This window comes from Papaver somniferum, chromosome 6 (genome assembly GCF_003573695.1).
Source record: "Papaver somniferum cultivar HN1 chromosome 6, ASM357369v1, whole genome shotgun sequence".
Lineage (NCBI taxonomy): Eukaryota > Viridiplantae > Streptophyta > Magnoliopsida > Ranunculales > Papaveraceae > Papaver > Papaver somniferum.
The window spans coordinates 61,342,899-61,414,987 of record NC_039363.1 but is presented as its reverse complement, the minus strand read 5'-3'; the positions used below and the strand labels follow the sequence as shown (position 1 = coordinate 61,414,987).

At 36.3% G+C, this 72,089-nt stretch overlaps 2 protein-coding genes and 5 long non-coding RNA genes across 8 annotated transcripts in view; 5 read left to right on the top strand and 2 right to left on the bottom strand.

The window, feature by feature from the left end:
* The window catches only part of LOC113285707, an 851-nt gene extending 248 nt beyond the window's left edge, over positions 1–603 (top strand). The window contains exons 2-4 of the long non-coding RNA XR_003328877.1: positions 75–134; positions 312–353; positions 473–603. This is a non-coding gene — a long non-coding RNA (uncharacterized LOC113285707). The remainder of the gene's footprint in view (positions 1–74; positions 135–311; positions 354–472) is intronic.
* A 215-nt stretch (positions 604–818) lies between these two features.
* On the top strand, positions 819–2,302 carry LOC113285708. The gene is made up of 3 exons (XR_003328878.1): positions 819–922; positions 1,462–1,552; positions 2,101–2,302. It is a non-coding gene; the product is annotated as an uncharacterized LOC113285708 (long non-coding RNA).
* An 889-nt stretch (positions 2,303–3,191) lies between these two features.
* Positions 3,192–4,129, top strand: LOC113285706. The gene is made up of 2 exons (XR_003328876.1): positions 3,192–3,479; positions 3,704–4,129. It is a non-coding gene; the product is annotated as an uncharacterized LOC113285706 (long non-coding RNA).
* Positions 4,130–8,773: 4,644 nt separating this feature from the next.
* On the top strand, positions 8,774–9,258 carry LOC113285705. Its single transcript, XR_003328875.1, has 2 exons — positions 8,774–8,867; positions 8,956–9,258. It is a non-coding gene; the product is annotated as an uncharacterized LOC113285705 (long non-coding RNA).
* Positions 9,259–37,465: 28,207 nt separating this feature from the next.
* Positions 37,466–39,505, top strand: LOC113285704. The gene is made up of 4 exons (XR_003328874.1): positions 37,466–37,697; positions 38,351–38,418; positions 38,728–38,817; positions 39,201–39,505. It is a non-coding gene; the product is annotated as an uncharacterized LOC113285704 (long non-coding RNA).
* Positions 39,506–40,508: 1,003 nt separating this feature from the next.
* LOC113287737 lies at positions 40,509–42,924 on the bottom strand. The gene is made up of 2 exons (XM_026536571.1): positions 42,498–42,924; positions 40,509–42,038 (listed from the first exon to the last, which is right to left on the bottom strand). Exons 1-2 carry the CDS (start codon positions 42,705–42,707, stop codon positions 40,749–40,751), a joined length of 1,500 nt encoding a protein of 499 aa, XP_026392356.1. The 5' UTR covers positions 42,708–42,924; the 3' UTR covers positions 40,509–40,748.
* A 1,242-nt stretch (positions 42,925–44,166) lies between these two features.
* Positions 44,167–46,882, bottom strand: LOC113287736 (transmembrane protein 184 homolog DDB_G0279555-like). Of its 2 annotated transcripts, none has more exons than XM_026536570.1 (5): positions 46,709–46,880; positions 45,377–45,677; positions 45,154–45,276; positions 44,739–45,029; positions 44,167–44,612 (listed from the first exon to the last, which is right to left on the bottom strand). In XM_026536570.1, exons 2-5 carry the CDS (start codon positions 45,656–45,658, stop codon positions 44,421–44,423), a joined length of 888 nt encoding a protein of 295 aa, XP_026392355.1. In that variant the 5' UTR covers positions 45,659–45,677; positions 46,709–46,880; the 3' UTR covers positions 44,167–44,420. The 2 variants fall into 2 exon arrangements, with proteins under 2 accessions (XP_026392355.1, XP_026392354.1); XM_026536569.1 differs by having other exon boundaries at positions 44,288–44,612; positions 45,377–45,690; positions 46,709–46,882.
* Between the last annotated feature and the right edge of the window lie 25,207 nt (positions 46,883–72,089).

Sequence of the window (72,089 nt, the reverse complement as noted above, 5' to 3'; positions counted from 1 at the left end):
TAATTCACTATACCAAGATTTTAATCATTAACCAGATTTTTTTCTTACTTTATTTCATTTTTCGAATGTTTCAGTTTATAAACAAAGGGATATAATTATATGTCAATAGTGATACGGCTGATTCAGTTTTACGGGTAATTTTTCTCTCAGTTTTTGTTTTATATGAAACATAAGTTGACTCTTCTATTATTTGGGAAGTTTAACTGGCACCAGTGTGCTACATAACAATTGATGATTGCTAAATTGGGTGCATTGTTTTTCTTAATATTCCGGTACATATATCTAATCATTCACTCATTTTATTTTCACAGTTTTCTTTTCTTTTCAGTAGAGCTATATTTGAGACTATACAGGTATAAAATCTCTCACAATTATGTTTCCCATTTTGAATTTATCTTACAAGTTTAAATGTTAATCTTTTCATAGTGTGCAGTTTTCTAGGGTTAAAAAACTTAGAACTTGGGTTTAATAGTTATACAGGTGGGGATTGTTGTCAGAATTTTCTGATGGCTATTCTCTATGTGTTCGATAATCATCCCGAATACTATGGAGTCGTTGACAAGCTTCAATCTCGAAAGCTTCCTTCGATTCTCCTCTTACAGGGCAAGTAAATATCCATACCCTTAATTTATGTTCTTCTCATTGCTCTTTTTACATCACACTTGATTCCAACGTCGACAAATTTTGTATTTGTAACAAAGCATAAGACAATAGAAATCACATAATAACTGCCAGCTTCTACTTTGGCATTCCTGTTTCCACTTTTAAATTGTTGAATATGTCAATAATAATGGTGTTATGTTAAATTATTGGTTTAATACAGGTAATGACCCTGACCATTTTGATACATCGTCTATGAATGATGTTGTGATCTCAGATCCTGAAGGTGGTTCTAATAAGTGTGGCCTCTTTACTATTACCGGTAATTGAAAATCTTCTCCTTCAGTATTTTTCTGAAATTTCTTTGGTATCCAGTATAATCTTTACTTTGGTAATAGTCGACAATCTGAATTCCGTGAGTTGCTTCATTGAGGCGGATTGCTTCGTAGAGAATGGTAAATCGTTTGAGGTCCTTTCTACTTTATAATTTATGTGAAACCCCAAAGAGGCCTTATGAAATCATCGAATATTATCAATTTTCAGATATCGTAGCCCAAGTTCTGTAAGAAATCTTCTTTAACGGAGTATTTTGCATTCATGAAAACTTGAACGCGAGAACTTACTATAGGCGGCCATATTATATGCATATCTATTACATAAGTGCGACATAAGAAGTTCTGTGACTATATTGAGTAGTGGTGCATAAGAAGTACACGCACTGGGAGAAAACCGGCTTGCACATCACTATAGTCTAAAAATACAGTTTGAGTCCTTTTAACTCTTGCCAAGTTGGATGGTATCTTTTTATATTGGCTTCGTATTTAGACTTAAACTAATTGAAATTCTGGGTGTGTTTTGCAGGTGTATCTCTCGCATGCATTTTCCTTAGAAATTCGTGAAACGCCTTACTGTTTAAGTGTTTGTTGAAGCCTACTGCAGTTATAAAAGACAGGTAGTCTCTCCAAGGTTTTACATTTGCAACGGATAACAAAATACACTTAGGTTGCACTTCAAAATGTATTGACACAATTAATTAAAGTGAACTAACTTCTTAGCACCCCTTTCACAGTGAGAATTTAAGCATATTGCACTAAATATAATATAAGGTTATTATATTCAGATTAGACGTGGATCAAGAAAAAAAAAGTTACAAACACTGATATCCACTGGATTTTAAATGAACTGTGTTAGTCATCGGTTGTCTTCATTGCTACGGTTACATAAGTGTCAGTTCCTAAATAGCGTTAGTCATGATCCATTAGGATGATACTGTGAAACTCACAACCAGTTTCGCGCCATCTAACTTCTTTTATTTCAGATAAATCATTTTAAATTAGATTTTACACCGACGAAATAACAAGATGACTTGGTTTTTGTATTATATTAATTCTACTGGGGCAACATTATCCAAATGAGGAAATAATCGCTATTAGCCACATTAGATGTTGAAGCCTTTGCAGTGAGTAGATTTGACAGTTCAGGGTTGTTGTTTTTCCGCAGTCAGGCCGTGGTGGAAGTGGGATGGGAAAATTTAGTTTAAAGTTCCTTCTGTTTGTCCTGTTGTGGAACATCTCAATCGGATTATATGTAATTACTTATCTTCTTGAATTTTTTGCTATAAAATTGTAAGCTTGACAATAGCTATGTACCTATCATACAATTTATTAGTTTAGCAGGTTAATGTTCAACCATGTTTTTTGCTTTTTCCCTTTTAACAGTACAAAAATTATATTACCATTTTATACAATTTTATTTTTGTTTATCCTCTGCAAATGGTACGTTATGAATCGAAGTGCACAAACAAACGAAAAATGGTCACTATCTTGTGTGAAGCACGGGTTACTATCTAGTGTTAATAATGCCCCTCCGTGTTTCTAAGCATCACAGAAACATACGTAAATGATTACAAAATTAAGGGTATAATTGACTTAAAATACCCCTCTGTGTTTTCTATTAACACTGAAACTGGCGAACCCAGGGACAAAATATACGACCATTATCATGTGTTTTCACTCTCATGTGTTTTCACTCTCAGAGCAGAAAACCAGTTCTCATTCGATATTTTGTCCCTCGATTCCTTTCTTCTCCATAGAAATCTTGTCAGAGTACCGACCCTAAACTCGTCATAATCCCATGGGTAGAACTCAATTCGAAAACCGGTTGATTAGATGAGGGAACCCATTAACTTATAAACTACCAGTTAAGTCCCATCTAACCAATGTGGGACTAAGATCCCAACATCCCACCACGCTTCCAGACCCAACGTCCTCGTTGGCCCACTCTATCGACACTGACCCGAAGATAGCCCTTTCTCTTATGGCGGCTTCACTCTCCTATCAGTATTCAATGCGGGTGACAACTACCCCCATACGTAGGTGCCCCAACACTTTAATCTAGCCTATAGGTCACCCCTTCCGTGGATCGGGTATGGGTCGTGGTGGTTAGCTCTGATACCAAATGTTAGGGTACCGACCCTAAACTCGTCATAAGCCCATGGGTAGAACTCAACTCGAAAATCGGTTGACTAAACGAGGGAACCCATTGACTTATAGACTATCAGTTAAGCCCCATCTAACAAATGTGGACTAGGATCCCAACAAATCTCTTCCTTCTTCGTCGTCATCTCTTCTTTCTCCCTCGATTTCGAACAATGATTACTCAAAATCAACTCAAAGGAAAAAGATACCTATATCTCCATGACTCTATTACTCAAATGAAATCTAAAATCCAAAATCAAATCATCATCACCTACCACCTTTTCCAGAGAATGATCTCCCAAAATCATCAAACACCTTCCTAATTCAATCATCATCACTTGCAAAGGTTTCCAGAATAAAAGTTTTGAGGTCAAATTCTTGGATTTCATCTTTGTACAACAGGTTTGCACACAATTGAACTTGGTTTGCTTCTTTATTGGATTTCATTCATTCGTTCATCTATACTAATTTAATCAAGGAAGTTTGATTTTTATGGTTCCAATGTTCCATTATAATGGCGGTAGTGAAGGTGCAGTTAGGGTTTCAATTGTTCTTTGATTTTCTGGATTTAGTTGAGCTAGAATATGGACTTTTAAGTTTGATTGTTTGGGTTTTATTATTCTCAGGGTTGGCTGGTTCAGTTGATGTAGAGTCATTATTAATAGGTAGAAGACTTCTGTAGCTGCTGCTGGTGGGCAGAGGAAGAAGAAGAATGGAAAAGGTTAACGCGGAGGAAGAATATGTGGTACTATTCTTTTCAATGGGTTTATTTCCTTCAACACTTGAATTTAGTAATGTAAATATAGGCAGGCTTAATCTAATGTTGTTACTAATGACTTAATGAAGGTGCCGGTTCATGAGTTCATACTAGCGGAACACTAACTGATCACCTTTCCTGTAAACTTCTTTGCGATACTTATATGAATTGTGTTCCATTATTGGTGATTTCTCATTATTTTTCTTTTCCCTATTTTCTATCAATGAGTATTGGTATGATATTGTGAATAGATTTATATTTTTTTTAAATGACAATCAGCCTTGGGCAATTTTTGTTATCCTTGCACATAAACTTAATTTTTGTAGCTTTTTTACAATTTGGAAATCAATATAAGCTTGTAGATTCTAATTTACTGGATGATAATGTAGGTAGATAATCCGGTCGTGATATTAAGAATCCCTTATGTGCACCATTAACCGGTATCCAAGATCAAGCTTAAAGAAAATAACAATTAAGAGCGAGTTAATTTCTTTGTTTTTTAGGAATGGTTCCCCATACAATTCACCAGAGATCAAGTTTGAACCAAAAAAACAGGTATTGTCTTTCTCTATAGCTGTTTGGGTATCTTAGTAACAACCTCAGTTCTCTTAAATGAGATGACATATGTTCTCGCCACCGATATTAGAATTTTATTGTGGGTAGTAGCATCACAAGTGGGTTGTTGATACTTGATATATACTACCCAATACTAAAACGTGTATATTTTTGCTGTCGTACTTTATGAGTTGGGTGGTCATATGAGTGGCGCCGATGAGTTGGGTGGTCATATGAGTGGAGCCATCTAACTGTATGTATTACCTTATACTCCAAAAAAATTCCTTTCTGCAATGGACATGCACGACATGTACTAACTTAATATCTTGGTTAGTAATTAATGGAGTAGAATTACAGATGCAACTGGAAGATTTATGTAAGAAAAAAATGGTGGCATGCTACATACAGACCATAACTACAACAACCGTATTATAGAAAATACCATGACCCCATAAATTTAGGTTAACCTCTTTAAGAAGTCACTCGCAGTTGTTTATGCATAACCACACGGTACAAACTTCTAAAAAATGTTGTTGCACCATGCAGCACTTACTACTTTTGTTTGCTACAGATGGAGCCAGAAGTTATCTTTTCGGCGAATAAGCTAACAATGCAAGGCAATTTAACAATGGTCAGATGCCCAGAATCACAAGTGCAGACCCGCACAAGGTTGATCGCATCAGCAGGAGTATGCTTTGTAGTTGTTTTCTCATCAGATTTTTAGAGAAGCCTTCCCACTCAAAATCGAATTGAATAACAATGGATGTGAACCTTGGAGTTGCACTGCAACTTTTTTAATGACTTCTACTATTGATTTTAAAGACTAGATAAAAGTGGGTGTATGGATTTGTGGTTTTCTTTTATTTTAACAGTGGTTATGTATGAACCGAGATATGATACAATGTAAAAACACCCTCCTCACATGGGGATGGGCTCCGCCCATCGGAAGTTAAAAAAGGGTCACTTATGGTGGAGTCTACTGAAAGTTTATGAGGAACGGTTTTGCCATGGGTTTTTTTTTGCGGTTCAAATAGACTTGTTGTTTTTGTTATTTTAATTACACAAAGTAATGTGAAATGAGTGATTAGACAAATGTAATTATTTTCCTATGTGGTAGCTAATTGAAGGAAATTGGTGGAAATCGTCATTTTACCATTTTCATGCAGTTTTGGTTCGCTCCACAAACAAAACTTATTTGAATACCTAAACCACAACTAAAACAAAACCGTCAATTAACTCACCATCACTGATAGGATTGTTATTTTTGTTTTTTGCCAATGCATGGCGCACAATTATAAATAAAAAAGATGTACAGATAAATCGAGTAACATAAAGCAAACAAATACCAATCTTTTTACAAATAAACTGAGGTTTAAACTATATTAGTTCGTTGTTATTGACCGTCCGTTGTGTATTTTGGTAGCTCGCCTTGATTTTAAGGGTCAATATGTTACTTAAAATCAATGAAACCAATTAAATCCAAAATAAGTAAAATTGTCTGCTATGTAAAACAAATTCACCACAAATTGGTAAACATTACACCATTAAATCACCAGCACTGCATCCGCCCCCGTGCCATTATGGCACGGGCAATCCACTAGTACAGTTAATGGAGTGAAAACTTCATCAACATATGTCCTGCAAGGTTCTTATAATTTAGGTTGTACAACAGTTTCAAAGGTGAATAGCGTCGTTAGATGGAGTGGAGGACAAGGACAAGGAGAACAAAACAGGTTTGAGAAATTGAAGTTATACTTGCCAGATCAAGAGCAGATCGTTCGAGCCATTACCATTGTCACCCATCCTGCGACCAAGGAACTGATCAGATTTTTTGCACTACCCCCAGGTATCAGTCTCTCTCTCTCTCTGGGTTATTAGCTTACATAGTTACATTGAACCAATTTATCTATCACATGACAGACAAATATTACTGTGAAAATACTTCTCTAAGTAAAATCCATTTTGGCATTTCTCTAATTCGTATTGGTTTTAATAAGAAGATTTGCTTTTATGTAGTAACCAGCAAGATTTCATCTTTATTCATTGTCATGTTCTTTTAGGACTAATTCAAGTTGTCAAATTATTGTTTTTTTGGAGATTTGTTGCCAAAGTATTCAAAACCCTTAGTCACAACGCTAGAGTTTATTCATTTGTAGCATGTTAAGTTATCTCAAAGGAGTAGACTGAAACCTTTTTGTATATATTATTAGAGGATGCATGTGAAGCTGAAACATTTTTATGTTAACAAGATGCTACGATGACCTTTGTGTGCGTTTAATTGATGTTATTTCTTGTTCATCTTGATGTTTTAGTTTTAATTCTCTTCGTGAATAAATTGTTGCAAATGCTATTCATGTTTCCTTAGTTCTTACCACATTGTATTTTTTACTATGGTATTTACACTGTCCCCTGTCAGTTTGAATGTTGAACTGTTTATAGGGTTGAGCTCAATTTCCTAACCATGTGCATTGTCATTGGTATTCCTTGAATGGTCCATCGGATAATATGATATGTTTCTGTGAAATGCCTTGTGCAAAAAAAAGAATTGTTGGTGCGTAATATCCATGAAATCTGTACTTGTTTGATATGCACCAATCCTTATCACCTGTGAGAAAGGACTCTACAATATATTTGATTTGTGAGAACTTAGCTTGTTTCATCTTTTTGATATTAAGACGGGTTGTTTTCTCATCAGCCATGTTTTAGATTGCCCTTGTGTTTACAAATGGTGGTGGGTGTAGACATTCCATTCTCATATCCAACTTTAGGACAGATACATCTACCTGAGGCCCCCTATATTCTTCAGTTTAAGAGCTATAGTAATGAAATATTTTGTTGGTTATCCTCGCACGTCAGAATTTCAGAAATGGACTTGGAATTGTGAGCCGAAAACCATGGAATGTAACCCCTAAACAATACGGAAAACTGACACAATATTAATTTCTTCTTCCACTGCATTACCAGGTGGAGCTCAAGCATATAACATTGTAGCCGCGGTACTAAAGAACCCACCAAGTACTTCTTCACATGCATGTCTTTATGAAAATGATAAATACAAACAAGTTATGGAAGAGCTGAGGGTCTTAAGAGACGAGAAGGATACAATGCAAGCAGAGCTTGAGCACATTAAGAATGAAATTGAGTATTCAAAGAGATTAAACAGTACCAGTCATGCTAGGCTCAAGTCATCATCCACAGTAGAGCAAAAGCCAGAGGATGTCATAAGTCTTTTCATGATGAAAGGTTTTACAGTTTTGGATTTTAGGTATGATCAAGTAGTTCCACCAATAAGAGGACACATGATCAGGACTGAACGATATGACGACGACAAAGGAGATATTTAAGTAGATAAATGATGATCAATTGAGTGCTGACCACACTGCAAATTGGGTGTGTAGTTGCGTATATATTTGTAGGAGCAGGAGTGTCAAAACATATAAATAAAAGGAAACTGCCTGACTACTTTTTAGACACTGTAACTATAAAATCCATCATTGTTTGCCCTCATCTGCCTGGTTAGAAACAATGATGTGTAGCAGTTTATGTGGGATCCTAAGTAGTAATATGTAATTATGCTTACCATTTCACTGGGTTTTTTATCTAGTATCAGGCTCTAAGCCTACTCAATATATACTGCAGGACTTGCTGCTCATTAGGGATCTTGTTCACTATCGATTCGTCCGTCTTGGTTTCAGATGATGTATTTTTTCCTGATTATTTGCTCAACCAAGGAGTGCAAATTGGAACTTAAATAAGATATTGAAGAAACAGGCCTAGGAACAGCTCAACACAGAAGTACATGTGAATTAGTGTCCCGGCGTAACAAAATCTGATTACAGAGAACATCGTTGTCCAAAAACCATAAGAAAATTGTTTGCTTAATAAGCAGAATAATTTCCTTATCCTCCATACACCTACCCGTTAGGTTACTATGTTTCCAGAACCGCGCATATCACTTTCAACCAAATCTGCCTACGCCTACCTGCCAGTAAGGTTACTAAGTTTTCAAGCTTCGAAAAACTTCTTCACAAAATTAGAAGCCACCTAGCGAACTTTAAAAGATAGCAAATAAGTGGGACCAGACTTCACAGGAAAATTAGCAACGTACAAAAATATGATCCTGGTTTCTTCCTCTTCTTATAAAGAAGGCACTCTTCTTCTTGCACATTCACACTCTTATATTTCCCCCAGTTTCTTCTAGGGCTGCACAACGGGTAGGGTGGGTAGGATATGGCCTATTTCGCCACCCTACCCGCTGACTGGCGGGTAAGAAATTTTTTACCCGCCACCCTACCCGCCACTAAACAGATAAGGTCCTACCCGACCTATTAACTGGCGGGTCGGGTAGGATAAGGTGGCGGGTGTTTTTTTTTTTTTTTTTAGTTTTCTATATTACATCCGTATTTCGCTCATCCACTGGTACCACCGCCCCTTCCATGTCCAGGCGAGGAGCATGGACAGTTTTCATCTTCGATCAGGTAATGATCACCTCATTTTAACATGTAAACGTACACAGAGATCAAACTCAACCTTAAACATGTAAGTATATGCTTGTTGGTGTTGTAGGTTGTGACATATGTGATACTAGCAGCAGGATCTGTATCAGCAGAGGTAGTTTACTTGGCTAACAAAGGTGATGTTGCTGTGACATGGAGTGAAGCCTGTGGGTCGTATGGTGGATTCTGTAAAAAGGCAACAGTGTCTATCGGAATTACCTTTTCAGTTGTCGGTTTTTACGTGATTCTTTCACTCATTTCTTCCTAAAGACTTTTCAGTAAGTACGACGCTCCCAGCATTTCCTCCACCGCTGCTTCGTCGTACCCCAGAAACAAGCAGGATCAAGAAATGGCAGCTGCTTTCCCAGCTTAACAGAGTTGTACCCGTACTAAACATAAAAGAATCGTTGTTATAAAGTTAAGGTATAAATTCTAATGTCGTACATCAGTTCACCAAGGTCGACAATGGTTAGTATAAGAACAACCACATGGAAGAGTAAATGAATCCTTCTAACGGCAAAGATGATCAATAATAGAATGATCAACGACTACTAACGGTGTTAGATAAATAGGCGGGTAGGGTAGGATAATTTCGAGCTTTATCCGTCACCCTACCCATCTAACGGCGGTTAAGAAAATCTTTACCCATTACCCTACCCGCCAAATAGTGGGTAGGATAGGATACAGTTAAAACACTGGCGGGTAAGATAGGATTGGCGGATATGGGTAGGATATGTGCACCCCTAGTTTCCTCCTCTTCTTACGAAAAGGACACTTTTCGTCTTTCACATTCACACTCCTATATTTCAACATGCTTGAGGTAAGCAAGGAAATGTGGGAAACTCGCGCAAAGTATAAGAACCAACCTTCGCTGGAATGGTTTTTTACTATAATAAATACTTATCAAAATCACAGTCTGCCGTTTCAGCTAATTGCAGTTCGTAGCATTTCTTAACTGAAAAAACCATCTAATATGTTTAATAGTATCATATGCATCGTTCAAGCTATGTATAGGCCCTATCTCGTTACACGATAAATATCATTGGAACCGTTTATCCAAGATCAAAACCCTCCTTGTTTGACGCTCCAGTCTGTCATTTTCCACCATTTCAGCAACTGATGCTTGTTTGTTGCACACCTTAAAGGTTGCTACAAATCTGCCCTTTATTTGGCCATTTCTTCTTACCAAACAGATGCAATCCTAGAAGTCGATCCCGAATTACATCCTAACTACATAGCCAAATCACTCACTACATCATTTGCTCCCACACTTATTATGGAACTTTTCTCCAAATTCAAGTTCATCCCCGTCAAAAACTCAAAAGTGTTAAGAATGATAAGCAATCTTCTTACTTCCTCAATTGTTGCATCCACAAAAATAAGTGTATCATCAGCGAATTACAAATGTGAAATGGTAGCACCATTTTCCACCACTTGAACCCCTGCAATTGTCCCCTCTCTGTGGCATCAACAATCAATTTGGATAGCACTTCGACCACCAACAAAAACAGAAAAGAAGATAAAAGAATCTCTTTGCCTAAGCCCTTTAGATGGATCAACTTTCCAGTGGAACTACCATTTACCAACACAGAATCATGAGAAGTACAAATTCACCAATTCATCCATGAAATGCATCTCCTACTAAAATCATATGTGCTTCTCCAAAATTCAAAGCAAGTTTTTTCAATTGACATTATCAAACGCCTTTTCCATGTCAATCTTACACAAAACACCTGGCTTCTTATCCTTCAATCGACTATCAATACATTCACTTATAATCAATGCACCATCTAGAATTTGTTTCCCCTTCATATAAGCCCTATATTAATCAGACACCAAGTTATGAATTACCTTTTTAAGCCTATTAGGAAAAACTGTGGACAAGATTCTATAAGCACTACCTGAAAGACTAAGAAATCTATAGTCTTTAAGAGTACAAGGATCCTCTTTTTTCGGAATAAGAGGAATGAAAAAGCAGGTCATTCTCAAATCCCATGAACCAAATCTATGAAATTCCCTTATCAGCTTCGTAAAGTCTTCTCTCATGATATGTCAACAATTCTTATAAAACTCCACAGAAAATCCATCTGGGCCTGGAGATTTGTTTCCACCGAAATGATTAACCATTGATAAGACTTCATCTTCGAAAAATTTATTCTTCATCTCCAAATTTTCTACCTCTTCAAGAACAGGAAATTGCAGATTACCATGGAAAAGGCCACTTCATTCTTCTCAACAAACAAGTTGGCATAAAAGATTCTCATTTCCATTTTTATAACATTCTACTATCTTTATATCTAGCTTTGCTATAGTATTTCTCTTTTTTGTTGCATTTGCTTTCTGTGAAAATAAGAAGTATTGGAATCCCCTCATATGAAGTCATTCTGCATTGCTTTAGTTTGCAATTTTCTTGCTCATAGTATTGATATTCCTCAACCTCATCAAACATTGGATCCTTAATCAGAACATGATATTGCTCCATTTGGTCAAGAGAATCAATCTTTTTAACCAACTCTAGTTTGTCCTTTTAACTGCCCCAAACTTCTTTCTACTCCAACTCTTTAGCAAAAAATTCAAATTTTGTAACCTCTTAAATAATACAAAACTCGGTTGTCCATGATATTCCATAATCCCCGACTATTCTTCCACCTTCGTAAGAAAATCCTTATGCAAAAACCAACTATTTTTAAATTTAAAATAAGTGAATACGCCGAGGGTACCAAAATACACCACCAACGTTTTCTTAGGCAATCTGTATGGACAAAATCAACACAACTCCTTGAGTAAAAACTCAATCAAGGAAAATGCCTAGAGTTACACACACACATATATATATAGATAGATATAGATATCTTGTTGTTAGAATGTTTATAGAATTGAATCCGTGAACCTAACTACAAAGAGAGTTCTTGGACGGTACCAAAGACCAACGTCCAAGGATCAATCAAGTCTTATCCAACTAACAAGGTTGGACCTAGATATTGTGATTGATCAACGCACAACCTGTGATATTTATATTATAAAGATAAACAATATAATGTGAAAAAAGAAATAACACAGACACCAAAAATTTTGTTAACGAGGAAACCGCAAATACAGAAAAACCTTGGGACCTAGTCCAGATTGAATACCAAACTGTATTAAGCCGCTACAGACACTATCCTACTACCAATTAACTTCAGTCTGGAATGTAGTTGAGCCTGAACTCAGTGTCCCACTGATTCAGGTACAGTCACGCTCCTTACGCCTCTTGAATCCCAGCAGGACTCCGCGCAATTGATTCCCTTAGACGGTCTCACACCAACTAAGAGTTGCTTCAACTTATTTGAAGACTTTGAACCAAATATGCCTCTCACAGATTAAGCCTATGATTGATTTCCTGATTTACGATCTAAACGGACGATCAGATCAAACGATAGATTCAAGTGATGGAAATCGATAGCAACATTGACAGAAGTCTGGCTATCCCCAAAATCCGGACTTATGCAACCCGAAGTGCAGCCTAGATTATTATTCACCACATAAGTATAAAGCTTACGGAATCAACAAAGTATGAGACGAAGAGACTTTGTTGATTACTATGTATCTTGATTCATGGAGGAAGACTCAACAAACAATCAAGATCAGGATACTCAAGTCATCAAAATAAAAAATAACTGGACTTGGCTTCACGAATCCCAATGAAGTCTTCATAGTCGCTAAACCCTAAAAGGTTTTTTGGAGAGGATGAATCTAGATACAACTAGGACATACCAAAAAGTAGTGTTAGGATTCAAAGATCCCAGTTGTCAAGAGTTCCCTTTATATAGACTTCAAATCCTAGGTTGCTTTAGGTTTAAGCTAAGATAGCTTTGGAACCAAGCAATCAACATTTGACCGTTAGATGAAAGCTTTGAATCTTATTCACATATACAAGATATACATTATGGTTAGGTAAACTGTAACCGAACCGTGTATAAAGACTATGTTCAACATGGTTAACGTAACTAGCCGATTTGAATTTAAAAGCTTAACACCCATATACATGTTCACTAAGACAGTAATATTGAGTCACAATCATGTGATCAAATGAGTCAGTGTTAATTATAGAATTGATCAAATGAAAATTACTTCAAGAAAATAATTTAATCGCAATTGAATCATAATCGACATAGTTTATAAATGTACAAAGTACAATTACTTGAATCGTCCGTGAATCGGCTGAGTCACAGTATGCGGACTGGTTTGCAAACTTATACGCAATAACTGAGTTCCGGAGTCTACAAAACTTCTAAGTTCATAAACCGGTTTGAAAACTTATGCAATTACCGAGTTCCGGACTCTACAGAACTTTTCAGTTCACGTACCGGTTTTCAAACTTTGAACCAACTCAAAATTCCGGAGTCTACATAACTTTTTAGTTCACGCACCGGTTTGCAAACTCAAGACCTTTTCCGGTTCCGGAGTTCACAGAACATTCAGCTTACCGGTTTGGGTAATAAACTAGTTCTAGAACATAGTTTGTATACGAATATGCATTCCTATCTGGATCACGAAACAAACAGATTTTCCCATGATGTACATCCGAATATGCATATCACACAAATATGAAAGTCGATATATAGCTACTCCGCTACGTATACGAATACATGTAATACGGCTTCAGACATATAACAGTTTTCTCAGTTTGTAAAACTGATGACACTGTCTTGTATTCCAAATATAGTAGTTCTATATTTCTCTAAATCGATTCGAAACATTCCCGAATAACATCAATGACACATATCACTGTTCCAGGCTATTTTCGAATGATAAACTTGAATCATGATTTTCTTCCGAACAATAAATTGTTCTTCACCGATTTGATCAAGTATGAACAAATGTTCATTAAGCTTAGTCATTATATTTCAAGAAATTCGTAAACTAAATAATCAGTTCCCGACTCGAAATTCTTGTCTATGCAATCTAGTCTAGTTAGTTATGCGACAATCGTCTCAAAGATAGAGAAGTGAATATAACTTGAGAAATATGTGGTTTGTTCTTCACTTACCTTTTGTTGATGAAGTTCTCCAAAAGCTTCAGTTGATCTTCGCCTTCAAACGGTAGAACGCAAATGATGACTGGTTCGTTTCTCAACCCCACTATCCTAGACCGAGACTTAACTAATTGTAGACTAGATATCAAGATATAGTTTTGAAAACTAAATTTGACAACAAGCTTGATATAGAAACACTCGTGAGTTCGACTGAGCAATGCTCTAACAATAAGGTTTATTAATATTTTAGGTTTAGTCATCAACATAAGTGATTTCTATATACTTTTATTTGTACAACTTGTTAGAGCATTGTTCGGTCGAACTTACAAGTGTTGTTATATCAAGCTTGTTGTCAAGTTTATTTAATCAAAACTACATCTTGATTTCTAGTACATAATTAGTCAAGTCTCGGATTAGGATAGAAGTGTGTAGTTGAGAATCAGACATCACTGCGTTCTACCGTTTGAAGGCGAAGATCAACCGAAGCTTTTGGAGAACTTCTTCAACAAAAGGTAAGTGAAGACTGAACCACCTATTTCTCAAGTTATATTCATCTTTCTATCTATGAGACTGTGTCGCATGACTAATTAAACTATTGCAAGCATATCAAGAATTTAGAGTCAAGTTTATCTTGGTAATATCGTTCTCGAAATATATATAACTAATCTTAATGAACATTTGTTCATATTTGATGAATTTCGATTAAGAACAATTTATTGTTCACAACCTAAAACGTGATTCAAGATTATTATTCGAAAATAGCTTGGAATAATGATATGTGTCATTGATGTTATTTGGGAATGTTTCGAATTGAGTTAGAGATAAATATAGAACTACTGTAAATCTAGATACATGACAGTATGCATACCAGTTTCACATACTGGGAAAACTGTTATAGGTGTGAAGCCGCGGTACATGTACCCAGTACACTTACCAGCGTAGCTATAGTTCGGAAGCATCTTTTTGTTGGTACGCATAGACGATATCCATATCATAAAAAGTTTGTTGATCGTGAACCCGGAATAGTATGCATACCGTAAAGAAACTATTGGTTTTGAAACCGGTGTGGTATTCATACCCTGTACGCAAACTGGAAAAGTTCTGTGAGTTCCTGAACTCGTTTATGTCTCAAGGGTGCACATACCCGGTACATGTACCATGACAAAAATAGTCATGAACAAGGTAGAGTACACGTACCTGGTACACGTGCGTGCCCTGTCGAATATTTTGAGATGCACAAAAATTATTTCTGTGAGATAATTGGCATTTGAATAAATCTTTAAAAACACTATATAGACATGATTGATCACATTACAACCTATGGTTGTGACTCAAGCTTAAAGTCTTAAGTGTTATATGAAAATGCTTAAGCTTATGGTTCAATCGGCTAGTTTTGGCTAACCGTCCATGAACAATGTCTTTATACACGGTTCGGTTATGGTTCATCCCAAACGGAGTGTATATCTTGGTATGTTAATCTCATTTCAAAGATTCATCTAATGGTGGATATTGTTTGCTTGGTTCCAAAGATATCTTAGCTTAAACCTAAAGCAACCTGTACTTTAAAAGTTTATATAAGGGAGAACCTCAAGCAACTGGGATTTTGAATCCCTAATACTATTCTTTGTGTGTCCTAGTTTCAAACTAGAGTCGTCCTCTACCTCAAACCCTTAATGGGTTTAGCGACTAAAAAGACTTCACTTAGGGATTCGTGAAGCCAGATCCAACTATCTTTATCTTGATATTTCGTGTATCCTGATATTGTTCTGATTGTTGAGCCTTACTCCATCAAACAAGATAGATAGACATCGCAAAGTTCTCTTCGTATCAGACTTTGTGATTCCACAGGTTTAATACTTTTGAGGTGAATAAGAATCTAGGATGCTCTTCGAGAGTCGTAATTTCCGTATTTTGAAGTTTGCTAGACTTTGTCTATTGAAATCGATTTTCAGTCTCACCTTGATCTACGATCAAAAAGGAAATCACATATTGATGAGTGCTAAAAAGTGCATATTTCTATATATTTTTCTTGGCATTTAACTCATCTTCTGTGCATTAATTCTACATTTTATCCCATATTCTGTATTTTCATTGTTTTCAAGAATAAATATTTTTCTTACTTAATTTTGCATTTTTAGGTAATAAATAAAGATTGGATGAGTTGCGGAGCAAAAAGAGCAGAAAAGTAGTGAAAAGCCAGGAGGAATTACGCAAGGAAGCCGCGAAGAGTGATGTGCGGAAGACCAAAAAGCTAGGAATGGGCTCAAGAAGGAAGAATTGTTCTTAAAGAAGATATGGGCTTGGCATACCCAAGGCCCAAAATCCTCACCCAAACCCATTTTCTATATCCAAGCCCGTCTCGGATTTCAGCCGTCAGATCGAAGCATTTCAGCATCCTACGGTCGCTCCTATGCCTGTGCATCAAATCCCGATGACTCCGCTCAACACTACAACACCTAACCTAATCTCGCACCGTAGACTTCGTTGTATTTTACATCCTACGGTCGATACAAGCTGCTTCTTTTAGCCGTCCGATCCACCTACCATCTCCATATCCAGCGGTTTCAGCTCGCGGTACACCATCTTGATACACCCGCTCAACACCTTAGCCATCGAACCCTATACCCATCGCCAAACATCCCCTTCCCCTTCTTCCATCGACCTCTCCTCCTCCATACCCTCTGCAGAGAAACACCCATACCGCCACCATCACCTCCACCTGCTACTTCCATACCTGCCACAGCCACCAAACGTCGCCATATCTACCACCATCACCTACCCTCCCTTTTTCCCCTCTCTCTAGCCCCTTATTTCACTGATTTCTCACCATTCCTTTCTCTGAAACCCTAGGTGAGAAATCAGTAAAATAAGTGAGTCTATAGACGAATTCGAAGCGTGCAGGAAGGCTAGAAGGAGATGTAGCAACGTGGGTCGAAGTCAGAAACAACTTTCATCATGATTGGTGAGATGAATTTAAAACCCTAGTTTTACTGTTTTTGGGGGAAATTTAGGGATTTGGTTTGTAAACCCTAATTGGGTGTCCTGGGTATAAATAGGGGATATGTATTATGTGTAGAAGGTGTTCTTGGGTTAGCCAAGTTAACCCCCAATTTGGGTCTGAGTAGGTTTAATTTTAATGTCCTGTTAATTTCAGTTTAATTCCAATTTTAATTTCAGTTCAATGTTTTAGTTCAACTTCAATTCCAGTTGTTAATTAGTTTCAATATGTTCTAACTTCATATGCTAAGGCTTAGATGAAGCTCTTGAATTGTATGCTAGGATAATCCATGATCATGTTAACTGTTCTTGTAGTGCTTAAATTTAATAGGACTGATAATATCTACTTGAGTGAATGCATCTGTGATCAGTTGTGCTGTAAGAAGACAACTGATTCTAGGGGTGAAAGAATGATGGTAGCTAAGAATTCAGTCCATTTGAAGGACTGTGTTTAACTGTCTTAGGGTGATAGATAGCTTCTTGAACAACAAGCCTGTGATCAGCTGTGCTGTAAGAAGACAGCTGATGCTAGGGGCAAGTGAGTAAAGATTAGCCAAGAAAATCATCCATTATGATCTTCCCTGAAATGAAACAAGAACAATGATTTGATTAGGCACTGCCTTAGCTTAGGATCAAGTAGTGGATTCAAAGGCCCTTGCATGCTACTGTTTACTGCCTCCATTCAGCTCCATTTTAGCTTAGAAAACTTCAATAGCCCCCTCCAGTCCCTGTGGACAAACCCTTTCTTCCCATCACTAGCTACAACTGACCCTGTGCACTTGCAGGTCAGTTTGTAGGTTTCTTTCAAAACCCACCAAGTTTTTGGCGCCGCTGCCGGGGACTCGTCTAGCGGCGCTGTTGTTGTTTCTTTTTTGAATTTTGGTTTTTTCTTTGTTCTACCTTAGTTTGCTTGTTTTCTGCTTGTTTCCTGTTTTCTGTCTTGTTTTTGCTTCACTACCTTGCACTGCTGCAAGTGCTTGTTTGCTGCTGTTGGTGTGCAAGTGCTTGTTTGCTGCTGCTTGTTTGCTGCTGTTGGTGTGCAAGTGCTTGTTTGCTGCTGCTTGTTTTCTGCTGTTGTTGCTGTGACCTTGCTGTGAGGCTGAGAACAAACCTCTGGTGCTGATGTGCTGCTGTGAAGTCCAAATAGAGCTGAGCTGCTCCTGATCCTGCTGCTGCTCCTGATCCTGCTGCTGTGCCTCAGCTGTTGCTGCTGTGCAAAGGCAAGCTGCTGCTACCCCCTGCTGGTCCTGCTGTTGCTATGATCCAAAGCCCAACTGGGCTGATTCCAAGCAGCTGAAAAAGAACAAAGCCCAACTGGGCTTTGCAACTGAAATACCCAACTGGGCCTCAGAAAAGCCAAAGCTTAGGATGATCTAAAGCCCAACTGGGCTTTTGCAACCAAACTGAGCAGCTGGGCTGTGCTTCAAAGGTAAGCCTAAACCCATTAAGAGAACCCAACCTGTGGGCTTCCATTTTTAATTTGTGGGCTTGTAATAATTTTTTCCATTTTTTTGTTGGGCTTGTAATTTAAGTTAACTTTTGGGTTTGTATTTGAGCATTAACTGTGGGATTGTCCCTATCAAAATTTTGGGTTTCAAAAACCCAACAAACAACCTAAACAAGGTTAACTGAACCTACCAACTCAGCTGGGCTTCATTAGTTTCTGGGCTTACTAAAGTCGTTAGTGGGCCGTGTACCCAAACTCTAGGCCTAAAGTTGGGCTCTGTTTCACAACAGTTCTCCAAACCCATTGCCTCACCAAAGCACAACCAAAACAGTGGGCTTATCCCCATAAAAAACCAAATTTTTCCCAAAAATCCAAACCCATTAAAAACCAAATTTTGGGCTTTGTAATATAGTTACTTAGATTTTGAGCCCAATCATGTCTAGATCTTTTTCTACAGTTGGGGAATACAACAAATCCCTTAGAGAACTTGCGTGTGGACATACTTCACGTTATGATCCTCCCATAGACCATGATGTCAATAGTCATAGGAATTATTATGGACATTTTCAAAGTCCCGAGCCTCAATACTTGAACCCTAATGACTATTCACACATGCATCATTCGCCACAACGTGAAAATGAACATTTTGCTAGTGCCTCACCCACACAATCATCACTGATCGATCAATTAGAAGCTCGAATCGCAGCTTTAGAAATGCAATCACATGAGGAATCTCTCACATCTAAGTTTCTTAGGCAACCTGAAATCTATGCATGTCCCGCATGTGATGGCTTAGACCACACTATTGCGAATTGCTATATTTTCCATGAATTTAGGCGGACTGGAGAAATTCCAAGGTTTGTAGAACCTACAGATTATTATGATGGTGGTTATTGGGACCATAATCAACCTTTTCAAGGTTGCGATCAACCATTTATAGACCCTAACGACCATGCACCCATGTATCAATCACCACAAGGGGAGGACGAACAATTTCACATGAGCCCTTGTATGCAATCTATAATGGAAAACATCAATCTCCTCAAACAAAACACTGCTAGTTTAGAAATGCATACATTGAATGATCATAGCAGCATTTTTATCCCTAATGAAAAATTATAAAAATAGTGTTTTTAACCCTACTCATGATAGTCATATTGAACATGAACCTAATCTAGAGGTAAATGAGTGGAATAGAAACACTATAGTTTTTAGGGAAGGACACTCTTGTTTTGTTGAGGATGATAATAATTATGATATTATATTAGAAGAACATGTCTATACTGATGATGTTGTGGAACCTTTGGGTTCAAATACATTAGGCTTCTCTGCCCAGACCTTAATGAATGATATCTCTTCTAGTATTCCATATGATGTTTCCATTGAATTGCCGATGCATGAGGACAAATCTGTTGATGATGTTGATGATTCTGATTGTGAACTTGCTAATTTGATTGATGATTGTGAGCATGATGTGACATGTGTAGATGATTTAGGAGATTTTGATTTGATTGATAATGACGTGCCTATTCTCCTACATGAGTCACAATCTGATGGCCTTCCACCCAACCTAGATTTGGTTTGTACCAATATTGTAAAACCAATTTTTCTGAGAATGCCTAATCTAGGTTTGGAACTGTGTGCTTCCCAAGTCCTCTTGGACCATCTTGCATTTAAATATAATATCTTGGAGGAACCACAGTTGGAAATTGCATGTTTGCCCGTCCATAGCAAAGTACACTTTGAGTTAGATCTTGTGCATGATGAACCCCCAAAACTGCGCGATTTTGTTTTCAAAATTATATCTTCTGTAAAATCCAGGTTTGGGGGTAGCTCATTTGGTTTCACAGCTTCACGTGCTTTTCTTTCATGTGTGAAGTTGTTGAAACCGCTACACTTTGTCTTTTGGGTTGATCCTCAACTCTTTAGACTTTTGGTGTATGGTGAATTTTTTGTATATAATCCAGTAGATAAATTTTAAAACTTTTTTTTCTTTTGTATATATTTTGCTAATCCAATATTATCTAAGTTGAAAATGTTGGATTCTAGCCGGTGAATAATGAAGTTTTATTTCTTTCGCCGAAATCGGGTATTCTCTCTCCTTTTCTCTACTCACACATGTCCTTTCATATGTTGTTTATAATTTTTCATATTTTGAAACATTGAGGACAATGTTTAGTTTAGGTTTGGGGGTAAAGTAGATACTTCTATAATATGCTATAATTGAAAACGAACTCCTTCTTTTTGAAAAAAATGAAAAAATTCAAAAAAATTAAAAAATGAAAAATCATAAAAATGGAGCTCATTTACCTTGAAATGTTGACTCTTGTGCAAATTGTATTTTTATTAGGAGTCTTAGTCTAGATATTTAGGCACCCTGATTCTAGCACAATTCACATAGTGATAAGAAATTTGCACGCGCACGATCTACCAATACATGTATGGCCTCGATCTTCAAGGTGTTGATAGGAAGTTACGATTGCCAATCACTTTAGAATACTGAACGAAACTTGACTAGCTTGTTCTTTGGTTGGTTGGGATAGAAGGTGGAGGTTACATTAAGAAAGACAACCATCGAATTTAACTGGGTGCATCAAAAAGGGCTACCTCTTGCAAAGTGTCATGTAATTTTTTGTTTCCTTTTGTATATGTATCAAAAGTGTTCAGTCTTAAAAAAAAAAAAAAAAAAAAAAAAAAAAAAAAAAAAAAGTGTATATTCAAAAAAAAAAAAAAAAAAAAAAAAGAAAAAAATATCAGAAAAAATACAAAAAAAATCAAGTATTTATCAATTCCATCATCTCTTGTTCCAAAAATAAAAAGAGAATAGTCAATGTAAATAAGAGTCATGTAAATAGTCATTTTGTTGTTTTTGTAATAAGCAAGGAGGGTGTATGCCATTGATGTACAACGCGAGAATTGTGAAATACCTCCAACTCATTCACAATTCTCGTAAAGTCCGGACAGCTAGCTAGATTTCGACCTCAGTTCTTAGCCTGAGAAACTATCTCTTGGTGATTAGTAGTCATAACTTCAGATCTTTCTTTACACATGTGTAGATACACTTTACACTCTTATCACATGTCTTTTTTTGTTATCAGTGCTAGGATTGTGCCTTTGATAGCTAGATTGACATCTCCATTTTGCTGTGAGCTTAAACTGTTTTGCACATGTCACATTTGATGGAATCTGAGCTTATTTTGACCTAGAACTTTGTAGGTACGTTCTAAGCAAACCTTCACGAGACTTCAACTCGTCCACTAGGGACACTTAGTGGTTTAAAAGGCTTAGTGCATACGCTAAATGCATTCGAGAGACCAGCGACAGTGGTATAGTTAGGATTTCCTTAGTTTTGTTTTACTTGAGGACAAGTAAAATTCAGGTTTGGGGGTATTTGATGAGTGCTAAAAAGTGCATATTTCTATATATTTTTCTTGGCATTTAACTCATCTTTTGTGCATTAATTCTACATTTTATCCCATATTCTGTATTTTCATTGTTTTCAAGAATAAATATTTTTCTTACTTAATTTTGCATTTTTAGGTAATAAATAAAGATTGGATGAGTTGCGGAGCAAAAAGAGCAGAAAAGTAGTGAAAAGCCAGGAGGAATTACGCAAGGAAGCCGCGAAGATTGATGTGCGGAAGACCAAAAAGCTAGGAATGGGCTCAAGAAGGAAGAATTGTTCTTAAAGAAGATATGGGCTTGGCATACCCAAGGCCCAAAATCCTCACCCAAACCCATTTTCTATATCCAAGCCCGTCTCGGATTTCAGCCGTCAGATCGAAGCATTTCAGCATCCTACGGTCGCTCCTATGCCTGTGCATCAAATCCCGATGATTCCGCTCAACACTACAACACCTAACCTAATCTCGCACCGTAGACTTCGTTGTATTTTACATCCTACGGTCGATACAAGCTGCTTCTTTCTTAGCCGTCCGATCCACCTACCATCTCCATATCCAGCGGTTTCAGCTCGCGGTACACCCATCTTGATACACCCGCTCAACACCTTAGCCATCGAACCCTATACCCATCGCCAAACATCCCCTTCCCCTTCTTCCATCGACATCTCCTCCTCCATACCCTCTGCAGAAACACCCATACCGCCACCATCACCTCCACCTGCTACTTCCATACCTGCCACAGCCACCAAACGTCGCCATATCTACCACCATCACCTACCCTCCCTTTTTCCCCCTCTCTCTAGCCCCTTATTTCACTAATTTCTCACCATTCCTTTCTCTGAAACCCTAGGTGAGAAATCAGTAAAATAAGTGAGTCTATAGACGAATTCGAAGCGTGCAGGAAGGCTAGAAGGAGATGTAGCAACGTGGGTCGAAGTCAGAAACAACTTTCATCATGATTGGTGAGATGAATTTAAAACCCTAGTTTTACTGTTTTTGGGGGAAATTTAGGGATTTGGTTTGTAAACCCTAATTGGGTGTCCTGGGTATAAATAGGGGATATGTATTATGTGTAGAAGGTGTTCTTGGGTTAGCCAAGTTAACCCCCAATTTGGGTCTGAGTAGGTTTAATTTTAATGTCCTGTTAATTTCAGTTTAATTCCAATTTTAATTTCAGTTCAATGTTTTAGTTCAACTTCAATTCCAGTTGTTAATTAGTTTCAATATGTTCTAACTTCATATGCTAAGGCTTAGATGAAGCTCTTGAATTGTATGCTAGGATAATCCATGATCATGTTAACTGTTCTTGTAGTGCTTAAATTTAATAGGACTGATAATATCTACTTGAGTGAATGCATCTGTGATCAGTTGTGCTGTAAGAAGACAACTGATTCTAGGGGTGAAAGAATGATGGTAGCTAAGAATTCAGTCCATTTGAAGGACTGTGTTTAACTGTCTTAGGGTGATAGATAGCTTCTTGAACAACAAGCCTGTGATCAGCTGTGCTGTAAGAAGACAGCTGATGCTAGGGGCAAGTGAGTAAAGATTAGCCAAGAAAATCATCCATTATGATCTTCCCTGAAATGAAACAAGAACAATGATTTGATTAGGCACTGCCTTAGCTTAGGATCAAGTAGTGGATTCAAAGTCCCTTGCATGCTACTGTTTACTGCCTCCATTCAGCTCCATTTTAGCTTAGAAAACTTCAATAGCCCCCTCCAAGTCCCTGTGGACAAACCCTTTCTTCCCATCACTAGCTACAACTGACCCTGTGCACTTGCAGGTCAGTTTGTAGGTTTCTTTCAAAACCCACCACATATCGGCTTATCTGTGGGAGGCATATTGGTTTAAAGTCATCAATTAAATTGAAGCAACTCTTAGGCTATAAAGGACTTCAGCTAACATAATCAATTATGCGGAATCCTGCTGGGATTCAAGAGGCGCAAGGAGTGTGACTGTAACTGAATTGATGTGAGGGTTTAATTCGGTCTCAAATACATTCCATTCCGAAGTTATTTGTAGGGATTATTTGGTTTTTGGTACTCAGGTTTTGACCAAAAACTGGTTTTGGCCTAATATTTGTCCAGCCTTTGCGTTTGGTCTAAAGACCAACAATTAAATTTTAACTTCCGTCAAATAATTATTATAAAAAAAAATGACGTTAGCACATGTACCTACCGTTCGAGCTTTCTTCACACTTGTCCAAACCGAGTCGTACCGGTCCGACTAGCCATTACTTCCTCTGCTGCAACTCAGCAATCTCCAATTTCTCAGCTTCCCTTTCTTTCTCTTCGTTCTTCTCATCTGCTGCACCACTGCCTCATACCAAATCTCCACCAACACTTCCAGCATCATTTCCATGTCTTTAATTAGTGATATTAAACCACACAAATCAAACTCGAGCCCTAAGTTTCAATTATTCTGTAAATTCGTCTTCAATCTACCACCACTGTAAACCCTAATTTTATTCCTAACTTCTCAATCATCTCCACCAAAGTGCTCAAAACCAGACTCAACTCGAGTTACAATTAATACCCATTCTTCATAATCCCAGCAGAACTTCAATTCCCATCTTAATCCACCATCGAATTTTCCTGATACAAGCTCAAAAGCAAGTAGAATATTCTTGATATTTCTAACCTTCTCACAATTATCATCCAAAAAAATAATGAGATCATCTGCAAATTGCAAATGATTGATATCAAAAGCATTACTAGCAGGTTTAAATCCAAAAATCAAATGAAGAGATGCATCTCTCTTGATTAGTAAGGACAAGACTTCAACAACCATAATGAACAAAAAAGGTGACACTGGGTCTCCCCGCTTAATACCCTTATTTCTCCTAAATATACTAGAAGTGTGCCCATTGATTGACATAGAAAATCTTGTACTTGAGATACACCATCTAATCCAGTTTATCCACACATTACCAAAGCCAAATATTGTGATGTATAATCCAGACAACTCCAGCTAACATTGTCAAATTCCTTGGCTAAATCAACCTTGACCACTAAACCAGAGACACCTTCTCTTTATCTAGAGTCAATCAACTCTGAGGCAATTAGAATGTCATCTGTAATCTGTCTGCTATCTACAAGGACACCCTGGAACTCAGATATAATTGAAGGAAGAAATTGTTTTAACCTGTCAGCAAGCAGCATTGAAATAATTTTATAAATTCCCCCAATAAGACTAATAGGCCTGAAAGAATGCATACTGGAAGCTCCATCACATTTGGGAATCAAAACAATGCTAATGAAATTCACTATCTAATCAATGTTACCAGTATGCTCAAACTCTTTCATTAATGCCATCAAATCCACGTTGATAATATCCCACACTGCTTTAAAGAACTCCATTGTATAACCATTTGGTCCTAGAGCTTTATTCTTTCCAAAACCCCAAATTACCTTCATAACTTCATCTTCTTTAAATGGCTTCTCCATCGTAATACTTTGCTGAACACTTAAACTAGGAAGCTCAATTTAATCAAAAGTAGGTATGACAATCACCTAATCCGTAAACAAGTCCACATAAAAGTTCTTTGCTTCCTCATTTATCATTCTTTATCATGACACATAATCCCACTGATCATCAGAGAATTGATAGAGTTACTTTTTTGCTTATAAGAAGCATTTTTGTGAAGAAAAAAAGTTAGAGTTTCTTTCACCATCAGCAAGCCATTGACCTTTAGCTCTAGAAATATATTTCCTAGACAAATTCAAAGAAGCTTTCTTGTGAATAATTTTGTCTGATTTCCTAGACATAATGCAAATTTTGTAATATTGTGTTTTCTTTGGTTTTCTTTATTGTCATATAGATCTACTACAATTGAGCTACAAGTGTTTTTTTTTCCTTTCTCTTATGTTCAATTTTTCACTGTCTTGGTGGTGAATTGAACTTTTACCCATATATTGCCCTTTTTGAATTTAAAAAAAAAAAATTCAAAGATATGTACAGTGGAGTTGTAACCATTGTTAGAACATGTGATGGAATGACTAGCGTATTCCATATCAAGATAGGACTACATAAAGAGTCAACGTTAAGCCTCCATATTTTTACTTTAGTGATGGATCAAGTTACGAGGGACATATAAGGAACACTTCCTTGATGCATGCTCTTTGTTAATGATGTGGCGCTAATTGGCGAGAGTAAGACCAGGGTCGATATGCAATTGGAGTGGTGGAAGCAGACTCTAGAATCGAAGGATTTACAATCAGTAGAACTAAAAATGAGTATACGAAGTGTGAATTCAGAGATGCTAGGTCTCAAGACGGGGATATCTATTTAGTCGGGAAAGTGGTTTCTAGGTTATACTCCTTTCGATATTTGGGATTGATGGTTCAAGGTAATGGTGGAATTGACTAGGATGTTATCCATAGGATTCGACGGGGTTAACAAAATGGAAACCAGAATTATATGTGACAGAAATGTTTGGCAAAATCTCAAAGGAAAGTTTTACAGGACATCGATCAGACCGACGATGATATATGGCACAGAATGTTAGGCTACTAAAAGTTAACACGTTCCGGAGATACATGCAACAGAGATGCGTATGCTGCGTCAGGAATGTGTCAACACGAGATAAGATCGAATTATAAACGATAATATATGAATAAGTTTGGGGTAGCACCAATTGAGTAGAAGCTTATCCAACATAGTCTGAGTTGTCTATAATTGAGTAGAAGCTTATCCAACATAGTCTGAGTTGGTATAGACATTTCCAACTGAGGACTCCCGAAGCACCAATGTGCACATGAACCATAAGGCATGTAGAAGGTACAAAGAGAGGTAGAGGTCGACCGAAATTGACATGATAGGAAGTAATAAAACGGGACATGAAACGTCGAAACTTACTGAAGGCGTGGCTAATGCAGATCGGTAACGTTAAGAAAAATGGTAAGATTGCAGCGTTAAAGTGATACTGATGTAGCGGATATTATTGAAAATAAAGAAAATAAATAAATTGTTCAGAATTCGAATTATTCTTACAGATACCGACTATAAACGAATGATCCATACCTCGTAACTCCAAAAAGTCACAACTATAGATAAGATGATTATTTAGACATCAGGATGAACCTGACCATAAATAAAAATCATAATAAAGTTAAAAAAAAACAAAGTTTAACACTAATAAAATAATTTTAATTAATAAAAAGCTTCCTCTAATTTATTGTTTTTGGAGCTCCTTATATAGATAACTCCTCCTAAACAAACTCTAAACTTAACAAAAATATTTTAAAAAATTATTTTCCAAGGTATCTTATTTTTATTTTCGTTTTTGGAGCACCTTGTAAATCCCAACAGTTCTTGTGGAAATGCTGCTATGACGTCCTTCTGGCCAATAAAAAGATGCAACAACCAATTCAAGATATCAACTCCAAATGTCCTATGTGCAGCAATCAAGAGGAATCTTCATTTCATCATCTTCTTCAATACCATTATATCGAAGTCATTTGGTTTGGGATTTATTTTCAACATACATTTTAAATTATTTGCATAGTTGGATCTAGTCTTGGAACCAAGTTCCCTCGAATCCAAGAATCCAAAATTAGCAAATTTGTCTTCTATAACACGATGGCACATCTGGAAATCTAGACGTGAAAGATTCTTTTAAAATAAAATGCATTATCCTAACAAATTTTTTCATATGATAAGATTTCTACTAATAGTAATTCCTACAAACATGCAGGGGAACATTATTAATTTTCTTGGAAAATCCCAGCTAAAAACTGGTTGAAAAGCAAAAAAAATAGATGCATCTATGATAACTGATAACTCTAATGCAAGTCTTGGTTTAATTATACGTGATTGAACATCAACATTTGTAGGTGATGCATGTCATAAGTGCAACAAATTACTTAAGATATTTTCCTCTAATTAGTTATTTGGAATAACAAACTAACGATAAAAGTAAATTACTAAAGGAGGATTTGATTGATTAATTAACTAAAAAGATAATAAGAATAAATGGACAATTAAGAAACCCTTCGTTGTTACCAAATGTTCACTCACTTGATATACTCATTTACCTTTTATTGGAATCATTCATCGTCAATCGTAGAATAACAACTAGCTCAGTGTTATCCCCAAAGCTTCTTTTATCTCTGGATACGAAAGCTCTTAACTACAAGATTTTATTCGTCCGAACTACCAAGTAGTAGCTCACTCAAGAGTGTAACCTGACGATCGTTTTAGGCTTTGTCAATTTAGGTTGATCCAAATAGTGAAACTCTTAGCTCAAGGTCCACCTGTTGGTGTTATCTTTACTCACAATTGCTCCACAAAATCCCTCTGCAAGGTCTCAGGACTTCTACTTGTGTAGAGAATTAAGAGACTGTTCATTCCCGAAATTTTACTAGTATTATAAAGATCAATATACTAATTCAATTTTACATTTTAACAATCTAGAAAGCAACCATAAACCCTAAATATAATGAAAACAAACTATAATATGATAAGAAATTAAAAAAAACTTGTATGACTGATAAACTTTCACGCTTTGAACATTGAATTCATCCTTAGTCAAAAAAAAATAGCTACTCATATTACAAGGAAAAATAAATTGAAAAAAAGAATGGTTTCCTCCTAAAGGCGTAAACCCTAGGTTTGTAAATATTAGTATGAGAACTTGATGGTAGAAATATATCGCCAAGATATATTGTTTGAGCCTTAGATGTCTTCTTTTACATTCTTCAATACTTGTCCCTCAAGTATCCTCTGCTTCTAGGGTCTGGAAGCCCACATTCGTTTCATGCACTATCTACGGCTATGAATTGTTCCCACAACCTAGTTGTAACTAAATATGAGTTTCTGGGTGATTTTCAGGGTCACTTACGGCTAGGTAGAGTTGCAAAATTTTCTAGCTGTAAGTGCTTCTCGGTTTTATTTTCTTCCTTCAATATTTTGGGCATAACTTTTTCACTCGATGCCCCAGTGATCTCATTATTTCCGCATTGTATTTGCCTCTTCGTCCTCTACCATAGGGTGGATCCCAACTCTTCATATATGTTACTTTATATTTACGTTTAGGTTTGATGTCCTAGACCCCTGACCGTAGGTGGCTCAAGATTTTTTTCCAACACTCCGTCTTGTCTACGGCTAAGCTGTGAAGTATTTCTTAGAGAAAGTTATCCTGGAACTTGTGTTGTAACCTCGGTTCTTTCTATATCTATGTTTATGAATGATTTCCTAAACATAGGTGCTTATGGAATTTCAATCCAAAAGTTATATTTTCAACTTCTCTTTCCCGTGCCTTAATGTCTTATCTTCCTCTTCTTTAACTCTTTTCAATATCATTTCCATTGATTTCGGATGGTTCAACCTAAATGCACAAATAAAATGGAAACAAGGGTAATATAAGGTAATATGCAAGAAATCTAACTACCACAAGTATGGATTTGACACTATAAATATGTATATTATGCACAGTATGAGAAATGGTCTACTCAGAGACAGCAAGAGATTGTGAACCAAGGTTAAGTTGTAATGCTGCTTAAGGATTTGAGATGGATCAAGGAGCTAGGCTACCAAAAAGTTATCATTATAGGAGATAATTAGTCTGTTGTCAAATGTTGTACGAGCATGCTATAAGTTTTAAGTGGGAAGATCATAGTATCTTGTTGGAATGTCATGAAACTCTTAAGAGTCTAGTTTCATACTTTCTTTTATTCTAAATAAGGTCATGTAACCTTGCAGATGTTAAGCTTGCTAAAACTGCTAGAGTTAGTATTATGAGTCACGTTTGGTGGCAGATTCCCCAAATCTTTTATGTAACGTCCTGAATCAAGATAGTATTTAATGTTGTTCTATTTTAATCGAATGAATTTGTTTTTATTTTTTTTTAATTAAAAAAAAGCATAAAATCTTTGTATTCGGGCATAACAAGAATGCGAAATTTGCGAAGTGCATTTCAAAGAGCAAGAAGGTTGTCTCTAATAAAATTCCCTTTTTATTCCAAAAATGTTTAACAAAAGTACAATTCTCACCCGAAATTTTCATATTAGTCTGGATAATATTCGTATAGATTTTCTTTGAGACATAGGTTAAATAATAATAATGTTATCATAGTTTTTCCGGAGTCCTTAACATATAATTGAGATATATTAGAGCATCTTTCAACAGTGGGTCAAGAAAATATTATATATGTGATGTTTTTGATTTATGAAGGTTATTATGTGCGACAATAATATGATTTTTGCACTTGAAAATCCAATAGTTTGGGATTTAATTCCAAGAAAAATATAGGCGGGTAAGCACAAAAAATGCTTGAAACATTTTTTTAGTCCAAAATCAAAATTAAATAAAAATGATGATGGGGAATTTATTGGAGGTCTAACCGAATGCCTAGTTAAGACTTTTCTTAGACCTTTTTTTAGTCCTTGTCATCACTTGTATACTTCCCGACACTAACATTGGTAATCAAATAGTAAGAAAATTGGGCCTTAATACTTATTTAACAACCAAAATTAAGACTTTCTCAAACTATTCAAAATGCTTTTATATAAAGAAATTTTATTTGATGTTTTATTTTAACTATAATATCAATATAATTTTTGAACATGTGTTTCATCTTGTTTTCCACCATTTAGTTTCTTTTGTGCAACAAGGCTTATACCAAAGACCGTAAGTTCATGATGTGAAATATTTCTCTAAAAGAATTTCGGAAAAAAGAAAATCTCAAAAGCTAGTGAAAGAAAAGGATCCTGCCCTGCATCACCATCGCCTTCTGCTTTCTACTTTACTCCTTACGATTATTGATAAATGAACTCATGCATCATCCGGAACCTCAATAATAAATAATCGTCTGAAAACTAGTTGTTCACCAGCAACATAAACTCACCTGAAAAATAGGGTGTTACCTCCGACTAGAAACACCAAACAATCCCTTCATATGTGAACCACCACTTCATTGAGCTCGATATCTCTTTATCTATGAGGGATTAGAGTAAACACTGGCGGAGTGGCTCGAGGATACCTAGGTCATTTTGGAAGGTGTTTTATCTATAGGGATTATATGACAACAACAATCATATTAATGGAACAAATTTTAGGCCTCACCCCAACATTGCTGGCAACACATGGACAATGCTAATAAAGGCTAGAAAAACGGTAACTCAACAATGGACTATTGTTTCCTTTAAACTCAACAATGAGTATGATTAATCATCAAGAGCACCAAACCACCGTAGTACCTAAGAACTATGATCAAATAAATCAACCACTTGATGCGACCTATCTCAGAATGATCGCTCCAATACATACAGGGAAACCAATCAAGCAGCGGGTGCCTTAGTAAACCAATGGAAGTCAGTTACCTATGAACGTTTTCGGTAACTGTACATGACTACAAATGTATCACACCCTGGTGTAATTTTTTTCTTTTACACTTCAAAAAAGGAAAATAAGAAAACTCATACTCCAATCAAGAAATACCCGAGAACCATCAAGTGCTATGATGCTTCTCAAGCTTCCTCCTATAAGGAAGGTTTGGGATCGAACCCCTGTAACATCATAAATCCTATGGTAATGTACTTAAGTGTAGTTCTAGGAACCACTTTGTTCCATCTTATATAAAAAAAATCTAAGAAATGCCCTGAAAATATGTTTTTTCAAGTTGTCAGTATACTATTTCTCTTTATTTCAAGTTCTTGTTTTTGTGGGGAAGCAAATGGAAAAAAATTATGAGACAGTTGTTGTGGGGTTCTTCAGCAAAAAAAAAAGGAAGAGAAGCTGGGTAGGATGGGATAAGTTGAGTCTACCAAAGGAAGGGGGAAGAGTTGGTGTCAGGAAATTGAGAATAATGAAAAGATCATTACATGCTAAGTGGATCTTGATATATGGAAACGAAGAAAAATCTCTATGGGAGAAGGATCATAAATGAGAAATTTGGAGGTAATCCAAAAGCATTTTTCCTAATAATACTATGTCAGCGGGCAAGAGTTTATGGGCTGGTATTTTGAAGTGTAGCTCTAGTATTGAAAAAAATTCTGCAATTCAAGTGAACAGTGGAAATAGATGTTTATTCTGGTTTTAATTATGTTTGGAAGGCACATTTGGGGGTATATTTATTGCCCAATACCACGTCTTTATATAGTTTACATAAACTAGCACAAGCTCAAAAATTGGACCAAGTCGGGTAGTGTATTTTGATTAATACCTTTCGTATCCCTTAAATAATATCGCGTAACCATCGCAGTGTCGAGCTTCATATAAATCTAAAAATTAGGTCATTGTAGACGAAACGTTCTATCTCTTCCGTCTCGTTTAAACCCTAGTTATTTCACACCAAAATTGATGTGCAAATTCCTAAAACTCCAGTGCTTTCACCATCAGATTTCAGGTAAATTAACATAGACATCATCGGGTTTCTTATTTTTAGGTATTCGTACTTCTTAAATGAAGCACCTTGCCTGAATCACTTACTCATGTCTGACTCGGATCATCTTCCAAACCAAACCCTTTCTTGTTCTTTAATTTGAAAACCATCCGAACCTTCCTGTTATCCTAATTACTTCCATCAACCTTCATTGTTAAAACCCTAATTGAAAACTAAGATTTACAAGAACTGATAAAACCCTCATTCAATCGAAAATAAACAAATCTTAAAACCTAATTGAAACAAAAACTTAATTCGACTAAGAAACTGTAAACATAAATCAAGTGTACAAACTAACTCTAAAAACCTTTCATCATATCTAATACGTGAAGAGGTTGAGATAACTACTTGAATCCATCATCAAATCGAGTATATCAGATATTTGAGCTAACTGTAATTAGGTGACATACTGGAACTGACTTATGTGCGACCTTTTTTTAGGATATAAAAGTAATAAATTCTTTTGTTAGGGTTAAATTGTATATATATGAGTCAGACACCTTAAAATGGTATTTATTTTAAGGTGTGGTATTTTTTCTTTTGGCAACTTCTATTGTGGTACAAACTGACATTGGCCCCAAGAAAGATGCAACAATTTAGGAAATGTTGATGTTCAACAGTGACGCTAGCTGGAATTTTGTTTTTTGCAGGTTACTTAAGGAAGAGGAAGTTAAGAATGTGGCTCACTTATTGAATTTAATCCTAATCATAAACAATGACAGTGGTTGTGATCAAAGAGTGAGGCAAGTTGATAGTAAAGGCTTTTCTTTTTCTAAATGTTACAAGTCTTTGGAGGATGATGGTCTTTTAGTATTTCCTCATCGGTGTGTTTGGATCCCAAGAATACCCTAGAAGGTTATATTTTTTTTGTTTGGTCTCTTTGTTATGCTGCAACTCTTACTATGGATTCATTCAGAAATACTATTATGGTAAATGGATGCCTACTATGCAAGAAAGCTGTTGAATTAAATCAACATATTTTTCTACACTGTGAGACTACCAGGTCAGTTTACCACTATTTTTTTGCAATTTTATCATCTGCAATGGGTATTTCATGATTCAGTCAGAAGTAACATTTGGCAGTGGAAAAAGAAGAAATGAAAGACTGGCCATATTAGGAAAAAAAAAATATGGGACATCACTCCATTTGCTATATGGATTGAAAGAAATGCTAGGTTATTCAATAGGAAGTATAAATCCTCAGACTCAACTATTGACAGTGTCAGATTTTCATTTTTAATTAGTGTGTTGGAACTGGAATATTTAAAGGTTATCCTTTAAATACGGTTATTCAAAACTAAAATGCTGTTATGAAATTGTAAAATTACAACCTGGGATGCTCTTTTAAAGATTGTTGATGGTAAATTCTTGACGCAGGCTAAAATTATAGTTTTGTATATTTCTGACCTGGTTTCAGACGAATATATGAAATTCATATTTTATGGTTTATATATGAGAGCTCATGTTACGATGATCTTCTTCGGAGCATGAGTACGTGATTATTGAAGTCTCTCAGTTGAGCTTTCAATATTCGACGTATTTCATCATTTATACTGTGCAATTTAGTATATACTGTGCAATACAGTCGTAACAATAACTATTGGAATCTCTAGTTGAGCTTGCAATACTCTCGCATTTCATCATTCATGCTGTGCAATACAGTATCCACTTTTGTATATAATCGATAATGATTGAACGGTCCTAGATGGATTGACCACTAGTATAAAGTGATAACATCTTCAGGATGTCTCAAATGTTCCCTGACTATACAGAATAAATGCTCGGAACGAGTATGGTGCTTCTACCATCTGATACCTCAATTCTCGAATAAATATAATGCTCTTACATACAAGCTTGTTAATATACAACCATCAATTAATTAATTAATTCTAGATTAGTATTCATCAATTGAATTCATCGAAAATATTCTATTTCACCATAATATTTATTACCTCAATTCATGGTTTTTCCCAATTGAATTCCACATATTAGTAATGAATATTCACCTTTCGGGGATACGGACAACCACCGAGTAAGCCCGATAAAGCATGCGGGTGTATTTAGTAATAATGCTCAAACGAGCACTCAAAAGCATGGACAAACGAGTGTATGGAAAGTTCAACAAAAAATGAGAGAGAAAAATAACAAAAAAAAGAGCGCGGGGCCGAGCCCACCGGTCGACCATGCCGCCAGTTCCGTGGCTGGTCGCCCTCCCTTTTTCACTTTTTTATTTTTTTCGTGGCCGGTCCTCCACCCCTTTTCACTTTTTTATTTTTTTATTATTACTTCCTTAAATCTTGACGCACTCATTCAAGTAAACTCTTGATGTTTTGTATCTTTGTCAAATATTGCTCAACCCACCATATGGTTAATTAAGCAAGTGGATCCACGACCATTAGGTCCCACTAACCATAAAGATACATGTACTCTCTATTTCATCTTCGGAACCATTACTGGAGTGATGGGTATAATTATTAAAATATTATTATTTTAATATGTTCTAAATATTGGACGTTTAGGCAAAAATCCTACTTGCTCATTCAAGCAAAAAATTGAGAGTTTCAGTCAAGATCAAATTCTTCCAAAAATACAAAATAATGCTCAAATATCCAACGGAAAATATCAAAACTCTCAGGAATGGACGTGCGTTAACATGGTGACCCGTACATCACCATGGATGGCCGGTACACCATGGCCAACCGGTCCCACCATTCTTTAATCCATATTTTGATTAATCTTCCACTTGGTTAATCCTCCATATTTTAGTGAGTCCTCTTTACACCAATTGGACAATCCTCCATATACCGCCTAGCCAGTCTCTCCACCACCAATGACCGATCCTCATACCCATTGGTCGATTGGTTTCTCTACCATACCCATATTGGACAATCCTCTGTTTCCTGGATCCATGACTTCTTAAAATTAGGGTTTGATGATTTTAATCAAAGTTGAGCATCAATAATTTTCGTATTGATCCAATTTTAAATATTTTATGTTCGGTCTTACTACCAACATTTTTGCTTCTCGATTGTCCAAGAAACAACATTTTATTCAATTATCCAATATTTTATTGGACGACCATCCACTTGGTCGATCATCCAATATCTCTCAATACTCTAGTATATCTACTTTATCATTCGACTACTCATGACATGGTGGACCGAGAATTATGATAACTCAACAATATCTAATTTCCTGTCAAATACATGACATATCAGAATATATATTGGTCCATGATCGATTTAGCAATCTCATCAGACCAACGTTCATCAATTCGAACCATTCGAGTATCATTATTGTCTCAACTGACACAATGATACATTGCAATTCATCAGACTCGACGTCTAAGCATTACTGTTGTCCCAGCTGACACCTTATGCCCAATCCATCATGATGATCACAGAGCATGTCACATTCGTTGACAATTATGCTTGACTCATCAAAGCTAAGACTCACGGTCTATCCAAGTAAATAATTGACCAACTAAATACACTTCTGCCTTGCAGACTTTACATGAGACATCAATCATGTCGCATGATGGGATATTAACTAGGGTTTTGTCTAGCGAACTAAAACACATCCGATGTAACAGTACATCCACGATGAGAAATGTGAGTAATTCGTGCTGGCAGCTGAAGGAGTAAGTGAAGTAGTGGGTAGACAATCAACCAAGTCTCTCACGCAATGTGAAACTGGTTCAACTACGATTTCCCACTTCCCCATACTTCCACTCCTCTTCAACCGTCACCACTTACTGGAGATCAATGTATCAACTACTTCCACAATAAATAAGTTCCTCAACCTATGATTAATTTGATCACAATTGAAAATGAACATAACTCAATTGAACAATCAAACTTGACTGATCAGAACTCACCACAATCCAACTTACGACAGTCAATCATTATTAAGCACGCAGAACCCTCCAACACGTAGAATTCAACACATACACAATCCGTCGATCACCATCGGTCTCACACATTCTCAGCTTCCCTCTTACAGATCGACCCTCATCCCTCTTTGTGACTGAATTGACTCTGGAATGACCATTTCTTGGTTTAGGTCGGAGTCTTATAGACTGATCTCTCGAATTCAAGTACTCCCGTGCAGTACATCTGTTAAAGGTTTAGACAATTTGCTTAATTGAGGATCTGATTATCGCGCAACTCTCCATTCTTACTCACCTCATTCATTGTCTTAGTGTTGGGTTTATTTTTAATCCATTTTCCGTTTATAAGTAGAAAAAAAATACAAATGTAAATTTAAGAAATGCTCTGAAATCATTTAAGAGCAAGCCGAGCCGAAAATATGATGGCGGTGTAGACGTGCACGTGATGCCACCTTTGGGCTTGGATTTGTTACTGTTAATCTTGATATTAACATTAGGGGTGTGCAACGGACGGACGGATGCGGATTAACAACATATTTAGTCTCAAAGAAAAGATAAGAAAATCATGCCTATCACAAGATAAAATAAAAATAGCCGGGTGGATCTTTTGGTACAGCAGTGGCCGCTCATGTTGCACACAATAAGGCTGAAATGGAGATTACAATGCTTGTTCCAGAGCCTATCATTTTGCCCATCTATTAAAGGTGTTGTTAACACTTCATTGAAAAAACCATTTCAGACTTAGTTCATCTGATCTCTAATTAACTACCATAGTCGTCGGAGAAACCTCTATTTCATTGTCATTGTTGGCCACTTCTTCAGCAATATTATCTTTGGAACCAGAAGAATGTGGATCAACGACTTTCTGCACATATTGTATTACCACCTTCTTAATGAGCTTTTGTTGTATCCCCTTTTAACACGTACGTTATTTGGTTTTGGATTCACACTTTGGGTTGAAGCATAATTCCAGATGGCATGATTTAGTAATAGAGAACCTTGATAAATTCTGCGGTCCCAAACTCTAAATGGCTCGATTTTGGTAGGTTGGCTACAAATTTTGGGCTAGAATTGGTCTAAAACTCTGGATTTATAATTCACAAATGATGAGACTAAATGACCAAATTTAGAACCAAGAACCAACAATTGTTTATTATTAACCCGTGGAAAAAATTAGAGACATCTAATCTAATCTAGAATACTTATCATCCCCTATAAAATCTTAAACTCAAAATTTGGGGTATTGATGAATTCGTAAATCTTAAAGTCCAACTACAATCAAACGGTTAAAAATGTGGATTTGAGTCAGAAGAATCCTACTCATAAATCTTCCAAAATGGATTTTACTCACAATTTTGGGGAGGCACACGGATAGAATCCGCAGTTCCGGACTTTTTGCTCACCCGTAGGACTTAACAATTTCACCGTAAAACTTGGTAACTTTTTGACAGTTCTTTATTCTCTTGATCGACCTCGCTCGAAGGCTCGATACAGTTCCTCCCTCTCACTCTCTCTCCTCTAGAAGAAAAAAAAAATACAGTGAAAAAATGGCAGCGTGGATGGTAGCTGCTCGTCAAGCAGCGTCAGTAACAGCTAGTAGGATATCATCTAAAACAGTATCATCGTCCGCAAATCAAGCTTCTAAGCTAATCCAACGACGTGGTCTCGCTGGTGGTGGAGGTAAAACTCACAAAAATCAAATCCCTCCGTTTACATATTTCGTAAATCAACTATACCAAAATCGTACTGTTTTTATTGTTGTGCGATCTTAATATTATTTTAGATTCAGCAAACTCGAATAACAAATCCAAATTGGGAATTGATTTGAAGTTAGGTTATTAAACTACTGGAAATAAATTTGTGTTTTTCTACAGTCGCTGATATCATCATTTACGGCCTTAACTGTGTCTGGTGTTGTGAGAGAAATTATCTTCTCAGTTATGATGAAATTGTGGAATCTCATTTAAGCTCTGAAAGGACACTATAATTGTAACTCTAAATGGAGGAGGAGAGATATTTGGAGAAGTATCCTTGAAAGAGTGTACATAGTTTTTGAAATGATGCCCACAAGCGGGGCACACCCTCATGTTAGGGATTTCGGTGGTCATGGCCTCTGTTAAGGGGTCTTATTAGGAGTCTTTCAAGCAAGGGTCTCTTCTGTATACATTCTTCTTATTGTGTATGGAATTTGTTTTCTGGAATGTAGTTATTTGAAAAGTTGAATCTTGTTTGAAGATTTGTTTATTTGCTGAATAGTGATATACTGGATTACCATTTTTACGTAAATACTAATTTGAGTCTGAGATCTTGAACCTAATCATTTTTCCCTTCAGATCATGGACCACCAAAGGTGAACTGATGGAAGGACCCATTGAGCCCATCTAAATGGAAGGAAGAACATGTGAGTCTCAATCTTAGTTGACCATTCATCTTGTATATGTGATGTTATTAATCTTATTGGGCATATCAAGTACCGTCAAGAGAACAGTAACTGTGTTTCTAGACATTTTTATAAGTATGAACTTTCTATCTCGTCATCTGGTAGACAGGGAGTTTATTGCAGTTTCCCTGTATTGTTCATAATTAGATGTTCCACTAGCTTTGTCTGAATAGTTGGAACCGATAAACTAGCTTTTAGGTTACATAATCACGTGAAGGTACTGGTATTGAGCTACTATAACCGAGAATTTGATTCTCCATCATTTTGCAGTTTGTGATTGTCTCCCTAGCTGGATGGGGATTAGCTATCTAAGGGGGTTTCAAACTCTTTAGTGGAGGCAAAAAGGAAAACAAAGAAGAGGTACTTGTTCTTACTTGTAATATATGATATCATTTGCTGCATGAAAGTCATAAGGTAAGTCACTGTTGCCTTGTTGGTTGTTCACTATATCTCAGCTTTCCAAACTAAACCAGTATCACTGCATTGAAGGTGAGGAGACATCTCTGTGATATGATTGACCAACTGGACATGTCCAGCATTGTCCCTGAATCCACCTCTTAAAACTCTCTCAGTTCTGTACTGGCCTACTAGGAATACCTTTTGGATCACATTTGGCTCCTGTCTTAAATTTTTTGTTTCAGTTTGTCACAGTCATGCATATTAGTTTGGTCCCCAACTCATTTTTAACTCCAAAATCGAGTTCAGGTGGATCCCAATTCACTGGTTACTTTTATACATTGCAGAAACCACCTGAAACAGCTCATACTAAGTAAAAGCTTGATGCATGGTTCATGAATCGCTATATGCACTCGGAAAATAAAGCAATTGTGAGGAACAGTCTCCTCCTTACTCTTGATAATGTTTCTATTTTCAGTTTTAGCTTTCTCTTTGTAGTTGTTGCAGTCAAGCAGTTTTAGCTTGCTTTTTGTAGTTGTTGCAAATTGCGATTATCCAGTTCGTAGTTTTGCATGTGTAAATGGCTCTCTTGGGTGATGATGATAATGGCGGGTGATAAATAATAAAACCTTCTTTTGTTGTGCTTTCCTTATGGCAATATATTATACTCTAATTGCAAGTTACGCCTTTGGATGTTAATTCTTAGTAGTACAGGAAGAAATGATTCTGAAATTCATGCCGAGCCTTAGTAGTGAATACTTTAGGGAGAGAGAGAAAGCTAGATTGTGACCCGAATGAGAAACCATCAGTTTTGACATTAGTTTAGTGTAACAACCAGTGAAAAAAGATACAAACAAGTCGAGTGAGACAAACATTTAGCAGATCTGCTACAAGACGGCAGTTAACATTCTTTATCTAGAACTTTCACATTGTTAACTTACCTGATCATCCATCTTATAAGTTTGTGAATCTTTTCCGATACTTTTGATTTCCAACTTATCCAAACTTTTGTTGCCTTTGGAGCTTTCTGTCTTTTAGACATTGTTGTGCGCCTTCCTAAGAGATCCCTCCTGCATTGGCTCCTATTCGGCATTATCAGTGGCAACCCTGCTGGAATTTTGATCTGCATTTTCCGCATCTCCAGCATTGCTTGCTTTTTCATTACTAATTCTATTCTGCTTTCCATACATATATATCTTATTCAGATTGTTGAAGTTTCTTACAAATTAACAACATATGAAACTAGAGAACATATGAGAGAAATATCCCAAGAATATTTGAATTGCAAGTTCCATTGTCTTAGTGTAATGACTCGTGCAGTGTAATCTTGTGTCTTTAAGCTGGGAAAATAACATTATGGTGCAGTGTAATCTTGTCTCTTTAAGCTGGGAAAATAACATTATGGGCTAGCAAATCTTGTGTCTTTAAGCTGGGAAAATAACATTATGGTGCAGTGTAATCTTGTCTCTTTAAGCTGGGAAAATAACATTATGGGCTTGCGTTCACATAATATAAGAATAAAACTTTTAGGGTCTGTATCTACATGATACTGTCATTTGGGAACTTTAGATTTCTGAATTATATTATGCTGGATGCAGAAACAATTTAAAAAAGTGTGAATCTTGTGTCTTTGAGGTGGGAAAAAAATACTTATATATACCAAAGAGAAAAAGAGACTGAACTTGAAGAGAAACCAATGCTTCTTACATCTGTTTGGCTAAAGTGTAACAGCCAGTGAAAAAAAGAGAGGAAAACACTCCCATGAGACACAAATATTTAGCAGATGTACTACAAGCACCCCAGCCCAGTATACCATGCTCTATCTAAAATATTTCCCTCATTATTAACCTACCCCATCCTACATCTTCTTTCGAGCTTGAAATATTAGGACTTCCTTAGTAGTCTTGATTGTCTTCCAACACTGTCGATTTCCAAGTTTTCCGAAGTTTTGTTGCCTTCGGTACCTTCTGCTTTCTGGACATTGCTGTGCGCCTTCCTGGAAGCTCCCTCCTGTGTATTGTATTTTGGACATTCTGTTCTTTGTGTACGACAGCTGGCTCCTGTTCGACAGCATCATCGGCAACCATATTGGAAGTTTCACCTGCATTTTGCCCATCTCCAGCATTACTTGCTTCTCCTGGTACCGCATCAACAGAAACCATTTTCCTTGCATTGCCTACTTGTTCATTTGATTCCACACCATAACTATTTCCTTCTCTCAGTCTCAAGTGTCCTCGAATCTCTTTACCCTCCAAACCAGCTTGGTGACTGTTATCGGTCTGTGTTTTTAAACCCTCATCTCCCGCTTCAGTGTCAGTTTGATTATCTTGCTCAGCTCCTTGCTTTTCCACCTCATCATGATGTCTTGTCTTCTCCAGTTTGCTGTTTCTGTAAATATCTCTCCATCTCTTGCTCATTCTCTGGACGCTATCACTACCTTCACCTCTATCTCCAGAGCTCTCAACATTTTGTAATCCTTCAGGCATTTCATCTACTTTACCTTCCACCTCCTTTAGAACACCATTCATTCCGTTATTTTTGACCACATTGGTTTCATTGCTATTACCCACTTGCTCTCTCATACTCAAACCTTCAGCCCCTTGCAAGTTCTCAGTCTTTTCCAAGTTAATATCACCTGAAGCTCCCTTGCTTTGACCTGGTTCTCCGTTCTTCTCGCCAAATTCATGTACCTCTCTTGATACTGCACTATCTTGACCATTCTCAAACGACTTCCCTTCTAGTTGAGTTGCATTTTGATCAGTACTTTCTCCTTCACTTTTGCTTGTCAAAGATTCAGCATTCACAACTTGTTCTGTTGCAGTTAAACTAACCTGTGGGTTAGAAGGATCATCAGCACTCACAGACCATACATTAACCGGTTTCTCAAGACGATCTTTCATCTCTTGGAGCTCGATGTCTTTCTGCTTAAGTAGTGCAGTTAGAGCTGAAACTTGAGAAATATCTTGACTTGAATTCATCTCTTTTTCCTTTAGTAATCTGAGTTCATTTTTCTTCTCCTCCAATTCAACTTCCATAATTCTTGCTTCTTCTTTAAGTGAAGCTGCTGTAGATTGCCAACCCATAATCTTGTTATTCAAATCCATCTTTTGAGTTCTGAGAGAATGTGCCTTTCCCTTCAATTCTTCAACTTTCTTTTTCATTTCTTTGCTGTAGTCCCTTTCTTTCTAAATAGCAAAACAAACAAAAAAGTTCCAAAAATAAATAATAAGCATGACTATTAAACATACAGTTAAGTTAACCACAGATTATTTTCTTTTCCTTCGTTTGGATAAAGATATTTCCTCCTTTCTAATTAGAGAATGCATAATCATCTTATTTGCTAAAACCCTTGTAAAATTAACGTGTAACACCACCCATTGAAGGGTTCTTGTCATTCTCTGCAAGTCTGACCAAAATGTCCATAATGGGTTCTTTTCCCCACCACCAAATGATTTTTTATTGAACATTTACAGGGAGATTAGGTAGCATATACTAACAATTGCAGAAATTCCCCTACTTCTAGTTAACCTGAATATTTAAGTTTCTTAATTAAACAGATGTGAAATTTAAGGGTGATATACATATATGTGCCCTCTGCATGTATATTGTGTGACATCTACAGAAAAAGAAAGGATGAGTAGTACCTGTAAGAGTAGTTGAAGGGTGATAATATCTCTGTCTTTGTCTTTGATGAGGAGGCTGAAGATGCGTCTTTCTCTAAACTTGTGAAGAACCATTACACCAAATACAGCAGCACCAAAAGCAAGCAACAACATCAGGGCATAAGGCCTCAATCCTCTACTACTACTGTTACTGTACTTCATTGATCCACTTCCAACACCACCCATTGCCATCCCTCTCTCTCTCTCTCTCTCTCTCTAAAGAAACACAGTCCTTGGTTTTGAATACCAGAAAGAAAGTGTAGATGCAGAGGGAGTGAGATGTACTTTAAACTAGTGTTGCTTAAGTTTCAAAAAGATTTTTTCACCTCTGAAAAGAGATTCTTTTTCATCTCTTTGAAGACAATAAAATAAAATAGAAAAGCGTAGGGATGGAGATGGTGAGAGCAAGTAAAGGGTGTGGTAAAGTGGTAGGAGTAGTAGTATAAATGAAATAAGTTAAAGAACATGGGAATTGTGTCAAGAGCGTTGATTCTGAAGTTTCTCTTTTTTTACATTTGTTTTGACTCCTTTGTCCTTTTATCTCATCCAAAATCACTTATATAACCTTTTAGTTTGTTGAGAACACCCATTTTAGACAGAGACACCCATCTGATGAGAGAGTGACAGAATGTCAATTTTAGAGATGTGTTAAAAGAAAGAGAGTGGTTGGGGTTTGAATAAGTGTTACCAGAATCCACTACTTTTTTGAGCCAAAAAAACAATAATAAATAAAAGTTGTGTAGAAATGGCAAAGGACTTTTAGAGTAATTGGGGAGTAAATTAGGGGTAGTGTCAGAAGAGTCTGAGAGAAAAAGAAGTCTTGCAAAATGAGCTTTGGCATTGATCCAGGCAGAAGTTGCATTGCTGAACAGTCTTGTATGACTAATGTGCATAGGGTTCTAGTCAAACTTTATAGCTTTTAAAGAAACAACTCAGAATCCCAGACTAGAAAGAGAAAAAGACACAACCATCGATATTTAGAAAGTGGCTGGTGATCAGGGAGAGAAACGAGAACATATGATCGGAGAAAACAAGGTGGTTGGACTCTTTGGAGTCTAAAGTTGACTCCGGAGAGGGAAGCCCATGAACGACAAGATACATTGGATGAAGCGGCTGGAAGATGGGTATAAACTAAGACGATTTCATTCCAATGTCGTCTTTAGTAGAAGGTACAATAATTCAGGCACCTTCCACACACAAACAGCAAATGCATGGCACGTTATGTTATGTATAAAAATAGGATCATGTTAACTTGCATATTAATGTTCGTTAAAATAATAATTATTTGCATTTGAAATAAGATTTGTTTGTTTTATTACAATGAAAACAACATTTCTTTGCATTGGAAACAGAGTTTGTTGTTTTTAGTGCAAGAATATATCCGGTAGAATAAGATAAAAAAACACAATTTCCAATACCCTAAAATAATTTTTTATTAAACCTTACGATGTAAACAGGTATAAATTTAACAAAAGCCATAAAAATATAGTAATAAAAAGTCACATGATTTGCACCAACATATATTTGATTTGATATAGATGTACTGAACTACTGATTGGGGAAATGAGGTTACCAATGGGATCCAATGAAGACCACAATCAAAATCCCAACGTTAATTGGAGTTTCGCATTGGGTTCCGGAAACAGGTCCAGACTGCAAACTTCTTGTTTTTCTCATAAAAGAAACCTTCAAGTTCTCAAGTGAAAATCGAGCAACTTCAATTGCAGTATGAATAAGTCTTATACAATTAGCAATGGCAATAGAAATAGCCGTAATAACACTAAACCATTCTATAGCAAGAAGTTCTCATAGAATAAGCAAAACTAGAGAACAATATGTCTAGTATATGGAAAATATAGAACATTTATTGATATTGTGTCGATATCTATCCAAAGATCCTAACAATTATTTGTTCTTCTTTTCCTTGGTGGCGATGTAAGGTGCAACAGGATATGCATACTGCTGAATAAACGAAAATAAGACCATCTCCACACAAACTAAAATGTTTTGATAGGCTTCTTGAATGTGCTCCACATCTAACCATATGTGATGAGATTTGATTATTCCCATTGAAACCATCATACTCAACACAATCCCCTGCAATAGAAGAAATAAAACATCAATCATGAACAAGGCAAATTAGGAAGCAACATCCAATTCTCGAAACCATCGGTTTAATAGATTTAAGTTTGTCTATAGACTGAGTTAGCGAGAAGAAATTACCTGCCAGAAGCAGAAGAAAACAACCCCTTTGATGCACAAGAACTTAGAAAGAGGCTTGTGAGGTGCCAACTCTTTGGTGAAGACATGGAAAAACGCCACAAGGGAATAAAGAGCGAGGGAAACAGAAACATTCAGAATCATGGTGAAAGTCCAGCTGAGCCAACTAGGATATATATGGAGAAGTTGTAGGGCTATCATCAAAATGGAGCAAACAGGACGGATGACGACAAATTGCCATGTCCAGTACTTAAGGAGTTTCAAAGTATTATGGTCGAGACGGACGGTGTGAGGCTGCCATTTGCAAGGATATATATAGATATATCAGTACTTAAAGGGGAATTCCAACACTAATCTCATTATCTAGTTCAACAAAGTAAAATAAAAATTAGAAACTAGGAGAGGAATTGTTCCACACCGTAAACAGAGTCATCGGGAATGAATGGTGAATTTCTCTTCCTTTGACTTCATCAGGTACAATGTTTTTACTAATAGATATGTTCAAGTAACTATACATCAGAGCCAAGAACTTTGCAAGAACCTGCACTCCATTCACAAGGCCTTATAAATGATCCAGAGTAAAAATAATATGCATCCGAAATTAAGTACGATTTCAAGATCGAGTAGAAGAGACTACTTACAAGTGCCTCATAGCATTCTTTGATAGACTCCAAGGTCAGGAAAAATGTTTTGCTCCCTAGAAAATCTACTAAACCTACGAATGAAACAATGGCATACAATGGGGCCATTAATATGATGATCAATATAGCCGTCTGCTCCTTGGGGTTTTTCCACTGCGAAAGATGCTGCATTAGGAGCTTTACTGTAAAGAGAACAGTAAGCACTACACATGACCCAGTCCCTAGCAAAGTGATCTGTCTCCTATCCATTGTAGTTATATCCACTTTATTCCAAATATCCATTTTTCCACGGAGGCTGAACCTGCAACGTAGTACTGAAATCTCTTCAAGATCTAAGGAGTGAGGCATGCCAAAATTGGCTTCAAATAAAGAGGAAAGTGATAGTTCAAGCATAACCAACAAAATTCAGGAAATACTAAGAGATATACAGAAGGGTGCACACAAATACAACTATACGAAAAAGAAAAACTACAGGTAAATAAAACATAAACCAAATACATATTTGCTAAAACCATGCATCAACATGTGCCAAACTCATTCTAAATCGTCTATATAAGACAGTATGAATAACTTTATGGGCCTAGTGGCCATTATATTCATCAAAGTTCATATTCCAGTTTCTATGTTCTACTTGTGGCGAATAGAACAAGTTCAAAGGCTGCACTGGGTATATGTCAGCTCAAAAATTGACAAGTGATCTGATAATGTTTCGGAATTCAGAAAACAGCATATTTCTTAAATTAAACCATAACTACAAACTTCAAGCTAAAATCCCTAGAAAGAGAAGTGCTAAGGAATGTTTTGTGATATTAATGTTTTGCTCAACTGCTTTACTTGCTGTCATCCACATTTTAGCAGCACAAATCATATAAAGTTTGTCCCTAAATCAACCACCAAAAGTTATGCTTGAGATCAAAAGTACGAGTAAACTAAGTAAAGTAATCATTCTTATGAATCTCCAGAATGTTAACAGCAGTTGAATGAGGGCTTTTTGTGAACTATCATATATCAAGAAAAACATATATACAGATATAAATTGTCAATTTCTAAGAAATCATCTGGTTTCACAAAATTAGACCACATTCCTCCACCTGATTCCAGATTTGTGGAATTGCTTATAGCCATATATACATTAACGTTGACTAGAATTACGTTGAATTTTAAGAACAATGGATTTCATCCGTATTAAGATATCATCGACTGTTAAAAGAAAAAGCAAACCCTAAAACGAACCATATATCTACACAATTTTCGCAGTAAATAGAGAGGGTTTGATCGGAAATTTCAGCCAAAATTTAGAACATTGAAAAGAGTATGTAGTTGTGGAGATACCTGGATTTTGGTGCTGCCGATGAAACAAGAATGAAACTATTCCAGATCGACTTATACGAGAGAGGTTAGTTGAAAAGAGAAGAGAAAATGTTGAAAGAAGTGGAGAGGTTCACACTTTTATGAAGAAGAAAAACATGTCATGTCATTATTGAGGGGTGAGGGGAAGGAGGGAAAGATTGGTGAGATCTGAGGTGGTGGTACGTACAATTAAATGAAGTTCCACGTACAAAGAGAGGAAGTTGACTGGTCGACATATAATTCATTGCCCCAGAGACTCCAGAGGATGGTGTATCCCGTGGGATCTAAACAGTTTTACCTCTTTAAGGCCTGTTTCTGCGCACATGCCACAAAAAAATGGTGTTCGGCATATCATATGGCATGTCAAATCATCTGTGCCATTATGGGAAAATCAATAAGCCACTGACTTTCTAAATCGCTGGAGATATTGTGAATATCGCTCGAAATTTACTCCATCGCTGTCGCTATAATCAATATCGCCACTGTTCGAGTTTCTGACGCCTATAAATACCGCACCTATCTTCCCAACTCTTCTTATCAAAACCGCTGATTTTCTTAAACTTTTGTTATTGTACGTTATTTATATGTCCCTACATTTAACACCCAATAAATATATCCTTATACAACAATAAATATGTCTCTACTTTTTAATAACCTTATCCATTTAAAATTAGATTACCTTAATACCCTCATATATATAATATTTTTCTTTATTTCAAAATGGAACAAATTTCTTCATCTACCACTTCATCACCACCACTAGCACCACCACCACCAACATTCAACTACCATTCCACCACCATCGTTCAACGACCACCACCTACCAACAACCACCACCACCACCATTACACCACCAACAGTCCTCCACCACCACTAGTCTGTCGCCGCCGTCACCGTCGCCGCCCCCGCCATTGCCGTCACCACTGGTTCAAATATTTTTGGATCAACAACAGTAGTTGATCCAAATAAAAATAGAACCAACAGTGGAAGTTGATCCAATTTAGGGGATCAACAACGGTAGTTGATCCAAAAAAAAAAGGATCAACAGTAGAAGTTGGTCCAATTTAGGGGATCAACAATGGTAGTTGATCCACTAAATTGGATCAACAATGAAGTTGATCCATGAAAATGGAGTGAACTTGGCGTGAGTCGAACACGCATCATCTGACATGGAGTCAGTCATGCTACCATTGCACCACAAGTTCAACATTGGAAGAAAATTACATGATTTGAACTACAAGCATGATTATACTTATCCAAGGAAATAATGTCACAATAGGAGTTGAAAGGATCAACGACAGTAGTTGATCCCATAAAAAATTGGGTCAACAATAGGAGTTTATCCCATAAATGGATCAACAACCGTAGCTGTCCCATAAAAAATTGGGTCAACAATAGCAGTTGATCCCATAAATTGGATCAACAACAGTAGCTGATCCTGTAAAAGCTGAAGTAAATAGGTTTACTGAAAGGACAATTGCTGGAATACCATAAACAAATGCAACCAAAATAAATGTGCAGGTCTTTTATTGCTTGAACAACGCTGGAGTCAATATATGTAACAGCTGCAACAATAAATACAAAATGTAAGTGTCATCTAAAATCGCACCGGCAATAAAAATTCAAGTTCGTGCACATCATATTTATGTGTCGTCTCTACTACACATAATAGCAAATGAGAAATCAACCAAACATAAAATGCTCACTACTGTATATAATACCTAAAATGCTAATACACGAACACCAACGTTGCTACTGATTTTTTATATGTATCAGCTGTGAGTACCAAGCTTCCAGCACCAAACTCATAAACCCATCCATTATGCCAAGGATGCCCATTGGTAATAGCATGAAGCAGACTATACTCCATACAGTGCTTTCTTGAGACATCCATTACAATGATCTTCATGTTTCAAATGGGAGATAATGTATAAATAAAAAAAGAAAGAAGTGGGATAAGATTCTACACTACTGTTCAGGTTGAATACTAAGCATTTGCTTAATCCTAAATAATGATATACAATCTCAACGTAGATTTCAATACACCACTCTTGACAGTAACACTAACAATTACTATTGTGAAAGCACACAAAGTGAAAAATTACTAACCTGAGTCTGAGTGTTGTACATAATCGGTCCCAAAATCTACCCTATCAAGTCCACTGCCACCACTACCAAGTCCACCAATTCCATCACCAACACAGAAGCATCTCCTTCTCCAAACCTAATCCTCCACTTCCACCAGCACCACCTCCAACTTTGTCACCACCAAAAACGCATCCGACTCCAAATCTTCCTCACAAATCAACAGTATTAGTACAACACATGCAATTGCATTTACAGCAAAAACAAATGAAATCAAATTTCAACAATCTCTATATAATTTTAAATCTAAGCATGATTTTATGAATTTAGACCTAAATTTGTAGATCTGAATCTCAAAGAAAATCGAATTACCAGAAATCGAATCCTAAGATGAGATTTTCTATTTAAAATTAATCTTCAAAATCCTGAATTATGGCGACGGCGAAGGTGGTGATAATTGCAGGTTCGGTGACGATGAAGATGGTGGTGGTGGGATTGATTTGGTTTGATTTTGAATCACAGATCTCTCTCAATTTCAAATCTTATCAATCTCAAATCTAATTGGTTCATGAATCTGTTATAAAGATGGAGACGGTGACTATAAAGGTGGTGGTGGTGGTTATGGTACTGGCGGTGTTGGTTGTGGTGGCGACGGAGATTGTTGTGGCGGTGACAGAGATTGAGATGTTTTGGTTCGTGTTTTTATCAGAATTAAAGAAGTTGAAGTATATATCACATAAAGGTTAAAAATGGAAACTAGGAAAAATATGATTTTAAATAAATTTTCAATTATGCCATCAGGGACATTTGTAAAGTCTGTTAGGGATATTTGTGAAGGCCCATCAGAAGGAGGTACAACTATTCAATTTCCACTTCTTTAAACTTAAACGATTATCTTTTGATTTTCTTAAACAAATATGGAGAGAAGAAAAAGAAACAGAAAAGCGAAAGGATGTACTAGTATCCCAGGCAGTGGAGTAAGTTTTGTTGTGGATAAAAATTATGAGTTTAATAATGTTAGACAATTAGCCGGTGAAGGTGAATTCTCTAATCACCTTTCTGATCATGAGGAGCGATCTAACTCGATAACTCTAAGAGGTGGATGGACTAAGTCACGTACAATTTTTGAATTACTTCCCCATGTTGTTCAAGAGAGAGTTAGAAGGTATCCTTGGCGACATTTATATCAAATACAACCTAGAAACCACAGGACTCAAGGTGTTCAAGTTATATTAGAACGATGGTGGAAGACTACAAACACTTTCTTTTTCAAGGACTTTGAATGCGGTAAGTCATTCTTTTCTAGTAATTTAATTTTTAGATTATGTGTTTTGTTTCATAAAAATCAACAAATTCTAATTATGTATGATTATTATTAATAGGAGTTACGCCGATAGGTTTATACATGTTAACGGGAATTCCATGCCAAGGAAACTTACTTCCATTTAACAGACTAAATTGGTTATCAGACGGTAGATGGAAACAAAGACTTCCTTTATATTCAAATGAATTAGAAGAAAATAATTCACATAGACAAATAAAAGCTCATGGGTTAAAGGTGGCTGGATTGAAAAGTTTTTTCCAGCGTTATGCTAGGAAAATGAATGAAAACAGGGCAGCTGGTAATGAATATTTGATTCCCGACCATTATGAGGAGCTAGAACGTTTGTTTGTATTATGAACACTAGGCCATTGTTTGTTTCTAAATGTTATCTCAATAGTGTTAATTGGGTTTCTCAAAGCATTAGAATATTTAGAGCAAGCACCAACATATGATTGGGGGTCTACGATTTTATCAGAGATTTACATGGCCCTCGCTGATAACTCGACGTGTGGTAAAGATAGTTTTAATGCTTTTTGGGGATTTATGGAGGAAAGAACCAATATTTTTCACATTATGTATTTATTTGTCATTTTCATATGGAAAATTTATTAACCTGCTGAATGTTATTATTTTCAGTATTGGTGGTATACATATTTCCGTGTTTCGGAACCTTGTCTTAAGAATCATACCAATGTATTTCCGATCATACGGAAGTATGATTCCGAGAATTGGGAAGATGCACATATTGAAGATGGTCAACATGCTTCTATTGTTCATAAGATTCAGCAGTTGCGTAGAACAAGCCATAACCTTGTCTCCCAGCCGTATGAAGTACTACCTGAGTTCCAAGTAGAACTAGGTCAGAGAATGGTACAGTTAAGCCTTACAAGGATGGTGTTATACATCCCTATTTCTGAGAAGGGTGTTTGGTATTATGGTGAAAGACATCTTCTTTTGTTGCAAGGAAGATCAGTGATAGATGTCAACCCTTATCCCAGTTCATATGTTTCAGCAGACGATTACTTCAAATTGATAAGGAAAGGTCATCATTGGTAAGAAGCCGATGAATTGATCCAGGAGTCGATGGACAGAAATGAGTACCTATCTTGGTATAACACTATTTTCAAGCCAAATATTGCTATGCAACCGCAAAGTTTGGGTCGGATGGATTTCCCAGCTTTAGGTAGGTTTCCATTTGACAATGAATTTCTTCCTTCCCAACCTCCACCAGAGACGGGTGACGCATTTGCATATCCTTCTCAAAGTTCATCGTCAAACATGCCACCATTTTCTTGGGAAGTAAAGACTATATCCAGCACATCTGGAGAGATTGTTACTTATCCAATTGTTTCCAGTGCACCTACTCGGACTTATCCATACTTCGGGGTCAATGCTACATAGTTGCAGTATCAGACCCGGTTGAACGATTTTGAGGCTCTATTTCAGGGATTTCAGAGTATGCACTTGGATGAGATGCAAAAATTGAGGGAAAGCATGATGTTTGAGATGAGTCAAGGACTTGAAGGTAATGATGGTTCAGGTAGTAGTAGGGGAATGAGTCTCGGTGTTACAAGAGCTGGTAGAGGAATGACTCATTTGATTCCCAGTGTTACAGGAGCTGGTAGAGGAATGAGTCCAGGTGGAAGTCAGCAAAGTCGTGAAAGAAGTGAAATAAGATTGAGACGTCATCCTATGGAGAAGGTACCAGAAAGTTCAACCCCAAACATGGTGTTATATAGTCAAGTAGTACGTGGTGGTGAAGAAACAACTCCTACACGTATGTTTAGTCATTTGCAAACTGACATAATGACTCCAGGTGGTGGTGTGAACATGGAAGTAGTTAGGCAAAAGAATCTGTATACCCCAATTTTCTCAACCTCATCAGCATTTCAACCATTCCAGCAACAATATCAACAACACGTATTTCAAGATTTGTATAGTATTCCGATACCCCCTCAACCCATTGCTTATCAAGGTTATGGTGATTCTGATGAGACTCAAGCACCAAGTGAGTCTCAAACCGGCACCGTAACTGATTTGTTGAACAACTCTATGGATCCAGAAAATGCAGGCAATTGGATATTTGGTCAGGGAGGAAATGGACAAGAAAATGAGTAGTTTAAACGTAATCTTTTAGTTGAAATGTGAAATGTAATTTTTTATTTTTTTTAAATTAATGAGAAACTATCTTTTGGATTAATAATCAATGGAAACTATCTTTTGGATTAATATTCGGATTGAAACTAGTTTTACATTTCATTAAAAACTAACCTTGATTGCATAACACGATACTTATAATTTGAATCCCTACACATGAATATTGTAGATTTCATAACATTCGTCATTACTAAACCATCTTCCATTGTCTTCGGCGAATTTGGTACGAGCTCTAATTTTTAGTTCTTCATTTGATAACCCAGGATTATCCCCTTTTATCAACCACATAATTTGCTGATACTTTCTAACATTGTCATTGATGAAAAAATAACGATTTTTGAAGACACTTATTTGTTCTTGTTGGATTTACATGACTTAACGTCGTAAACCTTTGAAACACAGTGTCTCATAAGTTAAAAGTCTCTAAAGTGAAATCTATATCGCTTGCAACTAAAACCCAACATCGAATTAGAGAAACATCTTCCTCTGTGGTGAAATCCACTTCGTTTATGCGAGCATTAGGCATGGTGAAATGAATTTGAAGTTCGGTTGGAATCGGTATAAATCAGGTATTTATAGGGGGAAATGGTAGCCGTTAGATGAAGATCTGATGAGCGATTATTATAGTAGCGAGCGACAGCTTGACTATCGTTGTCGATTTAAATACCATCGAGATATAAATTGACCATCGAGAGACCGAGACTCTATCGCTCGATGGAAACTCTATCGTGTATGCCTATATACCAGGAAAATCGGCATATGAGTTTGGCAGTTTGGCATACCCATAGTGGGTGCATATATGCCAAATATTATGTTTTGGCATGTGCATAGGAATATGCCTGACAGATGAGCTAACTTTTTATATATTTTGTATGCAAAGGTTCCAGAAGGCTTACAAGTCGGCCGCAATCACCGGAGGTCGAGAGTATAGACCAAAACATAGAGAATTTATTCACTTTTTCCAAGTGAATTAAAAATTATGTAACAATATCACCATCTTTGTGAACAAAAGTAAATTTTCAAACAACAAAAAAAGAATTAATTTTAGTCTTTGGGCAAAGCATCAATACGACAATCTCTTTCGAAATAACCGGCTGCAAGTTGATTGACGAGTTCCTTAGCACCGCTTTCGATTATACAATGAGAAAATTTTACTTCAACTACCTTCTTCATCATAACTCAAAAAGCATAAGTTTCTGCTTCCTTGAGAGAGGATACCACTTGTTATACAGATTAAGCCAAAGTTGCATCTTCCTCTAGTCATTCGACAATGGTTTTTACTATTTGTCCATGGGATTTTTTAAATCCTGACTGAATTTCCTCCTAAATTCACACTCATGATACTGATTATACTAATGATTTAAATACCAAACTTAGTTTTACATTTTGATGAGTCCCTGATCAGGTATCTGTGTTGTTCAACTATTAGACAACTACTCAGTCGAACTCGCAAGTTCTGTTATCGCAAGATTGTTGTTAATGTTAATTGCACAAAATTATATCTTGATTTATAGTCTACTAAAATCAAATCTCGGTCTAAGATTAGATTATGGTATATGAGTATCAGACATTACCTGATAACCCTCGAAGATTGAAGACTGGAGAATAAACAAAGACATTTGCGGGAACTTCATCAACAAAAAAGGTATGTGAAGACCGAACCATCCTATTTACTCACGGCATAACTGTTCTATCTTATGAGACTATGTCGTGTGATTTTAGTATATTTAATAATGCAAAGAAGAAATTTCATATCAAGCTTATCTTGATAAATCTCTCTAAATATGATTCAAGCAATGGATGTTTTTAAATCCTTAGAAATCTTGGTTAAGAACAATTTATTTTTGATGAATTATTTTTGTTTCAAGTTGATCATTTGGATAATTTCCCAAGCAATGATATTTATTATCTATGGCTATGGGGAAAGTTTCAAATCGTTTAAAGAGAGTTTTTAGAACATCTGAATTCCACGTACAGGGTAGGTACGCATACCCATTGCGCGTACCCTATTGATCTGAGTTTGGGAATTGGGGGAGGTATGTGTACCCCTAGGATCTTAGATTGTGAATGGCCAATGTATGCATACCCTGAACGCGTACCCTTAGAGCCTGAGTTCAGGGACTTTCCACTAGTATGCATACCCGACACGGATACCTACCCAATTTTGAATTAAGCAGAAGTTCACGAACTGTTTACAAACATGTCTATCTTTGCTACTAATCTCTTAAACACTTTTAACACAATTTTTTTCACAAAGTCTCTTGAGATTGTGAATGATGGTTTAAGTCTTGAGTGTTATTAAGAACCACTTATGCTTGAAGGTTCAAAGGCTACTTAGCCACTCCGAACTATCATTGTACATGATTCCAGAACCTTGGACCATAGTGCATTTTTCAGTGTAATTTTAAGGCGGACTTCTCACACGTTTACATGGATTCATAATAAGAATCATCTAAACTAAGAAAGTGTCTGCTTGGATGTCAAGCTATCTTATATTGAATTCAGGACTAACCCGAGTCTTGAAAATCTATAAATAAATAGACTCATGTGCAACATGAATTTTTTTTAATCCCTGGCACTCTTGTATCATAGTTTCTTGGTAAAGTCCTCTACAACCTAGGTTCTTCATGAACTGCATTCAAGATGAAAATAAGATGGTACCAAGTACACCGCCAACTTTTTCGTTTGGCAACCAGTATGGACAAAACCTAATACAATTACAAGTAGATCAACTTAATGATTTTTGTTAATATGTATCCAAAGTTTATATCTCTATCTCATTACAATCAGAAATTACTTAGACGATCTCAAATATCAATATTCAAGATCAATCTATTCGTATCCAAATAACTAAATCGGAATTATGCCAAGTATGAAACTTGTTATCTATCTCTCAAGATATGAATTCTACAAGAACGAGTGTTGTAATCGATCACAATTAATATGGACGTATCTACTAAAATTGAATACATACTAGTTGTGTAAATCCTATTATATAAATATAAATAATATAATGCGTAAAACTGCAGCTGCATAAAACCCCGGGACCTTGTCCATATTTGAACATCGAACTGTATTAAGCCACTACAGACACTCGCTTACTATCAGACTTCGGACTTGAATATAATCGAGACTGAATTCACCCTCCAAGCAATTCAGTTGCAGTCGTGCTCCTTATGTCTTTTGAACCTCGCAAGGACTTACGCAATTGATTAGCTTATCCGACGTCATTTACATCCTAAGAGTTGCTTCAACCCAAGTTAAGACTTTTGATACCAATCTGCCTCTACCATATAGGCCTATTTGATATCCCTTTAGATCAATGCTTGGAAATATCTTTGCAATAGACAAATCTGAAAAACCTCACAAATCCGGAACACTTACAATCATTTAGCTGAGAACCCTCTTCAACTCCATGCTATTCATTTTCAGATCCCTCACCCTCCTCATCTTTTCTTCTCCTAGGTGTTCAATTGTCTGAGAAGCTGGACTGGTCCTGCCGGAGAATCAAGATGCAAATTGAAATTTGGAAACTCATCGGATTTGCCTTTGGCAGATGCTTCCTTATCATTTGGCGGACCGTATTCAATAAGATTCTGTAGTTCAACTTCATTCATCTTGTCATTCTCTGTCGTAACTGAATTTGTATTTTCCTTCTCATTTTCCATTGGAATTCTCTTGAATTCCACTGGTCTAACCGGACTTGCCCTTGCTTCTTCAACTGGACTTCTATTTTCTTCTTATTCTTTAAAGCATTTGTCTTGCTCTATGTTAGCGAAATATTTACCAGTTATACCATATATGTACACTTCGTGTATCAACTCATCTAAACTATCAGGCATATCTACCTCGCCTGAATATTTCTTGTCAATCGACACTTTTACTGCAATTAATGGTGTTTCCAATTCAGAAACGGAAACTTCTTTGGTGTTCTTTTCTTCTCCGTTCATCTGCATTTTCTTTTTAATTTTTAGTTGCCTTGACTTCCACAACACCACCCCTCCCCCCACCCCCACCCCGCTTTAGTTCCAGCTTCTTCCTCATTTTCTTATTGGCTCATCCGCATTTATTGATTTTCATTTTGTTTTTCATTATCTGGCGCCTTTAATTCTTCAAAAACTTCCTTTTCTGCTTTCTCTTCTTCCTCTGTTTCACCTACATTCTTTTTTCCATATTCATATGCTGATAATTATTGGTTATCATCAACTACTTCCTTTTCATGTTTTTCTTTAGTTTCACCTACATTTTCGTCAGATTCATATGGTGAGAACTTTTGGTTGTTTCCGTCAGCATGAAACCTAACACTCCATTCCTTATACTTTTGCTCCCCTGAGATGTTGTGTGGTTGTTTTCTTAATTCTTCTCAATCCTGCAAGTTCTTGTCAACCTCATCCATGAGTTGCTCTTAAGCCTCTGTCAAATTTATCTTGTCCTTGTTAGCTGCATAAATGCTTCTAAAGAAGTAGTTGTCGGCGATAAACTTTCTCAAGAATTGATCTCTTTCTTCAATTTTATGATAGATCTCTTTGAATACATAGTTTTCAGCTTCAATAAACGCGGTATTTAGCTTCTCTTCTGCAAGTCTATAATAATGTAGGTTGTTGAATGCTTTTTATATTTCCAATTCTTTCAAGTTAGTCATCCCTTACTCATGTTCCGATACTCCTTCTAATGTAGAATCAATGAACTGCAAAGTTACATATTAGTCAGCAGGTTTCTTAATAATCTGTGGCAATGAATATATACAACTTAATCAACTTCAATCCAAAATATGGAGACAAGTTTGTGCAAGTTGCTTCAACTTCTGGAGACAACTAGATCAAGTTGCTTTTCACACATGGAAAAAACCTTGGGCAAGTTGCTTTCAAATATGAAGCCAGCTTGGATAAGCTGCTTTAACATATGCAGTCAACTTGATCAAGTTGCCTTCACTATGTAGCAAACTTTTGGAAAGTTGCTTTCAGATATGGAAGTCATACTTACCTGGACATATATTTTTATTGAGACTACCAAATGTTAAATAGTAAAGACTAAAGTAACATAAGAAATTTGACTTATAATAAAATCTTGAGAGAACTCCATTTTGTCGTCTTTATCTTCTTTTTTTAACAAAAGTTTGTTGCAGAAATCCAACTGGTGCCACCTAGTGAATCTCGAATTAAAGTTTTCGAATCCTTCTCGCTTGGGGTGGTAGTTGTTATGCTTCAAAAACCAATACTGCGAAAAACATTAAAAAAGTTAGTTACGTTGCTCAAAACATTTAGACCAAGAGTAATATTTTTAAATGTTGAACTTGTAAAGAATTTTCATTTTTTTTTACCAACAAAAGTGGTGTGCACCCAGGTACACGTCTAAGACCATCTTTTCCTTTTGGTTTTTTAATACTATGTGGTCTGGACATGACACTCTATACATGGAGAACAAGTGTGGCAACCATATTTGATTAAAGAAATTTCCACCAATATTGAAAAAGAAAACGGTGCACAACCACATGCCAAAGAAAATCAGAAACAACTTAGGTTCCTTTTCATTTGTAGCTGCTTCTTTCAACACCGAATCAATTTGTTGCTTTGTAACTTTGTATTATTTTTTTCCTTTTACTGGTGGGAAATGTTTGTGCAAGAATTTGATGTGCTCTGCAGTTGCTTTACTCAATTTCTTCTTCAATTCAGTGTCTTCAAGCATTTTTTGCACGTCGAAGAAAACAACAAAGTCATCTGCTGTTGGAACAAAAACCTTCTTCTTAAACACAAATCCAGTTTCCACATTCTTCTTCATTATTGAAAAAGAGGGGGTCTAACAACCACACCTAATATTTCGATTAGCAATCTGTATGGACTAAATCCAATATACTTTTAAGAGAATCAACTATACAGTCAGACTCAATCTTAATAAAAGTATATCAAAGAGTTATATCTCACTTTCTCGATTCAATACTTACTCAAGAAAATCGAAATCTGCGAGTCAAATTGAATACATGAGAAATCACTTGAACGGTACCAAAGACCAATGTTCAAGAATCAACCAATTTCAATCAACAACCAAAGGTTGGATTTCCCAATTGATCGATTCAACGCACAAACTGTGATATTTCAATTATATAACAAAATATAATGCGGAAAAGAAATAACACAGACACCAGAAATTTTGTTAACGAGGAAATCGCAAAAGCAGAAAAACCCCGGGACCTGGTCCAGATTGAACACACACTGTATTAAGCCGCTACAGACACTAACCTACTACAAACTAACTTCGGTCTGAACTGTAGTTGAACCCCAATCAATCTCACACTAATCCAAGGTACAGTTGCGCTCCTTACGTCTCTGATCCAAGCAGGATACTAGGCACTTGATTCTTTTAGCTGATCTCACCCACAACTAATAGTTACTACGACCCAAAGTCGGAGACTTTAATAAACAAATCTGTATCACACAGAAAAGTCTACGATAATAGATAAATCTGTCTCCCACAGAAATACCTACGAGTTTTTTTTCGTCTTTTGATAAATCAAGGTGAACAGGAACCAATTGATAAACCATACTTATATTCCCGAAGAATAGCTCAGTATTATCAATCACCTCACAATAATCTTAATCGACTAGCGAAAGAAGATATTGCGGAATCACAAACGATGAGACGAAGATGTTTGTGACTTCTTTTATATCTTGCCTATCGGAGAAATCAATCTCAAGCCAATCTTACGATTGTACTTAGTACAATAGAAACAACAAGATCAGATCACACAACTACAAGAAAAATAGTATCGGTCTGGCTTCATAATCCCAATGAAGTCTTCAAGTCGTTAACCTACAGGGTATCGATAGAAACCTAAGGTTAAAGGAGAATCGACTCTAGCTAATACAACTACTATCATACATGAGGTGTGGGGATTAGGTTTCCCAGTTTCTAGAGTTCTCCTTTATATAGTCTTTCAAATCAGGGTTTGCAATCAATGTTATCTTAGTAACAAAGCATTCAATATTCACCGTTGGATGAAAACCTGATTAGATTCAAGCTAATATCATTCAACCGTTAGATGGAAACTTAGCTTGTTACACACAAATGAAATGCACGTTTATTTAGGTTTGTGTAACCGTACCCAAACACGTACATCTAGTTGGTTGAACAGTAGTTAACCAAATAGTTAGCCATATGAGCACTTTCATATCAACCATATTCTTCTTTACCATAACTAGTTCAAATGACTCAAATGAACTAGTTAGAGAGTTGTTCAATTGCTTAGATCTTATAGAAGTGTACAAGAAACAGTCGAAGCAAAAACGATTTGATTCACTCGAATCGATTCATGAACATTATGGCCACGGTTTGCAAACTTGCATTCCTTAGTTTATATAAGTTTAAGTTCACGAATAATCGTTTTTAAAAGATAACCAACTTAAGTACACGGACTGGGTACGCGGACTTATGTACCCGGAATAAGTTTATTTTCAGTTCACAAACTCCGGCAAAAATTCTCGGGAGGAGAACTTCCGACAGTACGCGGACTTGGTACGCGGACTCTAGTTCCGGTTTTCCTGAGCAGCAAAGTACGCATACTTTGGTTCAAGGAATTATATACGTATGAGTTACCACATAATGTTTATATCCAACCATGGTTATATTATATAAACTCTCATTTCAATCATTGAAACATTCTTAGAGGACATTATATAGTTGTCGTTCACACACTATTTTTCGTCAAAGCAATTTTCAAGAAATTGAAACTTAATGAACTTGGCCAAAGAGAAAGCTTACCAACACATATTTCGAGAAATAGATAAGAGAGATAAACTCGTCTCGAAATAGCAAATGTGTATAATCAAAGTCTATATAGAAAAACGACTTTTGTCTCAAGATAGGAGATAGAGTACATAGACTTTTGAGTGATAGATAAGTTCAAGTATCCACATACCTTTTACTCGATGAAGTTCCACCAGTTCCTTGAGTAGTTCTTCGTCTTTGTATGATGATCTCCATAGAGTCTTGGTCTGAACTACACTTTCTATCCTAGTCCGAGACTTAGCTATAAGTAGACTAGAAATCAAGACTTATAGTTTTGATCACTAACATTGACAAACATGCTTGAGATAGCAACGCATGCGAGTTCGACCGAGCAGAGCTCTAACAATCTCCCTCTTTATCAATTTTAGTGACAAAACTATCAATACATATGAAATACAAAAATAGATAAATAAACTTTTGTAGCTTCTCTTCCACATGCCTGATCTTCTTGGTTCTTCAATATTACTCGAAATCTTCGTCACTTCCAAGTACTCCAATGATCCCAAAGGTTGTTGAAAATACGTAGCCATAACAATGAGAAAACAAGAATTCTCAATCATTGTTATACAGTGTCATAGTATTATTACACAACATCAAAGTTCAATTGTATCATAACTTCGACAACAATACTATGGTGATATGTATCACTCCCCCTTAGTCAATACTCCACCTCACATGGAAACCACTCCCCCTTACATAATGATTTGAAAACCATATGTATTTGTAATGTGAACTACAAAATTTAATTCTCCCCCTTTTTGTCAATAAAATTGGAAAAGGTACGAAAACTAGTGGGATCCTGATGAAATTTCCATAGAGACATTTCATGACCAAAAGAAAGCACATATCAACTTTTTAGATGCAATCATATAGCTGAAGCTAAATGCTTTCATCAAGGAGTTTATAAAGATACAAGATATATATCCCCTATAATATTCCACAGCCGCACTCCCCACAAATATTTGGCAATTAAGCGCAAGTTCAATTAAGATCTCTCCTCCATAAAATGTCATTCCCGAAAGAACAACAAGAGCGACCTTACTTTCATAAGAAAAGAAGGATTTCTTTGGATTATTACACTAAGCAACTTTACAGACAATCAACCTACTGAAACAAATGCAGAATTGAATTAAACACTTACTGGAGTTCCAAACTCAATTGCCCAAAAGATAGAGATAAGCACAGGGGAAAAAGTTTTTCTAGGAACAACTAATGAACCAAAACAATACCAATAGACTGTCGTAAGTGTTGAAATGTAGCAGCGTCTAATGGTTTGGTAAGAATATCAACCAATTGTTGTTCGAAAGACACGAATTCCATATTTATGATACCATTTTCATAGAGATCTCAAATAAAATGGTACCTTATATCAATGTGCTTTGTTCTTGAGTGCTCAACGGGATTCTCAGTGATTCGAATCGCGCTAGAGTTATCAAAAAATATTTTCATTATTCCAGTATCAATTCCATAATCAGCCAACATTTGTTTCATCCATATAAGTTGAGTACAACATGAGCCAGCAACAATATATTCTGCTTCACATGTGGACAGGGATTGTGAATTTTGTTTCTTGCTATGCCAAGCCACAAGATTCAGTCATACGTAGTAGAAACCCCCCGATGTACTTTTTATGCCTTCTACACATCATGCCCAACCAGCATCTGAATAAGCATAAAGGTTAATGTTAGTATCAAAAGTGTAAGATAGACCATACCCAACTGTGTGATTTACATATTGTATGATCCTTTTTGCAGCTGCAAGATGAGATTCCTTTGGATTAGCCTGAAATCTAGCACAACAACCAACACTAAAAGCAATATCAGGTATAGAAGTTGTAAGATACAAAAGACTACCAATAAGATCGATACATTTTTTGATCCATATTTACTCCTTTCTCATCTCTTGTAGTACACCAGTAGTGGGCATAATGTCAGTTTTGGAGTTGACTTATCCGGACCGAACCTTGAGACAAGATCCTTTGCATATTTTTCTTGGGATAAGTAAATTCCATCCTTATGTTGTTGAATTTGTAATCATAAGAAGAACTTCAATTCACCAACATTGCTCATTTCAAATTCTTTGCCAAGAGAGACTTGGAAATCTTTTGCAAGCTCAGAAGTTGAACCATAGATGATATCATCTACATAGACTTGAGCAATGACAACATCTTTCCCACTCCATTTGGTAAACAAGGTTTTATCAGCTCCGCCTCTCGAAAAACCTTTCCTAAGAAGAGAAGCAGTAAGTTTTTCGAACCAGGCTCTAGGTGCTTGTTTTAACCCATATAATGTCGTTTTAAGCTTAAGAACATGATCTGGGAAATCAGGGTTTTCAAAACCCTTTGGTTGAGCGATATAGACTTCTTCCTTTGAAATTCCGTTTAGGAACGCGGATTTTATGTCCATTTGAAACATCTTAACCTTAAGAAGACAAGCATGAGCTAATAATAACCGAATGGACTCAAGGCGTGCCACAGGAGCAAAGGTTTCGTCAAAGTCGATTCCTTCAATCTGTAATATCCTTGAGAGACAAGTATGGCTTTATTTCTGAAAATTGTGCCAAATTCATCAGACTTATTCTTGAATATCCATTTAGTAACAACAATATTGATATTGGAGGGACAAGGTACAAGTTCCCATACGTCTTGTCTTTGAAATTGATTTAACTCTTCATGCATTGCATTCACCCAAAAGGGATCGCTAAAAGCTTCATCAATATTTCTGGGTTCTACTTGTAAAAGATAACAACCAAAATTGCAAATATTTGAAGTTGTCCTCTTGTCTTGGAAGTAGAATCTTTTCCTCCAATAATACTGTTGGGATCATGATTCCTTTGAACCCAGAGGTGTCGTGGAGGGAAACATTCTTGTTCGACAGGAGTAGCCTGATCAGTGCTCTTCTCCTCGTCAGTAGAAATATCAGGATCAGTAACAGTTGGGGTATCTTCAATTTAATCCGGGATTTCTTTGACTTTCTCAATTGTCTCAGTTGGAGGCAATTCAGCAGGAGGATTATCATGATGAAAATTATTAATATCATCGATGATAACATTATCAGATTCCATCATGACCTGGGTTCTGAGATTAAACACTCGAAAACCACGACTATCAGAAGCATAGCCAAGGAAGATACCTTCATCACTTTTGGAATCAAATGTCCCTCACCGTTCTCGATCTTTTAGAATGTAGCACTTACTTCCGAACACTCTGAGATAGTGCAAGTTGGGTTTTCTACCGTGCCACAACTCATAAGGAGTGTTTAGGGTTTTAGACCGTAGGTAGACACAGTTGATCAAATAGCATTCTATAAAGACAGCTTCTCCCCAAAACCTTAATGGTAAGTGTTTGTTATGGAGCATTACCCTGGCCATTTCCTGAAAGTTCTTGTTTTTTCTTTCTGCAACTCCATTGGCTTGAGGAGTGATGGGTGGTGAGTATTGTTGAATAATCCCCAGTTCGTCACAAAATTTAAACACCTTAGTGTCCTTGAATTCAGTTCCACAGTCGCTTATAATTTTCTTTAGCTTGTGATCTTGTTCGTTCTGGATTTTTTTAACAATAATCTTGAATTCATCAAGGGTTTCATTCTTATGAGATAGAAATACAACCCAAGTGAATCTGGTGTAATCATCTACCATAACTAAAGCATACTTCTTACCAGCAACCGTGGTTGTTTAATTGGTCCGAAGAGATCCATATGAATTAAATCAAGTGGAGCTTTAGTGAGAATATCTCGAGATGATTTATGGTGAACTTTCGTTTGTTTACCCTTTTGACAGGCACCACATACACCATCAATATTTGCATTGATTTTGGGAACGCCTCTAACAAGTTCTTTGTTAATGATCTTAGTCAGAAGACGATAATTGATGTGACCAAAACGCTCATGCCAAAGATGTGTAGATTCCACCTTAGTCAAATTGCAACAGTTGCTAAACTGAGTATCCAGAAGATAACAGTTGTTTTTACCACGAGTTCCCTGAAAAATTACTTTCCCAGTTTTGTCTAAGATGTCACATCCATTTGCATTGAAGAAAACTCTATGGCCTTTGTCACAAATTTGACTAATATAAAGAAGATTTGCAACCATACCTTTTTACGTATACTACATCATGGATTTCAGGTACGCCAGGGAGTTTGATCATCCCCTTCTTACTTATGTAGCAACAACTCCCATATCCAAATGTCACCGGACCTCCTTCATAGTCATTTGAAGAAACAAACCATCTAAGATCACCTGTCGTATGTCGGCTACATCCACTATCAATAAACCATTTAAAGGGCGATATTGATTTTAAAGCAAAAGCTCCCATACTAACACTACTTTCCTGTTTAGGATTTCTTGTTAGTTTTGTACATCCTTTTAGAGAAGCAACCTGTTGTTTAGTTTTCTTATGAAGATTACTTGCAACTTTCAGACTCTTTTAGAAGGACGTACAAGTATGTTGAAAGTGATTGGAAGAATCACAAAACAAACATGGACCAACATCTTTAAGCTGGTCTAAGCAGTTCTGAATCATATCGGTTTCCACAACGTCTGAACATTGTTTATCATCTGACTTACGACTGTTCTTCATAGAAGATCAACTAAAGTTATTCAAATCCATCAAAGGAATTTTGACATGTTTCAAATCCTTAAGCATTGCAAATTCTGCAACAAGATCATAGTTGATTTGGATTTGTTCATCCATTTTTTTCTGGAGAATAACAGTTTATCAGAACTTTCTTTACGATTGTTTTTTAATCTTGGTGAAGCGTTTCTAGAGACTTTACTGTCCATATAGTCAGATCGCTACAAACACAGACTTATAAGGTCTTTAAACGTGTTTGCCTGCTCTGATACCAATTGAAAAAGCGGGGGTATAACAACCACACCCAATATTTCGATTAGCAATATGTATGGACTAACTCCAATATACTTTTAAGAGAATAAACTAGACAGTCAGACTCAGTATTAATAAAAGTATATCAAAGAGTTATATCTCACTTTCTCGATTTAATACTTACTCAAGCAAATAAAAATCTGCGAGTCTAATTGAATACAAGAGAAATCACTTGAACGGTACCAAAGACCAATGTTCAAGGATAAATCAATTTCAATCAACAACCAAAGGTTGGATTTCCCAATTATATAACAAAATATAATGCGGAAAAGAATTAATACAGACACCAGAAATTTTTGTTAACAAGGAAATCCCAAATGCAGAAAAACCCCGGGACCTAGTCCAGGTTGAACACATACTGTATTAAGCCTCTACAGACACTAACCTACTACAAACTAACTTCAGTATGGACTGTAGTTGAACCCCAATCAATCTCACACTGATCCAAGGTACATTTGTGCTCCTTACGTTTTTGATCCCAGCAAGGATACTACACACTTGATTCCCTTAGCTGAACTCACCCACAACTAAGATTTACTACGACCCAAGTTCGAAGACTTTAATAAACAAATCTGTATCACACAGAAAAGTCTACGGTAATGATAAATCTGTCTCCCAGAGAAATACCTCCGAGTTTTTGTTCCGTGTTTTGATAAATCAAGGTGAACAGGAACCAATTGATAAACCATACTTATATTCCCGAAGAATATCTCAGTATTATCAGTCACCTCACAATAATCTTAATCGACTAGCGAAAGAAGATATCGCGGAATCACAAACGATGAGACGAAGATGTTTGTGACTTCTCTTATATCTTGCCTATCGGAGAAATCAATCTCAATCCAATCTTATGATTGTACTTAGTACGATAAAAGCAACAAGATCAGATCACACAACTACAAGAAAAGTAGTATCGGTCTGGATTCACAATCCCAATGAAGTCTTCAAGTCGTTAACCTACAGGGTATCGATATAAACCTAAGGTTAAAGGAGAATCGACTCTAGCTAATACAACTAGTATAACACAGGAGGTGTGGGGATTAGGTTTCCCAGTTGCTAGAGTTCTCCTTTATATAGTCTTTCAAATCAGGGTTTGCAATCAATGTTAGCTTAGTAACAAAGCATTCATATTCACTGTTAGATGAAAACCTGATTAGATTCAAGCTAATATCTTTCAACCGTTAGATCGAAACTTAGCTTGTTACACACAAATGAAATGCACGTTTATTTAGGTTTGTGTAACCGTACCCAAACATGTACATCTAGTTGGTTCAACAGTAGTTAACCAAATGGTTATCCATATGAGCACTTTCATATCAATCGTATTCTTCTTTACCATAACTAGTTCAAATGACTCAAATGAACTAGTTAGAGAGTTGTTCAATTGCTTAGATCTTATAGAAGTATAGAAGCCACAATCGTAGCAAAAACAATTTGATTCACTCGAATCAATTCATGAACTTTATAGCCACGGTTTGCAAACTTGCATTCCTTAGTTTATATAAGTTTAAGTTCACGAATAATCGTTTTTAGAAAATAACCAACTTAAGTACACGGACTGGGTACGTGGACTTAAGTACCCGGAATAAGTTTGTATTCAGTTCACAAACTCCACCAGAAATTCTGGGATGAGAACTTCCGAAAGTACGCGGACTCTGGTTCCGGTTTTCCTGAGCAGCAAAGTACGCATACTTTGGTTCAAGGAATAAGAACTTATACACGTATGAGTTACCACACAATGTTTATATCCAACCATGGTTATATAATCTAAACTCTCTTTTCAATCATTGAAACATTCTTAGAGGACGTTATATAGTTGTTGTTCACATACTATTTTTCGTCAAAGCAATTTTCAAGTAATTGAAACTTAATATGACTTTCGTCACTAGTAAAGATGAACTTAACCAAAGCGAAAGATTACCAACACATATTTCGAGAAATAGATAAGCGATATAAACTCGAATCGAGATAGCAAATGTGTATAATCAAAGTCTATATAGCAAAACGACTTTTGTCTCAAGATAGGAGATAGAGTAGATAGACTTTTGAGTGATAGATAAGTTCAAGACTCCACATACCTTTTAGTCAATGAAGTTCCACCAGTTCCTTGAGTAGTCATTCGTCTTTGTATGATGATCGCCATGGAGTCTTGAGCTCAACTACACTTTCTATCCTAGTCCGAGACTTAGCTATAAGTAGACTAGAAATCAAGACTTATAGTTTTGATCACTAACATTGACAAACATGCTTGAGATAGCAACGCATGCGAGTTCGACCGAGCAGTGCTCTAACAATTACCGCGCTATCGTGGCAATTGAGAAGCATCTCTACAACTTGAGAAATATTTGTGTATACATCTCTCTCAATCTTTACGTATTTTGCATCATATTTTCTGGTTCTTATTTAAAGAATGGTTCAAAAAAAGAAAAAAAAAATGGAGATTTTTTTAAAGAATGTTTGTCTTTCAACACTATAAACAAATAATACCTATGTATAATAAAGTTAATAATCCATATTTATATGCTTGTTCTAGCTTTTTCTCATTACCTGCAAACATAAATTATGTTTACTTATGTATTTATTGTTTACAATATATTTAACATTGAAAGAAATATAAGTCTCTACTATTTTACCAGAACTCTTGTATTGAAAGAATTTAAAGACTTATATCGATGGTACGAGACTTATATTTGCTCATACCTTTTACTGCTTCAACTTCGTCAACATGGACATTATCGACAGACTGGGTGCCTTTCCTTTTGCTCTTGTTGATGATCTTATCATCTTTTCCTATTTCATTTCAAAGAATAAAAATAGTTAGTGTCGAATCACTTTTGTCCAGATCACAATTTCTGTTCAGAAATATAGTTAAGTAGCACAAGTTGAATAAATCAAAAATTATACAGAAACAAGTAGCTAAAACAAATGGAACCAACTATCCCAGGTTTCTACAGATATAGAGTTAAGTAGCACAAGTTATCTCCAAAACTTGGAACAACTAGCACAAGTTTTGTCTCCAAATATGAAGGCAACTAGTACCAGTTGCTTCCAAATCTGGGAACAACTAGCATAAGTTTCCTCCAAATATGAAGGCAACTAGTACATGTTGTTTTCCAAATCTGTAATCAAATACCTTTTCCTATAGAATGTTTGCAGAGATACACTCCAGAATAACTACTTCCTATAGTTGTCTCTAAAAAATTACTTCACAATCACTAAGTTTATAAAAATATTTGACGTAGGCGCATTTATGTGTCTAATTTGTCCTCAATGTTCCGTATTGTTAGTACTCGATCCCGTACTTATTATGGTGTTTTTTGTGTTTGTAGGTATTTTTGGGAAATAAACATTTTTGGAAAATCCGGCTCGAAAAGTTGCTTGGGGCACCTTCGGAAAAGTACTAAAAGCACCTTCAGATTGGATAAGGGCACCCCCAGGCGCCCCAACTGTTAAAGGCGCCCATATTTTGGATCAGGGCGCTTCATCTTCTTCATTTTGAATTTCAAGTTTTTGCGGGAAAATTGTGGGAGAATTAGGGTTGGAGTTTTTGTGCGATGCAGTGAGACTCAATGGCTGTAATTGTTGAAGACTTGTTTCAGTCTCACAGGCGTGGTAAGGTTGCCAGAATTGATCAGAACTGGCTAAATCGTCGAGTTTGAATGAATCAGGGAGTTACGGGTTTTGCTTAAGGAAACCCGAGAGTTGTTGTTCTTGATCTTGGAGACTTATGGAGTGATTCAATCACTCAAATGGATTGGTATGGGCCCGTTACACGTAAACAGGGCCGGTATCTATTTCAGATTCGAAATAAGATGGATGTGTACGTGGATTATACAAAACAAGGAAATTGGTTAAGAAAAGATATTCACGGGGATTGTACGCATTCTTCTGTGCATGGCGTGAGATGGAAGTGTGATAGACTACATCTGAGGCGTGAACATGAAGATTTGGAACGTGCTGTAAGAAGATTAACGCGTGAAAAGGCAAGAAAGGAAAGAAGATATTCCCGAGAATAATCCTCTTCACTGCCGAGTAAAATGGAGATCACTGTAAGTTATTACGGAGGACTTTTTTCACCTGTTGTGTATAAATAGCATCTTGGGGTATCACTAACTAGGGATGGAGAGTTAGGGGTGGAAACAGAGGTACTTGGTGAGCTATAGAGAAGAATCAGAGGTTGCAGAGTCGTTTGTGCTGCCGCAGAACCTCAAGAACACGAAGAACATAAGACGCACAAAAACAGTCGTAACTGCTACAGTGACAACGATAGGAAGGTGCGGGTCGTATTGCTATAGTGACAGTGGCATATATTATTTATCGTATCTGTAATAGTGGGTTTGTAACGCTTTTCTTGCGTTGCAAATTACTGGTTTATTTGATATCTCTCATTTTCATCATTTGTAAGCACCTTTGAGTAATGAAATCATATTTTGAGCGTTTTTCCAACATGATGAGATAGACCCCATTACTGGGACAACGGAGGAAGCAACTTTTCATGATTGCGGTAAAGAATTAATTCTTTTATTGACTTTTTGCATAGATTTATTTGCTTTATGATTTCTATTAATTACTTGTTATTTTGTTTGATGTCGCATGCTTAGTTTTAATTACTTTTGATGCGTCATGCTTATAACTTACAAATAATGTTTTATGAAATCTATTTTTGGCAAAGAACTAGAGTCATGACTTATTTTGTTTGAGCTATATTGTCTAGAGTTAATGAGTGAACCACAAAGATATGAAAAGTAGTGAAATCCCGCGTCTCAGTGTCTCTTCATCTTGTGACCATATTTTGTATATATATTTTCTTGTTTAGTATTTTCTATATTTAAGCCGAAAATCAAACTCAACAAAGTCCGAGTGAACGACAACCTTATTTACCACTATCTAAAATCCGATCAATTTTTGGCGCCGACGACGTGGACTTGTGTATAGATTTGTTTTTAGGTTTTATTTTTATTTTTATTATTTTTGTTTTTTTACGCCTTTTGGTATTTCTTGTTTGTTTTCAGATTTGGAGCTGAGCTAAAGAAAAAGAGAGAAAGTGCTGAAACAAAAGTGAAGCCAAAGAAGGAAAGAAAAGAGGAATCCAAAAGGAGTGAAGAAGAACATTTTTGTATATAGATATTTTATTTTATTTTTAGAAACTGTAATTAGGATTTTATTGTTGTATTTTTTTTCTCTTTTTTTTATTTTTGGACATTGGACATTATTATTTTTAAAAACCCTAAGGAAGGGTTCATTTAATAAAACTGTTGCAGGGAAGGACGACGGTTACGATACCGTCTCGGCCCCTTGGGTTCGTATATTGACATTGGAGTCGATGGCCTGAGTCGACTTCAACGGTTCATCACCCGTCTGGTACGGGAGGTAAGGCTCTATCCACCCATGAATCCCCTATAAGTGGGTTTATTTTGTGTTGAGAATGTCGAACTGGTATTACAATAGCCAATACAACGAATATCCGACTGATTTTCAAAATGGACATTACTTTGACCATAGTGTGAATAGTGGTTGGGAACGCCAACCTTTTGAAGATTATGTCTCTTACCATGGTGAGCCCAATTACTATTCACATGAATATCGGTCATACGAGCAAAACTCCTATAATTCCTCTTCTCTAGATGAGGAACGTAAGATACTTGAGTCAACGCGTAAGTTACATGAGTCGACACATAAGTCAGCAGACATAGATGACTTAGTTATAGACGAAAGAACTATAACAATGAGTAAACCTTCTTTAAAAGATAACCTCAGGAAGTTAGCTGAGTCAACATGTAAGTTAACTGAGTCAACACGTTAGTTTGCTGAGTCAACACGTAGGCTTGAGTTAGAGACGGAAGAAAGAATTGCTCGAATTACACTGAATTGCCAATACATTGCTTCAAAAATCAACCTTGAAAGTGAGGAAATTTTTTATTTACATAATCAAGATGACAAGGATAGAATTGGAAGCAATACCTTAGATGAGGTTCAACTATTTTCATGTTATTATGATTATGATGAGGATAGTGCTGATGAAGAATCTGAAATATTTAGGCATAGTGATCAGGAATTTGTTACTCCAACAGAGCTTTATAATGATAATATTATTTCTAGTTCAAATCCAAATAATTTTAATAATTATTCACCTATTCAAAAGGACGGGGATTTGACTAAAGATAAGACTTCCTTAGATGATGTAGTATTTCCTTTTGATTACGAAGGCGATGATAGTTTAGAGGAGCGGGTTTATCCTGAGAATATTGTTTTCGAGTCTAGCGATTTAGAAACATTAGTCTTAGAAAAACAAAATGAAATCGTAGAGATGAGTGAGGATGTACCTAACTTAGAAGAATCAATTGACCATTTTCATGAATCTGATGACCTTGAAACTAGGGAAGTTGTGACTAGTCTTTATAGAGACACTGAAAACTCTAAGTTTGGGGGTGATTTTTATTCTCCATGTGCTTTAACTCTTACAAAGGTCCCTCACTTGGAACTTAACATATATGCCTCAGCCATTTTACTAGATTATCTTCATACACAGTTTTCTGAACCTAATGATGTCCAGAAAGAAGTTCAGTTGTTAAAAACCCATCCTCTGGTTGATATGGTTAACCCAGGCTACGATACCTCGATTGAATTTGTTTTCCAACCAAATTTTTTTTCTCCAATTGTGGGAACTTATAAAATTCAAATGTGTCAGATATTAAGTTTCGAGACTAAACCTAATTACTTTAGGAGATTAGGGTCGACATATTTGTTTAAGAAAGACCACCACTCTCTTTGTGGTCAGTTGTGTAAGATAAATTCGATTGACTTTAAAGATCCGCAATTATTTAGGTTATTATTATGTGCTTCTAAGTTTTTATTTGAGTTTTTCCAGACTCTAGAATCTGAACATTCGAATCTAACTTTTGAGGAAATGCAACCCAGGATAATATGTTATCTAGACCCAGTTATAGAACCTGAACCTGAACCACGGCTAGATGTAGTTGTCTTAAACAGGAAACTAGACAAGGGTGTGCTTTATTTGTTAACTTTCTTGGCATGGTGCAGATTCCTTTTACTCTTGATAGCTCTATTTGGTTTTGGTGATCCGCAGTTATTCCGGATATTACTTTATGATTCTATAAGGTGACTAATCCTTTC

Bases quoted from the DNA above. Each gene is read 5' to 3' on its own strand.
- LOC113287737 (XM_026536571.1), bottom strand. From the start codon at position 42,707: ATGGCAATGGGTGGTGTTGGAAGTGGATCAATGAAGTACAGTAACAGT. The intron at 42,039-42,497 runs GTACTACTCATC...TTTGCTATTTAG, and splicing joins CCCTTCAACTACTCTTACAG to AAAGAAAGGGACTACAGCAA.
- LOC113287736 (XM_026536569.1), bottom strand. From the start codon at position 45,658: ATGGATATTTGGAATAAAGTGGATATAACTACAATGGATAGGAGACAG. The intron at 45,277-45,376 runs GTAAGTAGTCTC...AATGGAGTGCAG, and splicing joins AAGAATGCTATGAGGCACTT to GTTCTTGCAAAGTTCTTGGC. The intron at 44,613-44,738 runs GTAATTTCTTCT...CTTCTATTGCAG, and splicing joins TTTTCTTCTGCTTCTGGCAG to GGGATTGTGTTGAGTATGAT.